The following is a 67,108-nucleotide window of genomic DNA, read 5'->3' as shown; positions in this document are numbered from 1 at the left end:
AAGGAAAAACTCCCTTTTAACAGGAAGAAAGCTCCGGCAGAACCAGGCTCAGGGTGGGGCGGCCATCCACTGTGACCGGTTGGGGTGAGAGAAGGAAGACAGGATAGAAGACATGCTGTGGAAGAGAGACAGATTAATAACAAGTATGATTCAATGCAGAGAGGTCTATTAACACATAGTGAGTGACTGAAAAGGAAAAACACAAAGTCTGATGAGCCTCTATTTCTGCTGCAAGATTCAGATACTAGATAGAATTTGTCATAAACAACATGAAAGCATGGATCCGTCCTTCCTTATACATTTCAAGCTGCTACTGGTCGTTGACGATCACAGCCTACCAAAATTTAATTGCTGACCATGTCCATCTCTTTATGACTGCAATTTTCCCAGCTTAAGATTGCTGCTTCCAGTACGATAACTTGCCATGTCATAAATTAAAATCATCTCAAATTAGTTTCTTGAACATGAAAATGAGTTCAGTGTGCTAAAATGTGGTCTATAGTCTCCAGATATCAATCTAATAGAGCAGGGGTGTCCAGCTCCAGTTCTTGAGAGCTACTGTCCTGCAGCTTTTAGATGCATCCTTGTTCCGACACACCTGAATCAAATGAATGGCTTGTTACCAGGCCTTTGCCAAACCTGATGGCATGCAGAAGAGGTAATCCAAACATATGATTCAGCTGTGTTGGAGTATGGATGCATCTAAAAGCTGCAGGACAGTAGCTGTCGAGGACTGGAGTTGGACACCCCTGCAATAAAGGAACTTTGTGATGTGGTGGAACAGGAGATTTGCATCATGGATGCACTACAGCCAACAAATCTGCAACAACTGTGTGATGCTATCATGTCAATATGGAGCAATATCTCTGAGGAATATAATATGGAAACACGTCCCATTAGTATTGTTGGGAAGAGAGTTCCTTACACCACTGAAGTGCAGAGACAAAAGAATCCATTTACAGCACTTTGTAATATTTCCCGTAAGATAATTATTGCAGTGAATAATGCTGCCAGTTTCTTTAGAATTGCATTTTCACAGGACATTGTGGCAATATATCATTAGGGTAATCAACATCGCCTGAACATATAGTTACATTTGCGTAGTATTTTTCCATTTGGTGGATAAAAGCAATTTTACACAGATTAGATGTCAGATTAAGTGTCATGTTACTTAATAGTCAGGGAAACAGGTAAAATCCAACAAGTAGGTGAGTATTGTAAAATGCAAGTTTGTTCTATCCCAACTCACAGTATTTTGCTACGAAATAAGCCTTAAATCTCTGTTGATGTTCTTACTGTTGTTACTGATGCTGGCTGGTCTTCCTGGTGTTAGTTTCTTCAGCAACATTTTAACCAGGATCTATTTTTTCTGCCATTTCAAGTTGCCATTTCAAGCTCTTCAGTCTCAGATGATGGCTATGGAGCTGCAGTCGGCATCAGTAAGGGTCTTAATTTGGGTCAAGGATCGTCCAAATTAAGGATCGTCGAGGATCGTCCAGTGTCTTGATGGACAGCCAACTGGATCCTCCGACTCAGTGCTGGTGAAATTTTGGGGGTCTTCCACTTGACCTTTTTGTTCCATAATCCTCGGGATCATTAAAGAAATTCCAAATGACTGTCTCAGTGCATCCCACCTCAGCAGTGGTGGTGTGCTGCCAGAGGCCCGGCTTATGCAGTTCAACAACCCGACCAAAAAGGGAAAGTTTTTTTTGCCTTTGCCATCAGAACGTCATGAGAGTGTGACTACCTGACACAAAATGACAATAAACCCACATTTTTACACAGATTTGGCCTTTTAAAGGCATGAACGCTTATACTGTTTCAGTTTAAGCGTTGTTTTCAATAAATTGCATGCTCAAAAAAAAGTTTTGTCTCACTCCCATTTCTTCTTGTTGCATGTTGAAGCTCTACTTGGAACCTTGTTAAGATCCAAGGCGAGGGGGGGTTATATTGACAGGGTCTGATTAGTGTGGGGGGGGGGTCATAACCCCCTAACCCCCTGGAATTACGCCCCTGGACTGTATATTCAGTCCTGTACTACCAACTGAAGAGCCTTCTGCATGTTAAATGTCCACTGTTTCAGCGTATTCCTAAAATTTACCAACACAAAACCACTACATTGTTCTCTTTGTCAACCGAAAAGCACTATGCAGGGTTCTTTGATCTTCTCTTCGTTGTGTTTAAAACAAATGTCAGTAAAACCCTAAATTGTTGTACAATCCAAATAAACAAATTAAACAACACAGTCATCGTGATGTGTTACTACCAGATACCAGATGCTTTTCCTCAGGGTGATGTCCATACTAATCTTCTAATCTCTAAACAGTCTCTCTTATCTTTCATAATAATATGATTTTCTGTAAACTAAAAAGGCTCGTGTCTATGTGACATATTACTAAAAAGCGCCAAAATGGACTAAACAGCTCTCCCATTCAGCAAGCACTTATCTGTGGACTGAGATTTTCATATGACCTGCAGATAACATATGGGTGCACAGCATGGCAATTAGAGATATGTAATACGATTTCGGCTAAACACAGAATAATAGACCGAAGGCCATCTTCAAGTTATCATTGATTCGAAGAGACAAAGGGCTTAAAAGCTGTGTGGAAACAAAGCTCGTGTGTCTTGGTCATGCTCTTAATGTGCAACGGATGCATGATCACACGGAAGTTAGTGAATAGTCTGGTATTCCATAATAACACATGAATCTTATGGAGAATAATGTCGCAATAGTGAATTTCACTTCCCCAGATCATGTTAGTCATAGGGCTGATACAGGCAAACTGTTGGACTATTCTGTTTTGTTTAGAGAGAACTGTTATTGTTATATAAATATGTAATTAGATTGGTGAAGAGTGACCTCAACTTGATCCCTGGCAGGTGGGATCCCTGCAGGCAGAGTAACACAGTTAACATTCATTTGTAGGCAGATTCCCAGCTGCTGTCTTTTCCTCCAAGATGTGTCAGTGTTGCAGTAAATAGGTTGCTTCCTTCTTTCCTCAATCCCCATTTCTTCATTTCTAAAAATATTATTAAAATTCAGATATCTGTTTATGCATGATACATTTCTGTGTCTACTAAAGAGGGTATAGGCTCCACTGTCACAAAAGAACAAAAGGGCTTAGTTCACACATTTGTTGCAAATAATGCATACCCCAATTAGCCGAATTTGGGTTATAATATTTACTTAAGAATAGAATCTGGGCCCTTATGAACAGAGTTTCCATGTTTGAACAAAAGTGTTTTTTTAAGTCTTAAACTCACAGCCCTGCAATGAAAATAGCATTTGATGTAAATGCTCTGTTGCCTCTAAAGTATGGGCTTAATATAAAAGGAGCAGTTAAAAAAAAAAAAAAAAAAAAAGCAAGTGAGGTTTCCTGCTGTATCAGACTGCTTTAACATTAACAGTAGAACAAAAATTAAGAGAGGGAAATACTGCCACAACTTTGTTTGTGAGATTTAAAGTTACAGAGACTTCCCATTATTGTTAGTGGGGGTAAAAGTAATTGCATAACACAGTTGTGTCTTGCTTCCTGAAAAATCTCCAAAACAGACTTTGTTTATAGAGTTGTATTTTAGAAGATGAATTGCACCGCTTCCATTTTCATCCAGAAATAGCTTGTTCCATGCTTTCAATGGTTATCCCAATGACTCTGTAACAATAGTAAAGTGCTGCCAATGAAAACACTGATGTAAGGACTTTTGATGCTCGCCATCTGAAGTAGAGAATGTTGTTGTGGTTTCTTTCCACAGTATATTATGGGATGGTGGAAGGATAAACTTAAAGGAACACTGTGAAGTTTGGCTCTGATGTCTTTAAGATTCTTGAGATTCTAAAACATTTCTCTACCACTGGTTAAAAAAAAACCAAACTAACATAGTGACTAAGCAATGCACGATTCACAGTAGCTGTTGTAAGGTCTATTTTCAAGTATAGTTTTCCAATGATAACAGCATCAGCTCAGCAGTGGCTATTTTTAGCAAATCAAATTCTTTTGATTACGAATTATTATGATGAAGGATCTGGTGATGAATGATGATGAGGTGTAACCGTAATCCTCCCCCTTTGATTACATAAAACTTTTCTTTTTTTTTTAAAGGATAATTACTTTAAGGTGCATTTCACACAGCATGACGTAGTGTGGCCCTCAAGAGGGAAGCAATGCAGTCAAAAACATCCTGTACAAGTGTTGTTACAAGCAATTTTAATAATTATATAAATATGAGGGCAATGCAAATGAATTAATAAAAATAAAAACATCCACTTGTCCAGCTCTCTACAAATACATAAAATTCTATTACATAGAAAGGTGCCATCATATACTATACTCCCAAGTGGGCACACTGGCTGCAACCAGGAAGCCCTGAAGAAGACAGAAGGACCAGGGATTAAAAAAAAAAAGCACTAGAACATAAACAAGACAACAAAGCAAACCACATAATTAAGTACAGAAGAGGTAAAAGACTAGTGGATAATGATCAGTACTTGAATGTAATTAGAAAAATAAAATAAAGCAATAAGAGTCACACATAGTATAAATATAACAAGTATTAAAAAGGAGCTTTGTCTTATATACATGCATATGATATATGCTTATTAAGTTCAGATATTCTAGGCAACACTGATCAGGCAGCTACAGGTTTATGATTCCTGAAAAACTTTTCTCTGCACAAGTAAAATTAAACAATAAATCAGCCAGTCCTTCATTAATGCTAAATTTTGTGGTGCACTTCTGTGGAAACATCCAGCCCCGAGTTATCAGTTAATCAGTAATGGTAACTCATCGAGCCTGGAAGAGACACTTCTGTTTAGCTTTGCTACAACACACCTGCGCCGACTACAGCAAGTGCAAAAGCACTCAGGAAGTGACAAAACCTCAGAATATAGCTTATAAATGGTACATTTACTGCACATATAGACCTTGGAGTGCTGTGGTGAATCAGCCTTCTCTACTGAGCAAGACAGCAGGGGCCTTGTACCTCATGCTAAATCTCCTAAGGACCTAAGAAATCCCATGCTTTTAAATAGCACAACATAAAATAAAGTCTATTAACTTTAACAGCCTTTAAGAAAAAAAACCTGTACAGAAATAAAGTCAATGAATTGTCTCCCCCAGTTTATTAACTGAAGTTTTATAGACTTGCAAACTTAAAGGTCCTTGAGTAACAGGCTACATATCTGTCTGCTGTTGTTAGTTATGTCTCAATGTGTTCAGTGAAGTACATAATGAATGTCTGGACGAGAGGGCGGCGACGCTCACGCTACTCCTCGAAAATACTCAGCTCATTTCCTGTCTCCTTCTGCTGGTCTCAAAAGATTTTTTCCAGGCCGTGAGCTCCATTACTCAGTGTCCCACCCCCATCTCCTCTTCCATAACTCCACACAGATTCTAGACAACAGGGAGCAGCTCCGGGTATGTATCGTTTTCACAGCTGCCTCGTACACTCTGGGCTTTTGCAAGGAGAGTGAGTAAGCGCTTATAAAAAGTGGAAGGAGTGGCCACAGGCCTGTCTGAAACCACTAATGCAACTTTGATGAGCACTAAACCTTGGAACACAAAGCCATTTCTTCAAACATCAAAAATTCAACTAGTGCTGCTCAAATGTTCCTGGCAGATAATATACTGACCACAGAACAATGCTGTTTATACTGCTGGAAATCCACAACTTGTGAAATAGGTTGGTCAGAGATGCCCCCGTTACATTTAATATTTTAATTTAATAAAGGCATTGCAAAATGTTGAAATCAATAAAAAAGACAATCATAAACCAACCATCACAATAATTTTGCAAGACCTTGAGTCAGCAGTAAGTGGGCAGCCACAGTCTGAATGTCTGCCGTCCGAAATTTACTTCTGTTTTCAGCTCATGGTTTGATTGTTTGAAAAATAAAAACCTTTAATAAAGATTTAAACATTTAAAATCCAGGAAATCTACCATTTATGGTAGTTCAAATGTGTTTGCGTCAACTGACTACGGTGAAAGTTTGCATGCCGGGCTGTGTATGTTCATAGTTTACAGAAAAGAGACTGAGAAGTAAACTGTGGTAGAAAATCACTTTATTAGGGAAAAATATTTAATCTTCCGTCGACTTGCAAAGTACGTAATCGTAGTAATAACTCATGATTAAGATTTAATTGACATAAATAATTTGAAAAGGTCAGTCTTTTATCAACAGAGACTCTGAGCAAACAGACTTTTGGAGTTCCCATCTGTGCTATTTTCGACACTAGCTATGATGCTGCCAGACCACCTTAGCCAGTTATTTAGACTTACGTTTGATTTTTGAACAGTTATTTTTAACAGCTTTCTTTGAACAGACCACAGTGCAAATTATGAGAAAAAGCTAGTTTTCTATTCTGACACTCAGGTTTCTGCAGCATACAAACACACTGTCTCATTTTTTTCATGTTTTTCAATTTCCTGTAAAAGAATGTCTGAAGACTAAAATGCAATAACTCAAACATGCTCGTCTTATTTTGATAGTTCAAGCATCAAAACAGACATGCCTATCATCTGTCCTTGTTTTGAAATAAAAACAAACACTGTCACTTTTTAGAATTCTGCTCCCTACAGGCTCTCCACACTTACTTGCTTTGTGGCTCTTGAATGTCACCTGGCGTTCTCCTTTGCACATCTGCAAAAGGACTCTGTCACTTAAACATAAACATGTTTTTTTGGCACGTCGGGCGAAACATGAATCATCATAAGGTGCTCATAACACAGGATATGGGAGTGTTTCTTATTTGCAAACAGTCTGAAAAGACAAGGTCAATATTAGCTTTAGAAAAACCAAATAATGGTGATACTTAAAAAAGAAATCACAACCAGGTATTGCTACTGTGTTTTCTTACCAGTCAAAATGTTCCTCTATTTAAAAAAAAAAAAAAAAAAAGCTTTCAGACAGCCTTTAAAAAAATGCAAAAGCACCTTTTCATGTTTACTTTGTTTGTAAAGAGGTTAGTACTGGAAAGCAAGCCCTGTGATAAAACTAGGAAAGCTACATTGTGAAAGTGTGGAATTATGTTTTGAGAAAAAGGCAGTCTGTTTGTGATTATAATTCCAAAGGACAAGATTCTTCAAGTATCAGAAGACTTTGTGACATGATCCTTCCTTGGCTGCTCCCCAAGCTGCTTCTATTTGAAGGGCGTGACCCTGGCTTCTGCAGGGTTGGGCCTCACAACACAAAGTACACACTGCACTCTGAGGAGAAGCCTGGATCTTGAGAAATGAAGAGGGGGAATCTCACTTTAGGCAACAGGGATGAAAATAAGATATACTTTATATAGCTATACTGTACTTACACAGTTATCTTAATGTATAATTCATCTAAAAAAAAGATTTCAGAATCACAAACAATAACTACAGACTGCACTTTGAGGAGAAGCCTGGATCTTGAGAAATGAAGAGGGGGGGAATCTCACTTTAGACTTTTTTCATGTACAAATGTTTAATTTAGTGTTAAACTTAAGTCTCAGTATATGGGTATAATAACAATAATAATAATAAAATTATAATACTATTCTACTTACCCTCTTTGAAAGTTTAAACATCATTCTTGTGCTTGTTACACTTTGTCATATTTATATTTGAACTGCAGAAAACCAAAGGGAATTTATTGGAAACACTTGCTACTCTGACTCTTTTGTATACAGGATGTAATATGCCTACTTCAAATCTTCATTTTCCTGGATACCAGCGTTTGAAAAAAATCAATAGGGAGCCATCTACTGGGCAAAGTATGTAGTGTTCAGTGCCTTGGCAAAATGAATGAATGAAATCCTAAAACTAAACAAATTTGGTGCACATGCATGAAAATAATTCACATAATCTCGACGTGCTTGTTGTCAGATGTGACATTAACTCTTCCTTGGCCAGTTACAGAAAGAAGAGGTACTTTTTAAAAATATAATTATGTAAAAGAAAAATAAAATTAAAAGAAAATAAAAGTACTGTGTAAGTAAAGGCTGTGAATGAAACATTTTACGCAAAAAAACCACTAGATTTTTTCACACTTAGTGTTAAAGATAAAAGTGGTCACTATGATATCTAAGCTATTTCATAATACTGTATATTAGACAACAATTACAAATAATTAATGATTGCATTACTGAGTATTTATTGCAAATACACGAGCTTTATTTGTAATGGCACTTTTCACTGATTGGAAGTTTACTCTAAGAAAACTTGTCATTAAACCACTGTCACTGAAATGACCTTACAGGTGTCATGAATCATAACAGTGATGACACATGTAGGAATTGCTACACAGAGAAAACAGTGTCCTGGGGTCACTTGTCAGTTTCAGAGTGAGCTTGAGATGACAGATATCAGCATCGATGAATTTCCAAACACATGTCAGAAATTCATCACAACGCAGAGAAATGGACATCCAATGTTAATCCTTTTCCTTCCTTTACTTTGGCCTTTTTTCCTCATCTCAGTCATCTTGTCATTTTCGGTCAGCCTGCCCATCTGTCTCTCTGTGTGTCTCACTCTCCTTTTAATGGATCCTGCATTAGCCCCTGGAGTGGTTTCCACTTTTATTTTGGCCAGCAACCATGTCAGTGAGACTCAACTGTGTCTGCCAATGGATGCATCAGGCGACGGGAGTAAAACATGTCAGTCTCCATGGTGACAGGCCTTATGTTCTGCATGCTGATATCCGCTCACGTTTGGTGTAGTGACAGAGCACAGAAATCTGACACTTACATTAAATCTCAATTAAGTTATATTCTGTATTTTGTTGGTTTTATTGTGTCACTTTGCTTCCAGTTTATCTATTTGCTTTCTGCTTCCACTTGGGCTTGTTTTGTTTACTGTTAGTTTTCAGGATTCATGTCTGTGTCTCTTTCCTTCCATTAATTTAGGCGTATCATAAATCTCACCTGTGTTTGACTGTCTCCACCACCTTGTACCAGTGTCTTGTTTTGCAAGACACACACACACACACACACACACACACACACACACACACACTCTCTCTCTCTCTCTCTCTCTCTCATCAGTTATTTTGTTATATGTATGCCTGTTCAAATGCCTGTTATGACAAATATCTAATGCATTTAGACATGTAGATATGGACAACAGCTGCTGAGGTTCAAACTGAGCATCAGACTGGGGAAGAAAGTTGATCTAAGTAACTATGAATGTGGCGTGGTCTTGATGCCAGACAGACTGGTCTGAGTATTTCAGAAACTGCTGATCTACTGGAATTTTCATGCACAGTCATCTCCGGGGTTTAAAAAGAAAAAGTATCGAGCAAGCGGCAGCTCTCTGGGTGAAAATGGTTTGTTGATGAGGTCAGAGGTCAGAAGGAATGGCCATATTCGTTTGAGCTGAAAGGAAAGCAACAGCTTCTCGAGTAACCACTTCTTGCAACCAAGGTATGCAGAAGAGTATCTCTAAATGCACAACACATCAAATTTTGAAGCAACAGCTGGAGACTACACCAAGGATACAGTTAAACTAAGGATACAGTTTGCACCTCTGACAATAGAAAATTGCGAAAAACATTGCCTGGTCCCATGAGTCTCAGTTTCTGCTACAACATTTAGATGATAGAGTCATAATTTAGCTAGAGCAACACGAACGCATCATCGATCCTGCCTTGTATCAACAGTAAAGGCTGGTAGAGGTGATGTTGTAATGGTGTGGGGGATATTTTCTTGGCAGACTTTGATTCTCTTATCAGCTGAGCAAACCAGACTGACCAGCTTGGAAAGAAAGCTGGACTTTAAGTTTTATGAAGTTTTTCGTGAAACTCAAAGAAAGTTGCTTTCTATTCCAAGCTCCTCGGAGTACCATGACCTGAATGACTGAGAACCTACACAGACATATCTACTTGAGTAATGTTGCTGAGCATGTCCATCTCTTTATGACCCCAGTGCACCCATTTTATGATGGCTGCTTCCAGCACAACGATGATTCGTGTAAAAAATATTTCTTGAACATATCAGATATTTCACTGTACTCAAATGGCGTACACAGTCACAAGATCCCAGTCCAATAGAGGACCTTTGGGAGATGGTGTAATGGGACAACACATTTGCAGCAACTTTGCGATGCTATAATGCCAATATGGACCAACAAAGCAAAAAGGGGATCCAACCTTTCTATAAACATGACTGTGTGTAAAAGATGTGAGTGAATGCAAGTCTCATTGCATATACTATTGTGGTTGACACATGAAGCCTGAATTCATACATTCATACACTAAGGCAGAGGTTCCCAAAGTGTGGGGCCCGCCCCCTAGGGGGGGCGCAGGGCCATTGCAGGGGGGCGCGGTATGAAAAGAAAAAAAAAAAAAGAAAGAGCGCTTGGACACTGTGGACAGGCTTTTGACGGGGCTCCCACACAAACGCAAAGCAGGAGATGAAGCATCGCCAAATATGTTTCCAAACCAACCGAACATTTTTCTTGTAAAAAAGGGGGGCCTGGCAAAAATTTTGGGAACCACTGCACTAAGGGGAACCAGTTTTTTGGTTTCACTGGCATGCATTGGGACTATTTTTATGTACCTTGGACGTTTTACTCACCTAGAATGATTTAAAATGTATTGAAAAGTGAGACAATCAGTTGCAACGTACTAAGGTAATTTTGATACACAGAAAACAGACTTACAAATGTGCTAATCTATAATGTGTAAAAAGCACTTTAAGCTTGCCTTGAAATGCATGCCGATCATCACTTTAAGACATGAAAGGTCAGCTGGTTTTGAAAATGTCAATAAATTCAAAGCGTCTTCAAGTGCACCTGCTAAAACTATCAAAGACTGTGATTATAGTGGCCCTCATGGGGAGGAGAAAAAGAAGACCAAGGATTAGCTCTGCTGTAGAGGATAGTTTCATTAGAGTTATGGATAAGTTCATTAGAGTTCCTGGCCTCAGACATTGGCAATCGATGGTACCTCAGATTAGAGCTCGGAGCATTTAAGTGGCAGACATCTTGAGTTTTTGTGAGACACAAAAGAAAATAGTCTGCATCTGTGTTTCCATTATTTTCCACGGTTGGGAAGGTATAATGAAGTGGGAGCTTTAGCACCTTTCTGCCACACGTAAATGCAAAATATGAACTTGGGACCGGTGTGGTTCAACAATGAACCAAATACATCATGATTTTTCTTCAACCACCACCATGAGGTTAGTACTCAGTTGTACTTTAGGCTACATCCTGTTCTTCTCAGAAACTGATTCTCGTATATATTGTTTCTGCACATTTTTCTTGATGCCCTTTTTTATGATCTTGGACAACAATTGTTAACAATTTAATTTCTCAAGAGCCAGTGACCAAAAACTAGAGGCTTCAGCCATTGCTCAGCTTGTGTGGCTTTAATATAGACACTATGATAGTTCCAGATATGTCTGGTAGGAGATTTACTGTAAGCAAGCAACTTTACTTTATGACACTAGCCAACACACTGTTTCAGTACAGCCTCACTATATTTTCTACCACCAAGAACTGCAAGGGGTATTGTAGGCTGCTTTGCATCACAAGCAGGTGCACCAATTGTCATTGACTGTTTTTTGTCTTGATGTAGCTTTTGATAGCACATGTGACACATGAGGGACTGATGTGACTGATAAACTGAGGGGATCATGTTTTAATAGATAACATCATGTTACATTAAACAAGACGCTGAAAAATATAAACCATAAACTCGTCAGGTCACGGAGCAAATTATCAGCAGTGTCATCTTCCTATTGTCTCCTGTATAATATGAACCACCGGCTGCTGGCGAGTAGAAAGAACACACTTATCCTTCATCTGTTAACAATGTGTGAAGTGTTTCCTGTTCGTTCTACTTTAATTTAAAGTGTGAAAAATCAAATATAACTCAAGAAATATATTTTTTTTTTTAACTATTTAAGTATTAAAAATTTTAAAAAAAGATCACAAGACTATTTGAAAAGATTTTAATTAATTTGCATATGATTTTGAGCAAACAACGCAAGTGTGAAAACGTGACACCCTTAACATTTCACTTAACTAATTTAAGAATGCTTTGATTTCTTAATGACAATTCATTGGGTCATTAAAGTAATTTAAAGAAAGTATAGCAAATACAGACAGACTAAAAAAAAAATCGAATTAAAAATAATCAAATTGCTAGTAAAAAAAAAAACCCTCCTGATGTCCGTAAATGCAGTGGAATAAAAGGTTCTTAAAGTTGTAAAGCAATATGTCAGGTAAAGTACTTCATGTTTGTACTTGAACTTGAGTAAATGTGTTGATCTACTTTCCAACAGTTCCAGCAAACACATGGAGCAACACAACGAGAACACAGAGTGCGGTGGGTCAGGTTTTCACCACTGCAACACACTGTCACACATCGGGGGCAGTAGTGGTTGGTGATGAACTGTCTGGGGAGGTGAAGGTAACAAAGCCTGGTTGTGTCCCTCTAACTGTGTCGCTGATCCATTTCTGGTACTGGGACACACGAGTGAACACTGAAGGAAATGCATCACACGCACTGACACTCAGAACTCCACTCTGGAGCCAGACTGATCCACTTTTGGTCATGAGTGGTGCTCCATAAGTAAACTGTGGAAAGACATTGATGAAAGTTATTAGGACAGACTCTTAGAGGTTGACCATCAATAACATCCACCAACTAAACAATGATTTATGTTGGGTAACGCTTGCTCGTCACAGTACCACACACAGTCAGTTAATATCACTTTGTCCAGTTAGGAAACATGAACCACTGTGTTGTAAAGGCTCACCTTTCAGCACATTCACTTCACCAGATGCACCTTGTTTCTTTTCCTCACCTTTGATTGGGGGTGGTGCTTGGCCTTAATTGCACTCACCTGTCACTCGTTATATAAGGACTGCACTCACTTACCTCTCACTCTTTCTTCACTCCCACATGGGGCGGCAGCTGAGGTGAGTTTCTCTTTGAGTCTCCTGAGTTCATGTATTATTTTGAGTTACTTAAATCATACTTTATTTCCTTTCAGAGATAGCAGTCCATGTGTGTCTTTTAGTGATGGGTAGATGAGACCTCGTGAAGCGTTTCAGCACATTCCCCAAACTGTATCGATACTGTGTCGACATAGTGTTGCTGTTTTGCTCCATACTGACACCTGCTGGACCTTAAATATCATTGCAGGCCACTGACTTGAGACTCACAACAGGCACTGATTCAATGACCTAGTCATACTTGTACACTGTAAGGTATTGTACTTTCCATGGAATCATTTTATCTTTTATATTGCAGATATTGTAGACATCTTTAAAATATATTGTGAATGACATTAAGTGAAAATTAAAATGAAAGTACTGTGAATGTAATATTACCCATTTGGCTCAGAGTTTATTATAAATTTCTATTCAGAAAAAAGTTTATCCAATATTTTTGCATTCAGTCTATTGCGTTTTTTTACACCATTTCCACAGCTTTGGAAAACTCACAGGCACAGATGAAGGTGGGGTACACAAAAACTGTAAAGCCAGGTGGAAAAGGTTCTGATAAGATGTCTTCCTTTTCACCCAGTACGTTAAAGGATCCTCTGATTGTGGAATGTTTCTCTCCAACTTTCTCCACAATACTAAGGGGTTGGCAGCCCTTTATAATAAAATTCAGGACTGCCTGGTCCAGAACAGTCTTCCTAGATGCTTGATTTCAAAATTATAAAACACGTATTAATAAAAAAAAATGACGATAAAGCTGTTCAGTGTCTATATAGGCCAACCTGTGTTCATTCTCGGTGTGTCTTATTTTCATGTTTGGCTCTGTAATGCCTAAACACTGAGGAGGTGCTTTTGTTTGTGTAAGAAATGCAGAACAGATGCGACATTTAACCTGCATAAAATGAAATAATTAATTTACTTAATTTACAGTCACATTGCTGTTTTTCTTATTCTGATAGATTACACTGAAACAAACTTTTCCCTTATGTGCAGTTAAAAGATCAAAATGATCCCACACAGCAGAAACATTTCTTTTTCTTTCAGGCTCCATTTTGTTATGGAGAGATGTTTTTTTTGTTTTTGTTTTTTTGTTTGCGAGAGTAATTTTGTGGGGTTTTTTGGTGGCGACTCATTCCCTTGGCAGATGCGGATGCGGTACCTTTTAAACACAGTTTGGCGCGTTGGCAATGATCGATACAGCAGCTGTATCGATCACGTGACTTTTTCTTAAAGCGACACACGCACCGATACAGGCTTCGCTGGGTGAGCTTGATACATGCGTCGGTGAGTCAGTGTTGCAGGACCCATCACTAGTGTCTTTCCTTTCTTTACCTGGAAGATGTGGTAAATGATCTGCTGGTAAATGCAGACAACGATCGTACTTCAGTTTTATTACTGCTGGATCTAAGTGCTGCGTTTGACACTGTGGATCACTGCATTTTTATTGGGTAGGCTTGAACATTTTATTGGAATTGCAGGAAATGTTTTATCGTGGCTGAGATCTTACCTGTCTGGGAGGTCTCAGACGCTTAGTTTTAAAAATGATCTCTCCGAGACCTGTGCAGTGAGGCACGGGGTCCCTCAGGGCTCTGTACTTGGACCATTGCTGTTTTCTATGTACCTGCTGCCTCCTGGTGTTCTTTTACGTTCTTTTAATGTAACCTTTCATTGTTACGCTGATGACCTGCAGCTTTGTTCCTTTAACCATTGGAAATTGTGCTGAAGTCTCTAAACTAGAATCTTGTCTATCTGCAATTAAGGGCTGGTTATTGGATAATTTCTCGCTCCTAAATACTGATAAAACAGAGTTGATGGTCATTGGGCCACACAGATTTCAGCACTTGTCCCAAAATTTCATCTTGAGAATTGATGACAGTGTCATAAATTGCAGGGACAAGGTAAAAAACTTGGGCGTGTGGTTCGACATGGTGCTCTTTCGAGTCTCATGTAAAAGGGATAACAAAGACTGCCTTTTATCATTTGAGGAACATAGCCAGAATCAGACAAGTTTTGTCAAGCGACACTGCAGAGGTTCTTATCCATGCATTTGTGTCTTCACGTATTGATTATTGTAACGCTCTTCTTTCTGGGCTACCAAAAAAGTTTTAGAGGTTTACAGATGGTGCAAAATGCAGCTGCTTGCATTTTAACAAGGACTGGGAAATTTAAGCACATTACCCCTGTACTGAACTCTCTGCATTGGCTACCTTGTCAGGTTCGAGCAGATTTTAAGGTCCTGCTGCTCACCTACAAGGCTTTAAACGGATTGGCACCTACATACCTCTCCGACCTTTTACATCTTTATGTTCCATCCCGTACACTCTGATCTCAGGACTCTGGCCTTCTAAAGGTTCCTAGAGCCAGAAAAGACAATTGGAGAGCGTGCTTTTTCTTTTCATGCCCCGTTTCTGTGGAACAACCTCCCTCAAGATATTCGGCAGGCATGCTCTGTGGAGGTTTTTAAAACTAAGCTGAAGACACATTTGTTCACCCTCTTACATGTCTTAATTCTATTGCTTTTAGTTCTTCAATTTTTACTGTTTTTAACTTGTATTGTGTCTTTTACCTGTATTGCTATGTATCGCTTTTATTTTACTTATCTTAGTTTTAAATAGTTGTACAGCACTTTGTTTGAAAGCGCTTTATAAATAAAGTTATTATATTATTATTCAATAAAACGACAACCTGTAAATTGACTGCTTATTCTCATTCTAATCGGATGAGCCCATGATGACTACTTACCTTCCTCCAAAACACACTGAATCCATTTCAGCTGCTTTGGAGCCCAGAGGGAATGTTTTCACACAGGCCTTCTCTCTCTCCTTATCCGTCCTGACTGGTTTTCATCTAGTTTAACTTTTTGTTAACATCCTTGTCACGGCTGGCTACATGAGACGTAACCTGCTTTCTAAGTTAAACCAACTCCTCCAGGATGACACATCTGTCACAAGGTTTGCTGTGTCTCCGGCACAGTCCAGAGTTGTTGGAGATAACATGAAATGAGCAGTTACACAAGAAGAGCTGCACAGGGCTGTATTCTGTTCTCTAACAAACCACTGAGGCCTCCACAGAGCAGGTGTAGGTGACTAATTTACACACAAGTGAACTCTATTATCTAATTAGGTGACTTCTGAAAGCAATTGACTGCACTTCATTTTATTTAGAGGTATCAGAATAAAAGGGTCCTGAATACAAAGGCATGTCACACTTTTCAGATTTCCATTTGTTTAATATTATGAAAACCCTGTATCATTTTCATACCACCTCACAATTATGTGCTACTTTGTGTTGGTCTATGACAGAAAATCTAAATAAAAAAAAAAAAACAAACAAAAAAAAAACATTTAAGTTTGTGGTTTTTAAGGTTTCAAAATGCGTAAAAGTTCAAGGGGTACTAATACTTTATAAAACCACTGTTGATCCCAAACCAGATGTGGAGGTCATTTCTGAGACTCGTAGAACTTAATTTTTCATTTAGCCTATTGTGTGCTGGGTTATTTCTTCAGACCTCTGTTTGAATTATGATTATGTCCTTAATTTTTTCTGTAAGGCTAAAACTCAGTATTTTCTTTAGATTTTAGATTTCTTTAGAATCTTTTGATTTCTTTAAACTCATATTGTGCAAAAGTCATTCTAGTAACAATGATCAATTAACCATCTGCATTTTCCTCCTAAGCTCGCAGCGCTGGAGCAACACATCCAACATGAGTAAATTAAAGTTCATTCCCGTGATTTGCATCGCCCCTCTAAGCAGAAAGTGATCTTCCTCTTTCAGGTTTGGCAGTAAGTTATGTTCTGTTTGAGTAACCAGAAAAACTGGTGAAACTCGCCTCAAAGCTCTGCTATTCCAACCTTACAGATGTTCACTCATAACAACCTCTAGACACAGTCTCTCATCTGCAGAGTGGTCTTTACAAAAGTGTTAACTGTGGACTCAGCAATCGCTTAAAACTCATTTGTTTAGAAATCAGCAGGGTCATGCTTTAAACTGACTGAGCAGAGTATTTCCCAAAGCCACTGAACTGCAGTAACCATCGACTAAGGGCTTTCAAGTTTTTTGCTAGCAAGTTATGAATTAGTGAAACATGTCACGTTTAACTGCATAGTTCAACTGAATTCCACAATGACCTTTTCAGGTAGGTATCGGTTTACCACAGCTTCAGCCGCTTTTATGTCATTGTTTAATGTGGAACACCATGTTTCTCATAGGGCCATTTATACAAAAGTAATTCAGCCCAGTATAATGAGCCTTTACATAAAAAAACAAAAACAAGTTCTGTCATCTATCAGCAGCCCGGTGCAATCATGGCTCTTACCTCTTTCATTCTCAGCCTTCACTGCTCTTTGTTCTCTGTCAGTCATCATGGGCCCTGAGCCTTAACCCAAGCTCTGCTTCTCTCCTGGCCTCTGCCATCTCTCAGGCCTTTCACTGTCTTTTCACCAATAAATCATGTTTATTCTGTCTAATGATCTGTCCTTATTGAAATACAGTCTATGCATACTTTTACACATAAAGCCTGCTTTAGCTGCGCCCTTATTAACACAAGAGGTTGTCACAACAGACAGCTCCACATATTTTTTAATAAAAAATAAAGGTGGTTGTCACCAAGCATGAATCCTTGTCTCCAGCACAGATCATGTTCTCTGTGATCTTGGGATAGCTCCCTTGAAAGATGCCTTTGCACTCATTGTTTCCCACGATTGGTACTTTGGCCTCCTGCAGGGTTTTGGTGAATGTACCATCACCTAATTGGAGAGAATTTAAATATTAGGCCCCAGAAACACCAACACAATGCTGTAACCGAAAATAAATGTTTTACAACTTACTATTATAACCCAAACCAATGACCCAGCTGCTGGTCTCATTGTTGTAAGTGCTGTTTTCTGAGGCTAAGCAGGTCGGCTGAATGTGGTCTGTGAAATTCACAGGAGCCGACAGCTTCAGAAGACAAATGTCGTTCTTGAGAGTTGCAAAGTCGAATTCAGGATGGCAGATAATCTTCTCCAGAGTCCGATTCACTTCATTTGGGTTTGAACCTGACAGGCTGTAGCCTCCCAGATAGACTGTTGGATCCCACCGTGTCAATGTGTCACTTCACACACACATGGACACAAAACGTTATTTTTAAATGGCACCTTTTCTCTCTATCACAGGACAATGCAATGTCATGAGTTTCCTTTTTCTTTTTACTTTTATGTCTTCAATTTCTTTGAGTTTTTTCATCAACAAAAATGTAAACTTGCAGCATTGACTCACAGTGGAATGAAAGATGCAGCTGTCAGCACCCACTGCTCGTTGATTAAGGACGCACCAAATTGAAATCCAACTATAACTACAGCAGCATATGAGGGCCAGCTTCCTGATGCTGCATCATGACCTTCTGTGATGCTGCTGCTGTTCACAGCCCTGCTGCTACATGCTGGCAAAATAAAAGAGCACAGTTAAACACATTAAAACCACTCAGATGACAGATAACACTGATTAGTGCAACGCTCTGCTGGGAGATGTGATGCACAGATAGTTCCTCCTCTATGTCAGGATACTGGAAGATTTTACAGCACAAAATAAATTCAGAGTTTAAAGAAAAACCAAAAGTCAGCACGCTCTGTCACTGCAACAAATGTGGATATTACTGTGTATATGTTCTCATTACTGTACAGCTGACAGAAGGACAGAAAGGTTCAAACCAAGCTTAAAACTTGTAAAAGAACTTGTACAAATGTCTGTTTTCTCATTTTCAGGTGATCATTCAGACCAGCATGGTAAGCATCCAGAAATAAAACTTTTTAAGAAGCTTGAAAAAAGGTGAATGTTTCACCTCCTCTCATCTGAGAGAGGTGAAATGTCTTTAACAAACTTAAAGCTCCTTAGACTACCATGACCTGGATGACTAAGAAACTACACAGAGTTAAACCGGTTGAGTGCAAATATATGTAAGATGAAGAAATGATCACATTCTAAAAGCAAGATTTTATTGCTGACTGTTGTTGAAACATTTAAATATTAACCTGTTTGTTCATCTTTATGTCACAGTCAACATTTGTACCTCTAATTAATCTCGTACTTCTTCCAACCCTGATAAAATCTCAGTAATAAAAAAATATCTAAAGAAGAAAAAACCTTTTTCTCACCTTTGCATAAGAAAATGATCACCACAATGAAACAGCGCACAAACTGTTGGAGAGTCATCGTAAACTGCACCTGTTTTGTGACGTCTTAGCCCTTAAGCACCAACAGTGACACAGGTGTCACCGCCCCTTTAACATTGAGGACAGTTTCTGTTAATGTTTCAAAATTGATTCTCCCATAGTTTTTATGACGGTAAAAAATGGGTCTGGGCTCTTAAGGGTTTTAAACTCTAAATATTTAAACATTATGTTCAGCTGCCCACATTTCTATAAATAATCAGGGCTGATTTTTTCCAGTCAGACTTGTTGGTCTTTGAATAGGTTTAATTACAGTCTGTTAAGCAGTTGTGGAATTTGGTTTAACGTACTGGAAAAATAAAACGCACAATTTGTTACCGCCACTGACGAGGTTGTCTTTGGCAACATTTACTTTTATGTGTCACATTCTGTATGTTCACTTTAGAAGAAACAAAACTTTTACTGCTACAAAATATTATTCTCTTAAATTAAGGCTGCTTAGATTTTTGATTTAAATTATTAAATAAATCTGTTTCATTAATAATTATTTTATTTATACACAATGCAGTTGTGCTCATACACATGATAATGGTTTTCTAGAAGTCTCTGGATCAGAGAGTCTGAACAAGATATCCTGAACCAGACCTTAGAATCAGTAGAAGAACAATGAATAATAAAATTCGGTAATCAAGGCTACATAGGGCATGTTTTGTGTCCACGTCTCTCTGAATCCAGGAAAAGGAGCAGATAGGAGGTCAAGGAAGTGAGCGGATGTGAATGGGGAGAGGATTCATAAGACAGCAGGACTACCACGTCCATGTTGGGAGAAGATAATCTTTGTTATTGTCTCAGGATATAAAGCTGTACTGCCTGTGTCAGGGTTATCCTTTCTGTGAGGCAGACTATTGTATCACGCAAAGGTCCAGCACTATATGTAATTTCAACTACCAAAGCAAATTAAATCATTTTAAACAACAGATGTTTCTCCTGAAATTCCTTCTGAAAATTTTGAAAACGACGTGTCCCATCAAACTTCAATTAGTGAAAAAATCCAAACTAAATTTCCTCCGAATGGTTTGTCGATAACCTCACTCTCAATAACGCTCTCAGAAATGGAGTTTGCACAGCAAGGTAAATACCTAGAAAAGAAACCTGCAGAAAACCTAAACAGTGGTAAGAGAAGCAGCCTGAGTGAAACTACTGACTGAGTAACATAATCTATTGAAGGATGATGAGGGCAGTGCTGAGAAAGGCTGTAGTTCTCATGGAGCTTCATTTTTATGAATACATACAAGTACACTGTTTGTGTATCACTCACATGGGATTTACAAAAAACCAAAAGTTTGACAAAAGTATTGATATTGGTGATGTTTTTCCAATGGGACTGACTCACAGATGTATAAACTTGCAGGTGACAATCTTGCTTTGATATTTTTTGATACCAAACTAATATGGAAGTAAATGAAAGCTACCAACTGATGCACACCGAATACTTCAACCACACCTGTGAAAAAAACTGGAGTGGCTGGTTCTGCAGATAGGCAGAACTAGCCATAGGCATGTTTGCTTGGAACATTCGGAGTTCTTCCTTGCCAACATTTGGCTGTGTAAACAACATGCTGTTCTTGTTAACAACTAGTGGTGTACCCTGCTCACATATCAAAGAGCAGACATTGAACTGTGGTTTCTATGAACACTGAAACTGTGTTCATACAGTAAATGGGCGGGTTCTGATATTACACGTTTCTACTCTCCCAGATTACTCAAAGTGCTTTGTATAACATGCCACACTCACACATTTTCTCTAAACTGGGTGCTTTCTAACTACATTCTTCACATGCAGACTGGAGCAGCCAGGGATCGAACCGCTAACCTTCCAATCAGTAGGTGATCTGCTCTACGGCCTGAGCTACAGCCACTCACTGGCAAGGATATGTAAACCGTCACTAGCTCAAGTGAGCCTGTACACTTGATAAAGTGTACACTCACAAACCTGTCAAACCTGCAATTGAAACATTGGCTACTATAGTGGATTTTCACAGTGCGTTATTGCCGTGTCATCAAACCAGAAGTCGCCATATTGGAGATACTGGAGGTAAACAAAGCACACGCACTTAAATAGATTTCAAATGTCGAACGAAAGGAAATGGTGAATTATTGCCGTGTTTTCGGCTGTACCAATCGGTCAGACCGTGAAAAACATTTGCAGCTTTATAGACTGTCACAAGTTATTACAAATCAGGGAGAACAATGCCGAAAGTTATCAGAGGAAAGGAGTGTGTGGTTGTTGTTGTGGTTAGCGAAACTGAAGCAGGATCTACAAGGCAAAAAACTGGACAACATCCAAATTTGTTTGGCTTATTTCTTATCAGGTAGTGTAATGATAATATAATTCATATCAAGCTTTTGACTTGTATTACAGGTAAAAGGTCTGAACTTTACCAAAATGATGACCCAGATTGGTTGCCATCTGTTGGAATGACAGGTCAGCAAAGAAACACAGACATCACGCTACAAACGTCGTTTGAATAGAACCCAACAGAGACTGAAGGATGAAGCTGCTGCTGCTGCTCCTGCTGCTGGGACTGACGATAACCCTTTGACAAGTGATTACATCAGCAGTAATTTGTGCAATATAGGGACTCAAATTGATATGACTGGTGATTTCATTGAGGCTAAGTGAACTTCAAAGTCTTAGAACTGAAAACATTCATTTGCAAATTCATTTACAAATACATAACCGAAAAATGTGGCTTTTTGGACAACATAGTTCCTGGTGATCTTGTTCCTGCTGATTGTTGCTTTAATATTCAGGCCACTTTAGGTTGTAGAATGGCTCATGTAAAAATTCCAGCCTTCACTAATGGAAGGTCCCAGTTAGCTCCTGTTGACTTGGAAAACAAAAGGAAAATTGCCCACGTCAGGATTCATGTTGAGCGTGTGATTGGTAGCGCGTGCCAGAAATATACTATTTTGGAGGGAATGCTGCCAATTGATTTCTTGATGTGCAAAGATAATGATGGTTATTGTACCACTGATAAGATTGGACTTGTCTGTTGTGCTCTGGTGAACCTTTGCCCATCAATTGTTGATTTTGACTGAAGTACTTTTTTTTTATTCACTGTCAAAAATATCAACCAGTCTGGACTATATTATAGCCTAAAATTATTCATAATTGACTATTAAGTACATACAAACTAAACAAAGACATATACAGTCTTTGTTCAGTCATTGTTATTGTAATGTGGAAGAGAACACACAGCATAACACTTTCATCTGAACAGATTTATTAAAGGAAACCCGCACAGTTATCAGAACACTTAGCTTATAAACTATACAGTACTATAAATTATAGCATATAGTATATACTATAGTACAATTAAATAACTGTAAACACAATTTTGTATGTAATGTCTGTTTTTTATTGCATTACAATATCTCACTAACATTAAAAGTCCCTGAAGTGCATAGCTTTGTTCCTCAGATGACTGTCCATGAGCAGCACATTTCATCTTGCCAACTCTTACTTGAGGTCTCTTTGTTACAGTGAAGTCAATCTTCCGGCATTCCCAGAATTCCACCTTTGACGATGCAGTAGGTAACAGCCAATATGCCGTTTCTTGAGTCACTGTCTTTGAGTCTCTCAACTTCACTGTTTCTTCAATGAGAAACAACAATGCAGCAACATGTGTGCACGTCTCTCCGAGGCCCGCCATGCATGTACAGCGGGCTCCAAGTATCCGGCCAGACTTCTCAGCGATTATCCAGGGATCCAGGGGTGTTGCTCGGATTGATTGAGAATGGAGTATCTGAATATAAGACAAAGCAACAAAATAATACTGTAAGAACAGAATGGTTTCTCACCATTTCACTTAAAAAAATAACAGGTAGTCTTATATATTATTATACACTCATACACTGCATTTTTTGCACTGTTTTTCTTACATATCTATTTCTATTTCTGCATTGCTACTGAATACTTGTACTACTGCAACAATTGAATTTCCCCTCTGGTGATTAATAAAGATTTATCTTATCTGCATCACTTGTTCATAATGTAAGGTCCAGGCCCCCCAGGGGTTTTAAACTCTGATAGTGATAAGTGCTCTGTAGTTTTTAGTGTACAGCGTATATAGAAATGTAGACAGTGCATATCAAATACTAATACATATCAAACTGGAGGTCCTTGAAATGAAAAACTCATGGCTAACATTACACCCATGGTATTCATTCCTTACCAAAAAGTAGATATGCACGTGTGCTTCAAGTATACTAATTTTAAACTAAAAATAAGAGTATACTTCAGTTTGCTCTTAATGTAGTTATTTGAAGATATAATTTGCAAAGTTAATATTACTTATACTTTGCTTTTGCTAAAAAAAATATACTAAAAGTCTAAGTATTCTTAACTCATACTTATATTTCAACTTTTCACTGATATACTTAAGTGGTAGTGTTTTAATAATACCTTTTTACACTCAGTGGACTGTTCTTTACACTGCAGTGACAAGGTTAGAGACTGAGGTTACATTTTACTGGAAATACAATCCATCAATCCATCCATCCATTTTCTTCCGTTTATCCGGGGCCGAGATGCGGGGGCAGCAGCCCAAGCAGAGAAGCCCAGACCGCCCTCTCCCCGGCCACCTCCTCCAGCTTATCCGGGGGAACACCAGGCGTTCTCAGGCCAGCCGAGAGATATAATCTCTCCAGTGTGTCCCGGGCGTCGTCCCGGTGGGACGTGCCCGGAAAACCTCACCCAGGAGGCGCCCAGGGGGCATCCTTGTTAGATGCCCGAACCACCTCAACTGGCTCCTTTCGATGGAAATACTTTGGAGCCAAATAAAATACCTGAATCTATGTTTGTCACATTTTTTACTTAGCATTAAACATGGAGAAGAAGTATAACTAGAAGTTTATTGGTAGTAGTAATAGCAAACCTAAAAAGTTACTTCACAGTGTATTTTTTGTAAAGTAAAATGGGCACTTGAAGTTTACTGGTAGTAAACTAATAGTATACCTAAAAGATGACTTTCAGTACACATTAAAGTGTACTTTCATTAACTAAAAGTAGACTTAAAGTAATCTTTCAGGTACTCTTTTAGTTTACTTGTAATGAACTTTAAGTGTACTTCAAAGTGTGCTTTTATAAACTTAAAGGGGACCAATTTAGTACAAAGAAGTATACTAGTAAACTGCCAGTATATTTCTATCAGTGTACTTGGAGAATAGAAGTATACTTGGGGAAATGTATTTTTCTATAGTTAAGCATACTTAATAAAATATACTTGAAGTATGCTACTTTTTGGTAAGGGATGATATCATACAGTTAAGGTTTGGTTGATTAAAGATGTTATTGCATTACTTACTTTGGCATTCACAACACATCTGTCGCTGATGACTTGATACTGCATCTCCCTCACCCATCCACACACCATCTGGTTATAGGCCTCCAAACTTTTAAAAGATTTAAGGTCCTCCGCTGTGTATGGGCTTGGCGAGAAAACCAGGTAGTTGACGATATCAGGATGTGCAATAGACACAAGACTCTCCGGGTTGTCATTGATCCAAGACGAAGGAGCCAACTCGTATGGATCTGCACCACCAATAAACCTTAACTTTTCCAAATATCGTGGCCTTTCCTGTGGACCAAGTCCTTCCCTGTATGCCTTTGCATCTATAACGCATTTTGAGGAGCTTTTCTGTGGTTTCAGACATTGATCCATTGAAGTGTTTACCTTCGAGTGCCTCCAATATGGCCGCTCATCCAGGTTACTGCCCAGAACATGACGTAGGTGAAAACCCTCTATAGCAGTATAGTATTGCAACATGGCATTTGGGTCTTCTAACTAAAATAGGAAAATAGGAACATAAACAGTGCCATCATTGCCAGACCTGGCCCACATCTGGTTGACATACACTCTGCCATGACACCAGTCAGTCAGAAGTGCCAGCTTGATGCCGGATCCAGGCCAGACCTGTTTTCTATGAGCCTGGGCCACATAAACCAAACCACAATCGAGCTCGGAGCATTTAAGTGGCAGACATCTTGAGTTTTTGTGAGACACAAAAGAAAATAGTCTGCATCTGTGTTTCCATTATTTTCCACGGTTGGGAAGGTATAATGAAGTGGGAGCTTTAACACCTTTCTGCCACACGTAAATGCAAAATATGAACTTGGGACCGGTGTGGTTCAACAATGAACCAAATACATCATGATTTTTCTTCAACCACCACCATGAGGTTAGTACTCAGTTGTACTTTAGGCTACATCCTGTTCTTCTCAGAAACTGATTCTCGTATATATTGTTTCTGCACATTTTTCTTGATGCCCTTTTTTATGATCTTGGACAACAATTGTTAACAATTTAATTTCTCAAGAGCCAGTGACCAAAAACTAGAGGCTTCAGCCATTGCTCAGCTTGTGTGGCTTTAATATAGACACTATGATAGTTCCAGATATGTCTGGTAGGAGGTTTACTGTAAGCAAGCAACTTTACTTTATGACACTAGCCAACACACTGTTTCAGTACAGCCTCACTATATTTTCTACCACCAAGAACTGCAAGGGGTATTGTAGGCTGCTTTGCATCACAAGCAGGTGCACCAATTGTCATTGACTGTTTTTTGTCTTGATGCAGCTTTTGATAGCACATGTGACACATGAGGGACTGATGTGACTGATAAACTGAGGGGATCATGTTTTAATAGATAACATCATGTTACATTAAACAAGACGCTGAAAAATATAAACCATAAACTCGTCAGGTCACGGAGCAAATTATCAGCAGTGTCATCTTCCTATTGTCTCCTGTATAATATGAACCATCGGCTGCTGGCGAGTAGAAAGAACACATTTATCCTTCATCTGTTAACAATGTGTGAAGTGTTTCCTGTTCGTTCTACTTTAATTTAAAGTGTGAAAAATCAAATATAACTCAAGAAATATATATTTTTTTAACTATTTAAGTATTAAAAATTAAAAAAAAGATCACAAGACTATTTGAAAAGATTTTAATTAATTTGCATATGATTTTGAGCAAACAACGCAAGTGTGAAAACGTGACACCCTTAACATTTCACTTAACTAATTTAAGAATGCTTTGATTTCTTAATGACAATTCATTGGGTCATTAAAGTAGTTTAAAGAAAGTATAGCAAATAGAGACAGACTAAAAAAAAATCGAATTAAAAATAATCAAATTGCTAGTAAAAAAAAAACCCTCCTGATGTCCGTAAATACAGTGGAATAAAAGGTTCTTAAAGTTGTAAAGCAATATGTCAGGTAAAGTACTTCATGTTTGTACTTGAACTTGAGTAAATGTGTTGATCTACTTTCCAACAGTTCCAGCAAACACATGGAGCAACACAACGAGAACACAGAGTGCGGTGGGTCAGGTTTTCACCACTGCAACACACTGTCACACATCGGGGGCAGTAGTGGTTGGTGATGAACTGTCTGGGGAGGTGAAGGTAACAAAGCCTGGTTGTGTCCCTCTAACTGTGTCGCTGATCCATTTCTGGTACTGGGACACACGAGTGAACACTGAAGGAAATGCATCACACGCACTGACACTCAGAACTCCACTCTGGAGCCAGACTGATCCACTTTTGGTCATGAGTGGTGCTCCATAAGTAAACTGTGGAAAGACATTGATGAAAGTTATTAGGACAGACTCTTAGAGGTTGACCATCAATAACATCCACCAACTAAACAATGATTTATGTTGGGTAACGCTTGCTCGTCACAGTACCACACACAGTCAGTTAATATCACTTTGTCCAGTTAGGAAACATGAACCACTGTGTTGTAAAGGCTCACCTTTCAGCACATTCACTTCACCAGATGCACCTTGTTTCTTTTCCTCACCTTTGATTGGGGGTGGTGCTTGGCCTTAATTGCACTCACCTGTCACTCGTTATATAAGGACTGCACTCACTTACCCCTCACTCTTTCTTCACTCCCACATGGGGCGGCAGCTGAGGTGAGTTTCTCTTTGAGTCTCCTGAGTTCATGTATTATTTTGAGTTACTTAAATCATACTTTATTTCCTTTCAGAGATGGCAGTCCATGTGTCTTTCCTTTCTTTACCTGGAAGATGTTGTAAATGATCTGCTGGTAAATGCAGACAACGATCGTACTTCAGTTTTATTACTGCTGGATTTAAGTGCTGCGTTTGACACTGTGGATCACTGCATTTTTATTGGGTAGGCTTGAACATTTTATTGGAATTACAGGAAATGTTTTATTGTGGCTGAGATCTTACCTGTCTGGGAGGTCTCAGACTGTTAGTTTTAAAAATGATCTCTCTGAGACCTGTGCAGTGAGGCACGGGGTCCCTCAGGGCTCTGTACTTGGACCATTGCTGTTTTCTATGTACCTGCTGCCTCTTGGTGTTCTTTTACGTTCTTTTAATGTAACCTTTCATTGTTACGCTGATGACCTGCAGCTTTGTTCCTTTAACCATTGGAAATTGTGCTGAAGTCTCTAAACTAGAATCTTGTCTATCTGCAATTAAGGGCTGGTTATCGGATAATTTCTCACTCCTAAATACTGATAAAACAGAGTTGATGGTCATTGGGCCACACAGATTTAGCACTTGTCCCAAAATTTCATCTTGAGAATTGACAGTGTCATAAATTGCAGGGACAAGGTAAAAAAAACTTGGGGGTGTGGTTCGACATGGTGCTCTTTCGAGTATCATTTAAAAGAGATAACAAAGACTGCCTTTTATCATTTGAGGAACATAGCCAGAATCAGACAAGTTTTGTCAAGCGACACTGCAGAGGTTCTTATCCATGCATTTGTCTTCACGTATTGATTATTGTAACGCTCTTCTTTCTGGGCTACCAAAGAGAACTTTTCGAGGTTTCCAGATGGTGCAAAATGCAGCTGCTCGCATTTTAACAAGGACTGGGAAATTTAAGCACATTACCCCTGTACTGAACTCTCTGCATTGGCTACCTTGTCACGTTCGAGCAGACTTTGAGGTCCTGCTGCTCACCTACAAGGCTTTAAACGGATTGGCACCTACATACCTCTCCGACCTTTTACATCTTTATGTTCCATCCCGTACTCTCCGATCTCAGGACTCTGGCCTTCTAAAGGTTCCTAGAGCCAGAAAAGACAATTGGAGAGCGTGCTTTTTCTTTTCGTGCCCCGTTTCTGTGGAACAACCTCCCTCAAGATATTCGGCAGGCATGCTCTGTGGAGGTTTTCAAAACTAAGCTGAAGACACATTTGTTCACCCTCTTACATGTCTTAATTCTATTGCTTTTAGTTTTTCAATTTTTACTGTTTTTAACTTGTATTGTGTCTTTTACCTGTATTGCTATGTATCGCTTTTATTTTACTTATCTTTTTAGTTTTAAATAGTTGTACAGCACTTTGTTTGAAAGCGCTTTATAAATGAAGTTGTTTTTATTATTCAATAAAACGACAACCTGTAAATTGACTGCTTATTCTCATTCTAATCAGATGAGCCCATGATGATGACTACTTAAACCCTGAACCTTCCTTCCTCAAAACACACTGTGAATCCATTTCAGCTGCTTTGGAGCCCAAAGGGAATGTTTTCACACAGGCCTTCTCTCTCTCCTTATCCCTCCTGACTGATTTTCATCTAGTTCAGAGGTTCCCAAAGTGTGGGGCGCGGTATGAAAGGGAAAAAAAAAAAAAGAGCGCTTGGACACTGTGGACAGGTTTTTGACGGGGCTCCCACACAAACGCAAGGCAGGAGATGAAGCATCGCCAAATGTTTCCAAACAAACTTCCTTCCAAGCCAAAGACTAGAAAATATGGTGAAGCATATCTTCCCTTTGGCTTCACCTGCACAAGTGCCAAGGTAGGTCTCCCCTGCAAAATTAGTTTCCCTGCGTCGGGAGCAGCGCTGTGCTCTCCAAATCACGGACAAACGGTATCCAACATTCTTGATTTTTAGTTCAAACACTTCTTGTAATGACTAACTACTCCTGACATCTTGGACATGTTAGCTCTTTATGCAGTAAAGTTACAGTGGGATACAAATAATATCAGGCTGGTCCTGCCGTAATTTGTTCCCCCCGGTTCAAATCACGGACAAACAGTATCCCACAGCTGTTTGTTTAAACCCATTTTGCACAGACATTTTTTTGAAAAATGTATTGATACCAATGTTGAATATTACACGGGAAAAAGAACAACTACACATAAAATAATTACACCGTGACGCCTCTGCCTTTCTAAATGCAGGGACAGTAACTGCGTGTGTATGTAAGCGTGTAAAACCTGAAGATAGTCAGATTAACAGTATTTTGTCTCTATCTGCCATTCTGCAATTCATCTCATGTAAACAATAACGTGGCGCACAGCGTGACGTGAAAAGAGGCACACACCTTTGACGTTGCCTGACGAACTCTGGATTCCTCGTCCACACATAAACGCAAACAAGGAGGTTTTAAATAATCTCCGTTTTCGGTGAATCACAACGCCGTTTATGTGTTGACGAAAAGCCCAAACGCATAAACAGCTGAGTTTTCAAAAATACCCGTGTAGGTGTGGACTTAGCGTAAAAGAGTTAGTAGTATATTTTATTACTACCTGTAATTTATTGCCGTTTACTTGTATTTGCTTAATCATTTACTAAATGTTTGAGGTGTGAAATAAACCACAATGGAGCAAAATATGGGTGTGTGTGTTTGGAGGATGTGTTTGTGGGGGGGCGCGAACATTTTTCTTGTAAAAAAGGGGGGCCTGGCAAAAATAGTTTGGGAACCACTGATCTAGTTTAACTTTTTGTTAACATCCTTGTCACGGCTGGCTACATGAGATGTAACCTGCTTTCTAAGGAAAACCAACTCCTCCAGGATGACACATCCGTCACAAGGTTTGCTGTGTCTCCAGCACGATCCAAAGAGTTGTTGGAGATAACATGAAATGGGCAGTTACACAAGAAGAGCTGCACAGGGCTGTATTCTGTTCTCTAACAAACCACTGAGGCCTCCACAGAGCAGGTGTAGGTGACTAATTTACACACAAGTGAACTCTATTATCTAATTAGGTGACTTCTGAAAGCAATTGACTGCACTTCATTTTATTTAGAGGTATCAGAATAAAAGGGTCCTGAATACAAAGGCATGTCACACTTTTCAGATTTCCATTTGTTTAATATTATGAAAACCCTGTATCATTTTCATACCACCTCACAATTATGTGCTACTTTGTGTTGGTCTATGACAGAAAATCTAAATAAAAAAATTTAAGTTTGTGGTTTTAAGGTTTCAAAATGCGTAAAGGTTCAACTGTTGATCCCAAACCAGATGTGGAGGTCATTTCTGAGACTCGTAGAACTTAATTTTTCATTTAGCCTATTGTGTGCTGGGTTGTTATTTCTTCAGACCTCTGTTTGAATTATGATTATGTCCTTCATTTTTTCTGTAAGGCTAAAACTCAGTATTTTCTTTAGATTTTAGATTTCTTTAGAATCTTAATTTCTTTAAACTCATATTGTGCAAAAGTCATTCTAGTAACAATGATCAATTAACCATCTGCATTTTCCTCCTCCTAAGCTCGCAGCGCTGGAGCAACACATCCAACATGAGTAAATTAAAGTTCATTCTCGTAATTTGCATCACCCCTCTAAGCAGAAGGTGATCTTCCTCTTTCAGGTTTGGCAGTAAGTTATGTTCTGTTTGAGTAACCAGAAAAACTGGTGAAACTCACCTCAAAGCTCTGCTATTCAAACCTTACAGATGTTCACTCATAACGACCTCTAGACACAGTCTCTCATCTACAGAGTGGTCTTCTTTACAAAAGTGTTAACTGTGGACTCAGCAATCGCTTAAAACTCATTTGTTTAGAAATCAGCAGGGTCATGCTTTAAACTGACTGAGCAGAGTATTTCCCAAAGCCACTGAACTGCAGTAACCATCGACTAAGGGCTTTCAAGTTTTTTGCTAGCAAGTTATGAATTAGTGAAACATGTCACATTTAACTGCATAGTTCAACTGAATTCCGCAATGACCTTTTCAGTTAGGTATCGGTTTACCACAGCTTCAGCCGCTTTTATGTCATTGTTTAATGTGGAACACCATGTTTCTCATAGGGCCATTTATACAAAAGTAATTCAGCCCAGTATAATGAGCCTTTACATAAAAAAAACAAAAACAAACAAAAACAAGTTCTGTCATCTCAGTCTATGCATACTTTTACACATAAAGCCTGCTTTAGCTGCTCCCTTATTAACACAAGAGGTTGTCACAACAGACAGCTCCACATATTTTTTAATAAAAAATAAAGGTTGTAGTCACCAAGCATGAATCCTTGTCTCCAGCACAGATCATGTTCTCTGTGATCTTGGGATAGCTCCCTTGAAAGATGCCTTTGCACTCATTGTTTCCCACGATTGGTACTTTGGCCTCCTGCAGGGTTTTGGTGAATGTACCATCACCTAATTGGAGAGAATTTAAATATTAGGCCCCAGAAACACCAACACAATGCTGTAACCGAAAATAAATGTTTTACAACTTACTATTATAACCCAAACCAATGACCCAGCTACTGGTCTCATTGTTGTAAGTGCTGTTTTCTGAGGCTAAGCAGGTCGGCTGAATGTGGTCTGTGAAATTCACAGGAGCCGACAGCTTCAGAAGACAAATGTCGTTCTTGAGAGTTGCAAAGTCGAATTCAGGATGGCAGATAATCTTCTCCAGAGTCCGATTCACTTCATTTGGGTTTGAACCTGACAGGCTGTAGCCTCCCAGATAGACTGTTGGATCCCACCGTGTCAATGTGTCACTTCACACACACATGGACACAAAACGTTATTTTTAAATGGCACCTTTTCTCTCTATCACAGGACAATGCAATGTCATGAGTTTCCTTTTTCTTTTTACTTTTATGTCTTCAATTTCTTTGAGTTTTTTCATCAACAAAAATGTAAACTTGCAGCATTGACTCACAGTGGAATGAAAGATGCAGCTGTCAGCACCCACTGCTCGTTGATTAAGGACGCACCAAATTGAAATCCAACTATAACTACAGCAGCATATGAGGGCCAGCTTCCTGATGCTGCATCATGACCTTCTGTGATGTTGCTGCTGTTCACAGCCCTGCTGCTACATGCTGGCAAAATAAAAGAGCACAGTTAAACACATTAAAACCACTCAGATGACAGATAACACTGATTAGTGCAACACTCTGCTGGGAGATGTGATGCACAGATAGTTCCTCCTCTATGTCAGGATACTGGAAGATTTTACAGCACAAAATAAATTCAGAGTTTAAAGAAAAATCAAAAGTCAGCACGCTCTGTCACTGCAACAAATGTGGATATTACTGTGTATATGTTCTCATTACTGTGCAGCTGACAGAAGGACAGAAAGGTTCAAACCAAGCTTAAAACTTGTAAAAGAACTTGTACAAATGTCTGTTTTCTCATTTTCAGGTGATCATTCAGACCAGCATGGTAAGCATCCAGAAATAAAACTTTTTAAGAAGCTTGAAAAAAGGTGAATGTTTCACCTCCTCTCATCTGAGAGAGGTGAAATGTCTTTAACAAACTTAAAGCTCCTTAGACTACCATGACCTGGATAACTAAGAAACTACACAGAGTTAAACCGGTTGAGTGCAAATATATGTAAGATGAAGAAATGATCACATTCTAAAAGCAAGATTTTATTGCTGACTGTTGTTGAAACATTTAAATATTAACCTGTTTGTTCATCTTTATGTCACAGTCAACATTTGTACCTCTAATTAATCTCGTACTTCTTCCAACCCTGATAAAATCTCAGTAATAAAAAAATATCTAAAGAAGAAAAAACCTTTTTCTCACCTTTGCATAAGAAAATGATCACCACAATGAAACAGCGCACAAACTGTTGGAGAGTCATCGTAAACTGCACCTGTTTTGTGACGTCTTAGCCCTTAAGCACCAACAGTGACACAGGTGTCACCGCCCCTTTAACATTGAGGACAGTTTCTGTTAATGTTTCAAAATTGATTCTCCCATAGTTTTTATGACGGTAAAAAATGGGTCTGGGCTCTTAAGGGTTTTAAACTCTAAATATTTAAACATTATGTTCAGCTGCCCACATTTCTATAAATAATCAGGGCTGATTTTTTCCAGTCAGACTTGTTGGTCTTTGAATAGGTTTAATTACAGTCTGTTAAGCAGTTGTGGAATTTGGTTTAAAGTACTGGAATAATAAAACGCACAAGTTGTTACCGCCACTGACGAGGTTGTCTTTGGCAACATTTACTTTTATGTGTCACATTCTGTATGTTCACTTTAGAAGAAACAAAACTTTTACTGCTACAAAATATTATTCTCTTAAATTAAGGCTGCTTAGATTTTTGAATTAAATTATTAAATAAATCTGTTTCATTAATAATTATTTTATTTATACACAATGCAGTTGTGCTCATACACATGATAATGGTTTTCTAGAAGTCTCTGGATCAGAGAGTCTGAACAAGATATCCTGAACCAGACCTTAGAATCAGTAGAAGAACAATGAATAATAAAATTCGGTAATCAAGGCTACATAGGGCATGTTTTGTGTCCACGTCTCTCTGAATCCAGGAAAAGGAGCAGATAGGAGGTCAAGGAAGTGAGCGGATGTGAATGGGGAGAGGATTCATAAGACAGCAGGACTACCACGTCCATGCTGGGAGAAGATAATCTTTGTTATTGTCTCAGTATATAAAGCTGTACTGCCTGTGTCAGGGTTATCCTTTCTGTGAGGCAGACTATTGTATCACGCAAAGGTCCAGCACTATATGTAATTTCAACTACCAAAGCAAATTAAATCATTTTAAACAACAATAACAAAGCCAAGCAGAATAACATCACATAGCGCCGCTATTATTGACAAGATTTTTACTAATGTCATGGATTTCGTAATTAATAGTGGCCTGCTTGTCTGTGACATAACTGACCACTTACCAGTTTTTACTTTGTGTGACTGTGATTTAAAAAAAATAGATACCAAGATTACGATAGCAAAGCGAACAATAAATGAAGAAGCAATTCATGCCTTCAATTTCGATTTAGCACAACAAGATTGGAGTTCGGTGTATGAAGAGTCAGATGTGGACAAGGCTTATGACAATTTCCTAGATATTTTCACTATGTTGTACAATAAACATTGTCCTGTAAATGAACACAAGATAAAGAAAAAAAAGATAAAAAGTCCTTGGCTCACAAAAGGAATTATCAATGCTTGCAAAAAGAAAAACAATCTGTATAAACAGTTCATCAAAGTAAAAACAAAAGAAGTGGAACAAAGATATAAAGCATATAGAAATAAATTGACTGATATTATAAGAACGAGTAAACAACTTTATTATAGAAGAAGATTATATGAAAATAAAAACAATATAAAAGGAACTTGGGATGTGTTAAATAACTTAATCAAACAAGGATCTTCTGGAACATCATATCCTGAATGTTTCATTGATGCAAATGGTGAAAATCACAACATGAGTAACATTGTTGATGGGTTCAATAAATTATTTATAAATGTTGGCCCTGAACTAGCAGCGGACATCCCGTGTCAAAAAAATGAAAATATCAGTAATATAAAATCAAATCCCTTTTCACTGTTCCTCTCAGCTACAAATGAGCAAGAAGTAATAAATATCACATTAAAATGTAAAAGTAAGTCTTCAATGGATTATCATGACATAAATGTGTCTGTAGTTAAACAGGTTATTCTGAATATTGCTAGTCCCTTAACATATGTCTGTAATTTATCATTTCAGTCCGGTTGTTTTCCAAAAAAAATGAAAATTGCGAAAGTAATACCACTATACAAAAGTAATGACAAACACAGCTTTACCAATTATAGGCCTATTTCTCTACTGCCTCAATTCTCAAAAATTTTAGAAAAACTTTTTAATTCAAGATTAGAAAAATTCCTTGAAAAACATCAAATAATAAATGTTGGTCAGTATGGTTTCAGAACGCCAAGAACCACTTCTATGGCGATAATTGAGGCAGTAGAAGAAATTACTAAAGCACTGGATAAAAATAAATATGCAGTTGGTATTTTTGTTGATCTCAAAAAGGCCTTCGACACAATCAATCACTCAATTTTATTGGATAAATTGGAAAGATATGGTGTTCGAGGGAAAGCTGGTAACTGGTTAAAAAGTTACCTAACGGGTCGGGAACAATATGTTAGCATAGGGCATTACCATTCAGAGAAACTTGGTATTACATGTGGTGTTCCCCAAGGGTCAGTGTTGGGACCAAAACTTTTCAATGTATACATAAATGATATTTTTGATGTTTCTCAAGTACTTAAATTCATACTGTTCGCAGATGACACCAACATATTTTTCAGTAGCGATGATTATACTGATCTTGTAATGACCGTAAACAGGGAGCTAAAATTAATTAAAAAAAATGGATGGATATAAATAAATTATCATTAAATATAAATAAAACTAAAGCAATGTTTTTTGGCAATTTAAAATATAATATAGAATTACCAATTATCATTGAAGGTGTACCAATTGATAATGTGAGTGAAAACAAATTTTTGGGAGTCGTAATTGATAACAAAATTTCATGGAAACCCCACGTCAGACACATAAAAACCAAAATTTCCAGAAGCCTCGCAGTTTTGAACAAAGTGAAACCATACCTTGATAAAGATGCACTTCGTACTCTGTACTGTACCCTGGTTCTTCCATATTTTACATATTGTGTGGAAGTGTGGGGAAACATATAAAAATACAACTAATCCATTAGTCACAGTACAGAAACGAGCACTGCATATTATTCACAAGGCTGGTTATCTAGATCATACTCACAAACTCTTTCTTCAGGCAAAGTTACTTAAATTCCAGGATCTGGTTAATTACAATACATCCATAATTTTATACAAAGCCTTTAATAAACTTCTACCTGCAAATTTACAAACTATATTTGAAATTTGAGAAAGGGTTTATAATGTGAGAGGCTTCGGGGAATTCAAATTACCCAGAACTCGAACAACCCGTCAAGGTTTTTGTGTGTCTGTATGTGGTGTGAAAATCTGGAACAGTCTGAGTTACAACTGAAACAATGCAAAAATATTCATAGATTTAAATTCCTCTACAAACAGTTGGTCTGGTCACAGTATAATCAATGATGGTTTTAGTGTGCTCTGTAATGTCTGTTCTCTTACCATTGCTGGTATGGATTCCAAAAAAAAAAAAAAAAAAAGTGTGTGCGTATGTATGTACATGTATGTACATGTGTGTGTAGATATATATGTATGTATGTATGTATAATGTATGTGTGTTTCTTACTATGTAATTATTATTGCCTGTTACCTAATGCAATTTGTAATTAATATATTCTTTATTCTGTTATGAAGGTTCTATTTGTTGTTTGCGAGCTGCAGTTGAGATGCTTGCATGTGCCCGGGGCTGTTGATGGGTTTGTTTGGTTTGCAACGATGGGCGTAGCTGCGGGAAGCTTATTGTTTTTTTTATTGATGAGTGAGTATAGGGGTGAGATTTAATAAGTTTTTTTTGTCCCACTCCTTTTCAGGTAATTTTTGTTTTTTGTTTTGTGCACTTTATGTTCAATATATGTATTTTGTTGTGCCTGAAATGAACAAATTAAAAAACAAAAAAAACAAAACAGATGTTTCTCCTGAAATTCCTTCTGAAAATTTTGAAAACGACGTGTCCCATCAAACTTCAATTAGTGAAAAAATCCAAACTAAATTTCCTCCGAATGGTTTGTCGATAACCTCACTCTCAATAACGCTCTCAGAAATGGAGTTTGCACAGCAAGGTAAATACCTAGAAAAGAAACCTGCAGAAAACCTAAACAGTGGTAAGAGAAGCAGCCTGAGTGAAACTACTGACTGAGTAACATAATCTATTGAAGGATGATGAGGGCAGTGCTGAGAAAGGCTGTAGTTCTCATGGAGCTTCATTTTTATGAATACATACAAGTACACTGTTTGTGTATCACTCACATGGGATTTACAAAAAACCAAAAGTTTGACAAAAGTATTGATATTGGTGATGTTTTTCCAATGGGACTGACTCACAGATGTATAAACTTGCAGGTGACAATCTTGCTTTGATATTTTTTGATACCAAACTAATATGGAAGTAAATGAAAGCTACCAACTGATGCACACCGAATACTTCAACCACACCTGTGAAAAAATCTGGAGTGGCTGGTTCTGCCTATCTGCAGAACAGCCATAGGCATGTTTGCTTGGAACATTCGGAGTTCTTCCTTGCCAACATTTGGCTGTGGTAAGAACATGCTGTTCTTGTTAACAACTAGTGGTGTACCCTGCTCACATATCAAAGAGCAGACATTGAACTGTGGTTTGTATGAACACTGAAACTGTGTTCATACAGTAAATGGGCGGGTTCTGATATTACACGTTTCTACTCTCCCAGATTACTCAAAGTGCTCTGTATAACATGCCACACTCACACATTTTCTCTAAACTGGGTGCTTTCTAACTACATTCTTTACATGCAGACTGGAGCAGCCAGGGATCGAACCGCTAACCTTCCAATCAGTAGGTGATCTGCTCTACGGCCTGAGCTACAGCCACTCACTGGCAAGGATATTGTCAATGGAAAATTGTACTTAGTAGTCAGTATAAGCTTTTAATGATATAAATTTGCATATGATAGAATACTGTATGTTGACCTTTTGATGACTTAGACTGTTGTCCGCTACAGGACTGTTTTATAAATTCTTTCTCACAGCTGAATAAGCTGTTATTATTTCACTCCTGCCAGGAAGAGGAGAGCTGGACACTCTTATCTGACGCTCCCTAACAAGAAGAGAGGCTGAATCCTTCTGAATCTCACAACACACACGCATACACCTAAACCACTCTTATCTTCACTCCCTACGCACTAACTTTCCTCTGCCTATGAATAGACGTATTCACTGTTGTATTATTTTTGCATATAAATAAAGACAGGTGCAAGAACAGAGCGCTGATCACAGGGCCCCCACTCTGTTGTGAGCGTTCTGTGACCGCCCTTGCAAGTAAAGATCTACAGTGTGTGTCTCTTCACTCTTAGACTCTCAGCTGAAGAAGTGTCATTTAGAATAAATCTCTTGACATTTATTTTGGTCCTTCGAGCCGGATCAGAAATATCAGAACTGTTATCTGTGACTCTGTTCCAAGGATCCAGAACTGATTCCTGACGCCGTGGGAAGCCAGCACCGAAGTCTGTGCACAGCCCTCTTAGACGAGGCCGAAAGCCCTGGGACGTTTAAATTCGGGTCCAGGCCGGTGTTTTTAGTCTGGTCCATGGCGGTGGGATTCAGTCTGACGATCCGAATCACCAGTGAGACGTCTGAGGGTGAGAGAAACACTATTTTGTAAAACGGCCACGAAGGTTTTAAGAAACGCGTAAAATAAAATGATAAAATAGGTTAAGTTCGCCAAAAGGCCAAAAGAACTAAGTTTAGACCAGTTTCAGAGGTAGCCGAAATTATCTCGTGACAAATTATTAAAGAAACGCGTAAAATAGGTTAAGTTCGCCAAAAAGAACTAAGTTTAGACCAGTTTTAGAGGTAGCCGAAATTATCTCGTGACAAATTATTTAAGAAACGCGTAAAATAGGTTAAGTTCGCCAAAAGGCCAAAAAGAACTAAGTTTAGACCAGTTTCAGAGGTAGCTGTTAAATACTTCGTGACAAATTAGCGCGCAAATGTCTATCTGTGTGTATGTGTGTATGTGTCTAGAAGTAAGTTGATTTTACAGCACAATACGCTGCTGAACTACTTCTATTTTATTTGTTTTCTTTGCTTGAGGCTCACGTACTGGTGACAAATGAGAACGGTTGAGTTTTATCTCGTAAAACTGATACCGCTTCATTTTTTAGAAGTGAAGTCGAAGGGCGTATCAGCAACCACTCTGAAGTCAAGCGTGCCAGTGACAGCCCAGCAAAATCTTTGACAATGGGGAATAAACAAGCAAAATTAACACCTGATGAGGAATGTTTAGAAAAACAACAAACCGGAGCAGGAGTAATCCAAAAGAGAGGGAGAGGAATGCATAGGGGAAGAGCAAGAGGTAGAGACAGACCTAGATACACACCAAACAGTAATTATAGCACTACATGCTGGAAGTGTGGAAAAGAGGGACATTTTGCACGTGACTGTAAGAAGCAAAGAAGACAGTGACTCAGAACAGGATAGTAGCTCAGGTGAAGAGAACAGTTCAGATTAGGAAGAACATAATAATCCCTCACCAAGTAAAAATTAGAGATCCAAGTATAAGTTTAAAAAGGGCTGGATACAGACCCAACTGAATACATATAAATGCAAGAGGAATAAAGTTAAATAAAACAACTGTAATGTCTCAAATTGATAAAAGCAAGGATAACAACCTGTAAACTGGTATTAACAATGAAACATAGTTAGGATGAAGACCGTGCCCAGAATGAATAGAATGAAAGAAAATACATAACTCACACAAACACATATTAAATGAAATAGAGAGATGCATAAGGTATATTAAGGTTGTGTCATTGTTCAGCCAAGGAAAATGTGTGAAAAGGAAAATGTCTCCAGCTTGGGAAGGGGTGAGACTGCAGCTCACCCTCAGCCCTTGGTGGACACAAATAAAATATAAATAAAATATTGTAATATACTATTGCTGTTATATAAAAAGATAATAACATTAATAATGAAATAATATTAATATGAAGAGGCACCTCAGTCAGCTATGATGTGAGGTGGATAATTGTTAGAAGTAATCTGCATCAAGCTTAAGGTTTGCTCAAATTCAGTATAATGACATATGAAATGAAGAAAATAAAGAAAATATGTAAACTACTTAAGTGCATAGAGGCACTTGACCTGCTCGAAAACCTGTCATCCTAGATGAGACATTGCTGAAATATAGAGCACACCTATACTAACAACTAAAAACCCTGTATACAACAGCTAAAGCTACACAATTGAGAAGCTGAATTAAATACATGGTCACTGCTAAGCTGATGAGCAGGTTACACATTTTTTAGAGCAGGAGCTGCATAAGAACACATCAGAGGGAGGGAAACAGCTATTAAAGCTCAAACATGAAGCTGTCTGTGGGCTCAGTTTTTTTTTCCCTCACGCTTCTGATTTGTTTTTGGCAGCAGCCTTTTTGCATCCTGACTCGTGTGTAAAGCGTTCAAGCCATCAGTAACTTGTTTTTGTTTTGTTTTGTTTTTTGTTTTGTTGGGTTGAAAAATGAATAAATTTGTGATCATACTTGTGGATCACAGTGACACATAATGATTAGGCATATGATTTACTAATGCAGATGTAATAACTTTATTCTAAAATTCAAGGAGAACAAACAAGAACATCTTCAGTTGTGTCTTGTTGTTGTTCTCTGTGCAGTGTGCTGAGTTTTGTTTTTGTTTCTTTTGTTTTTTGAAATGTTGCTTGAGTGATGAGTACTGTAACTTCTGTTCAGAGCCAGCTGAGAGCTGGGTTGTCTGTTTTGTTTTAGGTGACAAGCCAGAAAAGTTAAAACTTAGTTTCTTGTTTTGAAAAAAAAGGGGGAAAAGGGAGGTTTTGTGTTTCTCAACCAAGAACAACTACAATTTCATTTTCTGTTTTTGAGAAAGGAGAATTTATTATAATAATAATGATAATAATAATAATAATAATAATAATAATAATAAAACAAAGAGTGATGTTTTGCTTAAGTGTTGAAGCAGGCTAATACTGCAACATACCGTCTAATGCATGATCTGCGAGCAATATATGAAATCATCTTATTTATCTTTAAATAAACTCCAATTATGGAGACCTGAAGTCACATGCTTAGGGCACACCCTCAGGTGAAGGCAGAAAGCTACTAAACAAAGAAAAGAAGCCATACAAAATGCGCCACAGCCACAAACTAAGCATTCACATTCTTTCTAACTCTTAGTGAGCCTGAGTTATGACCTTGGCTCCCTGTTTTTCTGCTTCCACCAAAGGTGGGGGTGACGCTCCCGTGGCATGTGCTCTGTTCTCTTTACTATCACAAAGAAAAAAAAAAAAGAGAGAGGCCCCTGCTCTCTGAATACAATATTCTCTTCATAACTCGGCAGTATGAAATGTCATGAAACAGTGTAACTCACTCACAGTAAATCAGCAGTATAGGATAATACAAACCTATCTAATAAATCTAATGATTTTCAAATTCTTTTAACTAAGAAGTGTGGTGCAAACTAAAACTACATACTGATTACACAAGAAGTATGATGTGGCCTACAGCAGTATCATGATTCACTCATTTTGATTATAGGTATAATGTAATATATAACAGCATAATAATCTCACAACTGCTACAAGCACATATGCCTTTCTTAACACACGCGAAAGAAAGGCAACTGTTGAGAAAATGCTCTTTTGGGTGAGACAGTCCCAGAGGCCTTGCATGCAAGCTACTAATACACATACATGCAATGAAGAACAGCTTACACTACAGCACACACTATACATGTGCCTATATCCCTCATTAGTGTTAAAACAGGGAAAACTTAATAGTTTTGTTATCAAATGCTGAAGTTTACCCACTACTAACAAATAAACTCTCTGGGTTGCAGGACAACAACTTCAAAAAGAAAGAGACTGGTATGACCAACCAGTGATGAAACAACAAATTTAGTGGTTAAGAGTCAAATGGTGAGATGTTTTCTGCTGATTGAATCATACAAGTGATTACTGAAGGAAGGAAAATTCCTTTTTTGTGCTTTTAAACGTGATCTTACGAATTTTAATATCTACCTGTGTTGTCCTGTCAACTTGGTGGGTTATGAGTTGATTATATTGTGAGGAAAAACAAAAAAGGGGGAGAGAAGGCTGACACAGGGCCTGGCCCGGTGTTTCTCCCCTCTCTGAATAACACAGCCAAAACAACATCATTTTCCTGTTCGTCTGTTTTTGTTTTGTTTTTGTTTTTTCTCTTTATGTTTAATTACAGGCTGCTTTGCTGGTCCTGAAAGCCGAAGCTGACCTGGACTCCTGCTCTCCCCTCTACCATCTCTGACCCTGACCCTGACCAAATACTGCAGCAGCTGGACCCTAACAACAATCTAAAAATGTCAACAGTGCTACAGGAAAGCGATCTCATGCAGCAGAGACGGAGAGCGTTAAATCCAAGGCCCGTTTCACTACACGGGGGAGATTTCCAGACAGCTTCAGCTGACAGAGCTGTGACGAGACACCCATTAAGCCTGAATGAAAAGTAAGGCCGAGCAAAAGAATGCTGACCTTGATAACTCTGCATTAACACTGTACAGGACAGTGACGGACCAACACGGATGATCGGGCAGCAGAAGAAAGGGCGTGCCAGAGACAGGAGGAGCAACTGAGGTCAAAAGGCACCTCAGAATGGACAAAACACAGAAGAAGATGCAGGTTTCACCTGCGGTGAGCATGGACACTGGAGAAAGGACTGCCCCAATTGGGGCCAAAACCAGGACAGACTGAACTTTGAGCAGCAGCATAAATGGTCGCAACCGGACTGAAAAGGAGGAGGGCAGGACCCCAGGACACACTTCAGGCCGTGGTTTACCCAAAACACCAGAACAGGAAAGTGATAAACACGCCAACATACACAAACATACACATCTACACACACTGACTCAGAATGAAGAGAAACACACACCTGAACAGATGTGCACTTGTTGATTGAGTGAGAAATGACACACACACACATTAGACAATGTACACTCATCAAACATGACTGATGCCCTGAACGCCTTGAGACAGATCCAGCAGGCCCAAAATCAGGATTATGTAAATAATACAAGTGACTGCTAAAAAGACTACTACTACCTTTTCACTGTGCAATACTTTTTGTTAAAAACCAACGGTGCAATAGACTTCAATACTTGAAATACTTGAAATACTTGCAATTCCTTTGTATTCTTATTCTTATTTATTCTATTTATCCCTTTTTGTATTTTTACTTTTATTTTGTGTCTTTGTAACATGTATCCTGCCATGTCTAAAACTCATGATTAACCGTATAATTGTTTCCACTGTTGCTGCATACATAGCCGTGACAAATGATGATGATGATGACCCCGACCTGTTGGAACATGAAGACTTTGTGTGATTAATGATGATGTGACAGAAAATGTACAACAAGATGTTACATACTGATATCTCACTTGAAAGTTATACTGACAACAGGAGGGAATGTCAATGGAAAATTGTACTTAGTAGTCAGTATAAGCTTTTAATGATATAAATTTGCATATGATAGAATACTGTATGTTGACCTTTTGATGACTTAGACTGTTGTCCGCTACAGGACTGTTTTATAAATTCTTTCTCACAGCTGAATAAGCTGTTATTATTTCACTCCTGCCAGGAAGAGGAGAGCTGGACACTCTTATCTGACGCTCCCTAACAAGAAGAGAGGCTGAATCCTTCTGAATCTCACAACACACACGCATACACCTAAACCACTCTTATCTTCACTCCCTACGCACTAACTTTCCTCTGCCTATGAATAGACGTATTCACTGTTGTATTATTTTTGCATATAAATAAAGACAGGTGCAAGAACAGAGCGCTGATCACAGGGCCCCCACTCTGTTGTGAGCGTTCTGTGACCGCCCTTGCAAGTAAAGATCTACAGTGTGTGTCTCTTCACTCTTAGACTCTCAGCTGAAGAAGTGTCATTTAGAATAAATCTCTTGACAGATATGTAAACCGTCACTAGCTCAAGTGAGCCTGTACACTTGATAAAGTGCACACTCACAAACCTGTCAAACCTGCAATTGAAACATTGGCTACTATAGTGGATTTTCACAGTGCGTTATTGCCGTGTCATCAAATCAGAAGTCGCCATATTGGAGATACTGGACGTAAACAAAGCACACGCACTTAAATAGATTTCAAATGTCGAACGAAAGGAAATGGTGAATTATTGCCGTGTTTTCGGCTGTACCAATCGGTCAGACCGTGAAAAACATTTGCAGCTTTATAGACTGTCACAAGTTATTACAAATCAGGGAGAACAATGCCGAAAGTTATCAGAGGAAAGGAGTGTGTGGTTGTTGTTGTGGTTAGCGAAACTGAAGCAGGATCTACAAGGCAAAAAACTGGACAACATCCAAATTTGTTTGGCTTATTTCTTATCAGGTAGTGTAATGATAATATAATTCATATCAAGCTTTTGACTTGTATTACAGGTAAAAGGTCTGAACTTTACCAAAATGATGACCCAGATTGGTTGCCATCTGTTGGAATGACAGGTCAGCAAAGAAACACAGACATCACGCTACAAACGTCGTTTGAATAGAACCCAACAGAGACTGAAGGATGAAGCTGCTGCTGCTGCTCCTGCTGCTGGGACTGATGATAACCCTTTGACAAGTGATTACATCAGCAGTAATTTGTGCAATATAGGGACTCAAATTGATATGACTGGTGATTTCATTGAGGCTAAGTGAACTTCAAAGTCTTAGAACTGAAAACATTCATTTGCAAATTCATTTACAAATACATAACCGAAAAATGTGGCTTTTTGGACAACATAGTTCCTGGTGATCTTGTTCCTGCTGATTGTTGCTTTAATATTCAGGCCACTTTAGGTTGTAGAATGGCTCATGTAAAAATTCCAGCCTTCACTAATGGAAGGTCCCAGTTAGCTCCTGTTGACTTGGAAAACAAAAGGAAAATTGCCCACGTCAGGATTCATGATTGGTAGCGCGTGCCAGAAATATACTATTTTGGAGGGAATGCTGCCAATTGATTTCTTGATGTGCAAAGATAATGATGGTTATTGTACCACTGATAAGATTGGACTTGTCTGTTGTGCTCTGGTGAACCTTTGCCCATCAATTGTTGATTTTGACTGAAGTACTTTTTTTTTATTCACTGTCAAAAATATCAACCAGTCTGGACTATATTATAGCCTAAAATTATTCATAATTGACTATTAAGTACATACAAACTAAACAAAGACATATACAGTCTTTGTTCAGTCATTGTTATTGTAATGTGGAAGAGAACACACAGCATAACACTTTCATCTGAACAGATTTATTAAAGGAAACCCGCACAGTTATCAGAACACTTAGCTTATAAACTATACAGTACTATAAATTATAGCATATAGTATATACTATAGTACAATTAAATAACTGTAAACACAATTTTGTATGTAATGTCTGTTTTTTATTGCATTACAATATCTCACTAACATTAAAAGTCCCTGAAGTGCATAGCTTTGTTCCTCAGATGACTGTCCATGAGCAGCACATTTCATCTTGCCAACTCTTACTTGAGGTCTCTTTGTTACAGTGAAGTCAATCTTCCGGCATTCCCAGAATTCCACCTTTGACGATGCAGTAGGTAACAGCCAATATGCCGTTTCTTGAGTCACTGTCTTTGAGTCTCTCAACTTCACTGTTTCTTCAATGAGAAACAACAATGCAGCAACATGTGTGCACGTCTCTCCGAGGCCCGCCATGCATGTACAGCGGGCTCCAAGTATCCGGCCAGACTTCTCAGCGATTATCCAGGGATCCAGGGGTGTTGCTCGGATTGATTGAGAATGGAGTATCTGAATATAAGACAAAGCAACAAAATAATACTGTAAGAACAGAATGGTTTCTCACCATTTCACTTAAAAAAAATAACAGGTAGTCTTATATATATACTAATTTTAAACTAAAAATAAGAGTATACTTCAGTTTGCTCTTAATGTAGTTATTTGAAGATATAATTTGCAAAGTTAATATTACTTATACTTTGCTTTTGCTAAAAAAAAATATACTAAAAGTCTAAGTATTCTTAACTCATACTTATATTTCAACTTTTCACTGATATACTTAAGTGGTAGTGTTTTAATAATACCTTTTTACACTCAGTGGACTGTTCTTTACACTGCAGTGACAAGGTTAGAGACTGAGGTTACATTTTACTGGAAATACAATCCATCAATCCATCCATCCATTTTCTTCCGTTTATCCGGGGCCGAGATGCGGGGGCAGCAGCCCAAGCAGAGAAGCCCAGACCGCCCTCTCCCCGGCCTCCTCCTCCAGCTTATCCGGGGGAACACCAGGCGTTCTCAGGCCAGCCGAGAGATATAATCTCTCCAGTGTGTCCCGGGCCTCGTCCCGGTGGGACGTGCCCGGAAAACCTCACCCAGGAGGCGCCCAGGGGGCATCCTTGTTAGATGCCCGAACCACCTCAACTGGCTCCTTTCGATGGAAATACTTTGGAGCCAAATAAAATACCTGAATCTATGTTTGTCACATTTTTTACTTAGCATTAAACATGGAGAAGAAGTATAACTAGAAGTTTATTGGTAGTAGTAATAGCAAACCTAAAAAGTTACTTCACAGTGTATTTTTTGTAAAGTAAAATGGGCACTTGAAGTTTACTGGTAGTAAACTAATAGTATACCTAAAAGATGACTTTCAGTACACATTAAAGTGTACTTTCATTAACTAAAAGTAGACTTAAAGTAATCTTTCAGGTACTCTTTTAGTTTACTTGTAATGAACTTTAAGTGTACTTCAAAGTGTGCTTTTATAAACTTAAAGGGGACCAATTTAGTACAAAGAAGTATACTAGTAAACTGCCAGTATATTTCTATCAGTGTACTTGGAGAATAGAAGTATACTTGGGGAAATGTATTTTTCTATAGTTAAGCATACTTAATAAAATATACTTGAAGTATGCTACTTTTTGGTAAGGGATGATATCATACAGTTAAGGTTTGGTTGATTAAAGATGTTATTGCATTACTTACTTTGGCATTCACAACACATCTGTCGCTGATGACTTGATACTGCATCTCCCTCACCCATCCACACACCATCTGGTTATAGGCCTCCAAACTTTTAAAAGATTTAAGGTCCTCCGCTGTGTATGGGCTTGGCGAGAAAACCAGGTAGTTGACGATATCAGGATGTGCAATAGACACAAGACTCTCCGGGTTGTCATTGATCCAAGACGAAGGAGCCAACTCGTATGGATCTGCACCACCAATAAACCTTAACTTTTCCAAATATCGTGGCCTTTCCTGTGGACCAAGTCCTTCCCTGTATGCCTTTGCATCTATAACGCATTTTGAGGAGCTTTTCTGTGGTTTCAGACATTGATCCATTGAAGTGTTTACCTTCGAGTGCCTCCAATATGGCCGCTCATCCAGGTTACTGCCCAGAACATGACGTAGGTGAAAACCCTCTATAGCAGTATAGTATTGCAACATGGCATTTGGGTCTTCTAACTAAAATAGGAAAATAGGAACATAAACAGTGCCATCATTGCCAGACCTGGCCCACATCTGGTTGACATACACTCTGCCATGACACCAGTCAGTCAGAAGTGCCAGCTTGATGCCGGATCCAGGCCAGACCTGTTTTCTATGAGCCTGGGCCACATAAACCAAACCACAATCGAGCTCGGAGCATTTAAGTGGCAGACATCTTGAGTTTTTGTGAGACACAAAAGAAAATAGTCTGCATCTGTGTTTCCATTATTTTCCACGGTTGGGAAGGTATAATGAAGTGGGAGCTTTAACACCTTTCTGCCACACGTAAATGCAAAATATGAACTTGGGACCGGTGTGGTTCAACAATGAACCAAATACATCATGATTTTTCTTCAACCACCACCATGAGGTTAGTACTCAGTTGTACTTTAGGCTACATCCTGTTCTTCTCAGAAACTGATTCTCGTATATATTGTTTCTGCACATTTTTCTTGATGCCCTTTTTTATGATCTTGGACAACAATTGTTAACAATTTAATTTCTCAAGAGCCAGTGACCAAAAACTAGAGGCTTCAGCCATTGCTCAGCTTGTGTGGCTTTAATATAGACACTATGATAGTTCCAGATATGTCTGGTAGGAGGTTTACTGTAAGCAAGCAACTTTACTTTATGACACTAGCCAACACACTGTTTCAGTACAGCCTCACTATATTTTCTACCACCAAGAACTGCAAGGGGTATTGTAGGCTGCTTTGCATCACAAGCAGGTGCACCAATTGTCATTGACTGTTTTTTGTCTTGATGCAGCTTTTGATAGCACATGTGACACATGAGGGACTGATGTGACTGATAAACTGAGGGGATCATGTTTTAATAGATAACATCATGTTACATTAAACAAGACACTGAAAAATACAAACCATAAACTCGTCAGGTCACGGAGCAAATTATCAGCAGTGTCATCTTCCTATTGTCTCCTGTATAATATGAACCATCGGCTGCTGGCGAGTAGAAAGAACACATTTATCCTTCATCTGTTAACAATGTGTGAAGTGTTTCCTGTTCGTTCTACTTTAATTTAAAGTGTGAAAAATCAAATATAACTCAAGAAATATATTTTTTTTTAACTATTTAAGTATTAAAAATTAAAAAAAAGATCACAAGACTATTTGAAAAGATTTTAATTAATTTGCATATGATTTTGAGCAAACAACGCAAGTGTGAAAACGTGACACCCTTAACATTTCACTTAACTAATTTAAGAATGCTTTGATTTCTTAATGACAATTCATTGGGTCATTAAAGTAGTTTAAAGAAAGTATAGCAAATACAGACAGACTAAAAAAAAATCGAATTAAAAATAATCAAATTGCTAGTAAAAAAAAAAACCCTCCTGATGTCCGTAAATACAGTGGAATAAAAGGTTCTTAAAGTTGTAAAGCAATATGTCAGGTAAAGTACTTCATGTTTGTACTTGAACTTGAGTAAATGTGTTGATCTACTTTCCAACAGTTCCAGCAAACACATGGAGCAACACAACGAGAACACAGAGTGCGGTGGGTCAGGTTTTCACCACTGCAACACACTGTCACACATCGGGGGCAGTAGTGATTGGTGATGAACTGTCTGGGGAGGTGAAGGTAACAAAGCCTGGTTGTGTCCCTCTAACTGTGTCGCTGATCCATTTCTGGTACTGGGACACACGAGTGAACACTGAAGGAAATGCATCACACGCACTGACACTCAGAACTCCACTCTGGAGCCAGACTGATCCACTTTTGGTCATGAGTGGTGCTCCATAAGTAAACTGTGGAAAGACATTGATGAAAGTTATTAGGACAGACTCTTAGAGGTTGACCATCAATAACATCCACCAACTAAACAATGATTTATGTTGGGTAACGCTTGCTCGTCACAGTACCACACACAGTCAGTTAATATCACTTTGTCCAGTTAGGAAACATGAACCACTGTGTTGTAAAGGCTCACCTTTCAGCACATTCACTTCACCAGATGCACCTTGTTTCTTTTCCTCACCTTTGATTGGGGGTGGTGCTTGGCCTTAATTGCACTCACCTGTCACTCGTTATATAAGGACTGCACTCACTTACCCCTCACTCTTTCTTCACTGCCACATGGGGCGGCAGCTGAGGTGAGTTTCTCTTTGAGTCTCCTGAGTTCATGTATTATTTTGAGTTACTTAAATCATACTTTATTTCCTTTCAGAGATAGCAGTCCATGTGTCTTTCCTTTCTTTACCTGGAAGATGTTGTAAATGATCTGCTGGTAAATGCAGACAACGATCGTACTTCAGTTTTATTACTGCTGGATCTAAGTGCTGCGTTTGACACTGTGGATCACTGCATTTTTATTGGGTAGGCTTGAACATTTTATTGGAATTACAGGAAATGTTTTATTGTGGCTGAGATCTTACCTGTCTGGGAGGTCTCAGACTCTTAGTTTTAAAAATGATCTCTCCGAGACCTGTGCAGTGAGGCACGGGGTCCCTCAGGGCTCTGTACTTGGACCATTGCTGTTTTCTATGTACCTGCTGCCTCTTGGTGTTCTTTTATGTTCTTTTAATGTAACCTTTCATTGTTACGCTGATGACCTGCAGCTTTATGTTCCTTTAACCATTGGAAATTGTGCTGAAGTCTCTAAACTAGAATCTTGTCTATCTGCAATTAAGGGCTGGTTATCGGATAATTTCTCGCTCCTAAATACTGATAAAACAGAGTTGATGGTCGTTGGGCCACACAGATTTAGCACTTGTCCCAAAATTTCATCTTGAGAATTGACAGTGTCATAAATTGCAGGGACAAGGTAAAAAAACTTGGGCGTGTGGTTCGACATGGTGCTCTTTCGAGTATCATTTAAAAGAGATAACAAAGACTGCCTTTTATCATTTGAGGAACATAGCCAGAATCAGACAAGTTTTGTCAAGCGACACTGCAGAGGTTCTTATCCATGCATTTGTGTCTTCACGTATTGATTATTGTAACGCTCTTCTTTCTGGGCTACCAAAGAGAACTTTTCGAGGTTTCCAGATGGTGCAAAATGCAGCTGCTCGCATTTTAACAAGGACTGGGAAATTTAAGCACATTAGCCCTGTACTGAACTCTCTGCATTGGCTACCTTGTCAGGTTCGAGCAGATTTTAATGTCCTGCTGCTCACCTACAAGGCTTTAAACGGATTGGCACCTACACACCTCTCCGACCTTTTACATCTTTATGTTCCATCCCGTACACTCTGATCTCAGGACTCTGGCCTTCTAAAGGTTCCTAGAGCCAGAAAAAAGACAATTGGAGAGCGTGCTTTTTCTTTTCGTGCCCCGTTTCTGTGGAACAACCTCCCTCAAGATATTCGGCAGGCATGCTCTGTGGAGGTTTTCAAAACTAAGCTGAAGACACATTTGTTCACCCTCTTACATGTCTTAATTCTATTGCTTTTAGTTCTTCAATTTTTACTGTTTTTAACTTGTCTTTTACCTGTATTGCTATGTATCGCTTTTATTTTACTTTTTAGTTTTAAATAGTTGTACAGCACTTTGTTTGAAAGCGCTTTATAAATAAAGTTTTTATTATTCAATAAAACGACAACCTGTAAATTGACTGCTTATTCTCATTCTAATCGGATGAGCCCATGATGATGACTACTTAAACCCTGAACCTTCCTTCCTCAAAACACACTGTGAATCCATTTCAGCTGCTTTGGAGCCCAAAGGGAATGTTTTCACACAGGCCTTCTCGCTCTCCTTATCCCTCCTGACTGATTTTCATCTAGTTCAGAGGTTCCCAAAGTGTGGGGCGTGGTATGAAAGGAGAAAAAAAAAGAGCGCTTGGACACTGTGGACAGGTTTTTGACGGGGCTCCCACACAAACGCAAAGCAGGAGATGAAGCATCGCCAAATATGTTTCCAAACCAACTTCCTTCCAAGCCAAAGACTAGAAAATGGGGTGAAGCATATCTTCCCTTTGGCTTCACCTGCACAAGTGCCAAGGTAGGTCTCCCCTGCAAAATTAGTTTCCCTGCGTCGGGAGGAGCTCTGTGCTCTCCAAATCACGGACAAACAGTATCCAACATTCTTGATTTTTAGTTCACAAACACTACTTGTAATGACTAACTACTCCTGACATTTTGGACATGTTAGCTCTTTATGCAGTAAAGTTACAGTGGGATACAAATAATATCAGGCTGATCCTGCCGTAATTTGTTCCCCCGGTTCAAATCGGGGACAAACTGTATCCCACAGCTGTTTGTTTAAACCCATTTTGCACAGACATTTTTTGAAAAATGTATTGACAGCAATGTTGAATATTACACAGGAAAAAAAACAACTACACGTAAAATAATTACACCGTGACGCCTCTGCCTTTCTAAATGCAGGAACAGTAACTGCGTGTGTATGTAAGCGTGTAAAACCTGAAGATAGTCAGATTAACAGTATTTTGTCTCCATCTGCCATTCTGCAATTCATCTCATGTAAACAATAACGTGGCGTACAGCATGACGTGAAAAGAGGCACATACCTTTGACGTTGCATGACGAACTCTGTATTCCTCGTCCACACATAAACCCAAACACGGAGGTTTTAAATAATCTCCGTTTTCGGTGAATCGCAACGCCGTTTGTGTTGACGAAAAGCCCAAACGCATAAACAGCTGAGTTTTCAAAAATACCCGTGTAGGTGTGGACTTAGCGTAAAAGAGTTAGTATATTTTATTACTACCTGTAATTTATTGCGGTTTACTTGTATTTACTTAATCATTTACTAAATGTTTGAGGTGTGAAATAAACCACAATGGAGCAAAATATGGGTGTGTGTGTTTGGAGGATGCGTTTGTGGGGGGGCGCGAACATTTTTCTTGTAAAAAAGGGGGCCTGGCAAAAATAGTTTGGGAACCACTGATCTAGTTTAACTTTTTGTTAACATCCTTGTCACGGCTGGCTACATGAGACGTAACCTGCTTTCTAAGGAAAACCAACTCCTCCAGGATGACACATCTGTCACAAGGTTTGCTGTGTCTCCGGCACAGTCCAAAGAGTTGTTGGAGATAACATGAAATGAGCAGTTACACAAGAGGAGCTGCACAGGGCTGTATTCTGTTCTCTAACAAACCACTGAGGCCTCCACAGAGCAGGTGTAGGTGACTAATTTACACACAAGTGAACTCTATTATCTAATTAGGTGACTTCTGAAAGCAACTGACTGCACTTCATTTTATTTAGAGGTATCAGAATAAAAGGGTCCTGAATACAAAGGCATGTCACACTTTTCAGATTTCCATTTGTTTAATATTATGAAAACCCTGTATCATTTTCATACCACCTCACAATTATGTGCTACTTTGTGTTGGTCTATGACAGAAAATCTAAATAAAAAAATTTAAGTTTGTGGTTTTAAGGTTTCAAAATGCGTAAAGGTTCAACTGTTGATCCCAAACCAGATGTGGAGGTCATTTCTGAGACTCGTAGAACTTAATTTTTCATTTAGCCTATTGTGTGCTGGGTTGTTATTTCTTCAGACCTCTGTTTGAATTATGATTATGTCCTTCATTTTTTCTGTAAGGCTAAAACTCAGTATTTTCTTTAGATTTTAGATTTCTTTAGAATCTTTTGATTTCTTTAAACTCATATTGTGCAAAAGTCATTCTAGTAACAATGATCAATTAACCATCTGCATTTTCCTCCTAAGCTCACAGCGCTGGAGCAACACATCCAACATGAGTAAATTAAAGTTCATTCTCGTGATGTGCATCACCCCTCTAAGCAGAAGGTGATCTTCCTCTTTCAGGTTTGGCAGTAAGTTATGTTCTGTTTGAGTAACCAGAAAAACTGGTGAAACTCGCCTCAAAACTCTGCTATTCAAACCTTACAGATGTTCACTCATAACGACCTCTAGACACAGTCTCTCATCTGCAGAGTGGTCTTCTTTACAAAAGTGTTAACTGTGGACTCAGCAATCGCTTAAAACTCATTTGTTTAGAAATCAGCAGGGTCATGCTTTAAACTGACTGAGCAGAGTATTTCCCAAAGCCACTGAACTGCAGTAACCATCGACTAAGGGCTTTCAAGTTTTTTGCTAGCAAGTTATGAATTAGTGAAACATGTCACGTTTAACTGCATAGTTCAACTGAATTCCACAATGACCTTTTCAGGTAGGTATCGGTTTACCACAGCTTCAGCCGCTTTTATGTCATTGTTTAATGTGGAACACCATGTTTCTCATAGGGCCATTTATACAAAAGTAATTCAGCCCAGTATAATGAGCCTTTACATAAAAAAAACAAAAACAAAAACAAGTTCTGTCATCTATCAGCAGCCCGGTGCAATCATGGCTCTTACCTCTTTCATTCTCAGCCTTCACTGCTCTTTGTTCTCTGTCAGTCATCATGGGCCCTGAGCCTTAACCCAAGCTCTGCTTCTCTCCTGGCCTCTGCCATCTCTCAGCCCTTTCACTGTCTTTTCACCAGTAAATCATGTTTATTCTGTCTAATGATCTGTCCTTATTGAAATACAGTCTATGCATACTTTTACACATAAAGCCTGCTTTAGCTGTGCCCTTATTAACGCAAGAGGTTGTCACAACAGACAGCTCCACATATTTTTTAATAAAAAATAAAGGTTGTAGTCACCAAGCATGAATCCTTGTCTCCAGCACAGATCATGTTCTCTGTGATCTTGGGATAGCTCCCTTGAAAGATGCCTTTGCACTCATTGTTTCCCACGATTGGTACTTTGGCCTCCTGCAGGGTTTTGGTGAATGTACCATCACCTAATTGGAGAGAATTTAAATATTAGGCCCCAGAAACACCAACACAATGCTGTAACCGAAAATAAATGTTTTACAACTTACTATTATAACCCAAACCAATGACCCAGCTGCTGCTCTCATTGTTGTAAGTGCTGTTTTCTGAGGCTAAGCAGGTCGGCTGAATGTGGTCTGTGAAATTCACAGGAGCCGACAGCTTCAGAAGACAAATGTCGTTCTTGAGAGTTGCAAAGTCGAATTCAGGATGGCAGATAATCTTCTCCAGAGTCCGATTCACTTCATTTGGGTTTGAACCTGACAGGCTGTAGCCTCCCAGATAGACTGTTGGATCCCACCGTGTCAATGTGTCACTTCACACACACATGGACACAAAACGTTATTTTTAAATGGCACCTTTTCTCTCTATCACAGGACAATGCAATGTCATGAGTTTCCTTTTTCTTTTTACTTTTATGTCTTCAATTTCTTTGAGTTTTTTCATCAACAAAAATGTAAACTTGCAGCATTGACTCACAGTGGAATGAAAGATGCAGCTGTCAGCACCCACTGCTCGTTGATTAAGGACGCACCAAATTGAAATCCAACTATAACTACAGCAGCATATGAGGGCCAGCTTCCTGATGCTGCATCATGACCTTCTGTGATGCTGCTGCTGTTCACAGCCCTGCTGCTACATGCTGGCAAAATAAAAGAGCACAGTTAAACACATTAAAACCACTCAGATGACAGATAACACTGATTAGTGCAACGCTCTGCTGGGAGATGTGATGCACAGATAGTTCCTCCTCTATGTCAGGATACTGGAAGATTTTACAGCACAAAATAAATTCAGAGTTTAAAGAAAAACCAAAAGTCAGCACGCTCTGTCACTGCAACAAATGTGGATATTACTGTGTATATGTTCTCATTACTGTACAGCTGACAGAAGGACAGAAAGGTTCAAACCAAGCTTAAAACTTGTAAAAGAACTTGTACAAATGTCTGTTTTCTCATTTTCAGGTGATCATTCAGACCAGCATGGTAAGCATCCAGAAATAAAACTTTTTAAGAAGCTTGAAAAAAGGTGAATGTTTCACCTCCTCTCATCTGAGAGAGGTGAAATGTCTTTAACAAACTTAAAGCTCCTTAGAATACCATGACCTGGATAACTAAGAAACTACACAGAGTTAAACCGGTTGAGTGCAAATATATGTAAGATGAAGAAATGATCACATTCTAAAAGCAAGATTTTATTGCTGACTGTTGTTGAAACATTTAAATATTAACCTGTTTGTTCATCTTTATGTCACAGTCAACATTTGTACCTCTAATTAATCTCGTACTTCTTCCAACCCTGATAAAATCTCAGTAATAAAAAAATATCTAAAGAAGAAAAAACCTTTTTCTCACCTTTGCATAAGAAAATGATCACCACAATGAAACAGCGCACAAACTGTTGGAGAGTCATCGTAAACTGCACCTGTTTTGTGACGTCTTAGCCCTTAAGCACCAACAGTGACACAGGTGTCACCGCCCCTTTAACATTGAGGACAGTTTCTGTTAATGTTTCAAAATTGATTCTCCCATAGTTTTTATGACGGTAAAAAATGGGTCTGGGCTCTTAAGGGTTTTAAACTCTAAATATTTAAACATTATGTTCAGCTGCCCACATTTCTATAAATAATCAGGGCTGATTATTTCCAGTCAGACTTGTTGGTCTTTGAATAGGTTTAATTACAGTCTGTTAAGCAGTTGTGGAATTTGGTTTAAAGTACTGGAATAATAAAACGCACAATTTGTTACCGCCACTAACGAGGTTGTCTTTGGCAACATTTACTTTTATGTGTCACATTCTGTATGTTCACTTTAGAAGAAACAAAACTTTTACTGCTACAAAATATTATTCTCTTAAATTAAGGCTGCTTAGATTTTTGAATTAAATTATTAAATAAATCTGTTTCATTAATAATTATTTTATTTATACACAATGCAGTTGTGCTCATACACATGATAATGGTTTTCTAGAAGTCTCTGGATCAGAGAGTCTGAACAAGATATCCTGAACCAGACCTTAGAATCAGTAGAAGAACAATGAATAATAAAATTCGGTAATCAAGGCTACATAGGGCATGTTTTGTGTCCACGTCTCTCTGAATCCAGGAAAAGGAGCAGATAGGAGGTCAAGGAAGTGAGCGGATGTGAATGGGGAGAGGATTCATAAGACAGCAGGACTACCACGTCCATGCTGGGAGAAGATAATCTTTGTTATTGTCTCAGTATATAAAGCTGTACTGCCTGTGTCAGGGTTATCCTTTCTGTGAGGCAGACTATTGTATCACGCAAAGGTCCAGCACTATATGTAATTTCAACTACCAAAGCAAATTAAATCATTTTAAACAACAATAACAAAGCCAAGCAGAATAACATCACATAGCGCCGCTATTATTGACAAGATTTTTACTAATGTCATGGATTTCGTAATTAATAGTGGCCTGCTTGTCTGTGACATAACTGACCACTTACCAGTTTTTACTTTGTGTGACTGTGATTTAAAAAAAATAGATACCAAGATTACGATAGCAAAGCGAACAATAAATGAAGAAGCAATTCATGCCTTCAATTTCGATTTAGCACAACAAGATTGGAGTTCGGTGTATGAAGAGTCAGATGTGGACAAGGCTTATGACAATTTCCTAGATATTTTCACTATGTTGTACAATAAACATTGTCCTGTAAATGAACACAAGATAAAGAAAAAAAAGATAAAAAGTCCTTGGCTCACAAAAGGAATTATCAATGCTTGCAAAAAGAAAAACAATCTGTATAAACAGTTCATCAAAGTAAAAACAAAAGAAGTGGAACAAAGATATAAAGCATATAGAAATAAATTGACTGATATTATAAGAACGAGTAAACAACTTTATTATAGAAGAAGATTATATGAAAATAAAAACAATATAAAAGGAACTTGGGATGTGTTAAATAACTTAATCAAACAAGGATCTTCTGGAACATCATATCCTGAATATTTCATTGATGCAAATGGTGTAAATTACAACATGAGTAACATTGTTGATGGGTTCAATAAATTTTTTATAAATGTTGGCCCTGAACTAGCAGCGGACATCCCGTGTCAAAAAAATGAAAATATCAGTAATATAAAATCAAATCCCTTTTCACTGTTCCTCTCAGCTACAAATGAGCAAGAAGTAATAAATATCACATTAAAATGTAAAAGTAAGTCTTCAATGGATTATCATGACATAAATGTGTCTGTAGTTAAACAGGTTATTCTGAATATTGCTAGTCCCTTAACATATGTCTGTAATTTATCATTTCAGTCCGGTTGTTTTCCAAAAAAAATGAAAATTGCGAAAGTAATACCACTATACAAAAGTAATGACAAACACAGCTTTACCAATTATAGGCCTATTTCTCTACTGCCTCAATTCTCAAAAATTTTAGAAAAACTTTTTAATTCAAGATTAGAAAAATTCCTTGAAAAACATCAAATAATAAATGTTGGTCAGTATGGTTTCAGAACGCAAAGAACCACTTCAATGGCGATAATTGAGGCAGTAGAAGAAATTACTAAAGCACTGGATAAAAATAAATATGCAGTTGGTATTTTTGTTGATCTCAAAAAGGCCTTCGACACAATCAATCACTCAATTTTATTGGATAAATTGGAAAGATATGGTGTTCGAGGGAAAGCTGGTAACTGGTTAAAAAGTTACCTAACGGGTCGGGAACAATATGTTAGCATAGGGCATTACCATTCAGAGAAACTTGGTATTACATGTGGTGTTCCCCAAGGGTCAGTGTTGGGACCAAAACTTTTCAATGTATACATAAATGATATTTTTGATGTTTCTCAAGTACTTAAATTCATACTGTTCGCAGATGACACCAACATATTTTTCAGTAGCGATGATTATACTGATCTTGTAATGACCGTAAACAGGGAGCTAAAATTAATTAAAAAAAATTGATGGATATAAATAAATTATCATTAAATATAAATAAAACTAAAGCAATGTTTTTTGGCAATTTAAAATATAATATAGAATTACCAATTATCATTGAAGGTGTACCAATTGATAATGTGAGTGAAAACAAATTTTTGGGAGTCGTAATTGATAACAAAATTTCATGGAAACCCCACGTCAGACACATAAAAACCAAAATTTCCAGAAGCCTCGCAGTTTTGAACAAAGTGAAACCATACCTTGATAAAGATGCACTTCGTACTCTGTACTGTACCCTGGTTCTTCCATATTTTACATATTGTGTGGAAGTGTGGGGAAACATATAAAAATACAACTAATCCATTAGTCACAGTACAGAAACGAGCACTGCATATTATTCACAAGGCTGGTTATCTAGATCATACTCACAAACTCTTTCTTCAGGCAAAGTTACTTAAATTCCAGGATCTGGTTAATTACAATACATCCATAATTTTATACAAAGCCTTTAATAAACTTCTACCTGCAAATTTACAAACTATATTTGAAATTTGAGAAAGGGTTTATAATGTGAGAGGCTTCGGGGAATTCAAATTACCCAGAACTCGAACAACCCGTCAAGGTTTTTGTGTGTCTGTATGTGGTGTGAAAATCTGGAACAGTCTGAGTTACAACTGAAACAATGCAAAAATATTCATAGATTTAAATTCCTCTACAAACAGTTGGTCTGGTCACAGTATAATCAATGATGGTTTTAGTGTGCTCTGTAATGTCTGTTCTCTTACCATTGCTGGTATGGATTCAAAAAAAAAAAAAAAAAAAAGTGTGTGCGTATGTATGTACATGTATGTACATGTGTGTGTAGATATATATGTATGTATGTATGTATAATGTATGTGTGTTTCTTACTATGTAATTATTATTGCCTGTTACCTAATGCAATTTGTAATTAATATATTCTTTATTCTGTTATGAAGGTTCTATTTGTTGTTTGCGAGCTGCAGTTGAGATGCTTGCATGTGCCCGGGGCTGTTGATGGGTTTGTTTGGTTTGCAACGATGGGCGTAGCTGCGGGAAGCTTATTGTTTTTTTTATTGATGAGTGAGTATAGGGGTGAGATTTAATAAGTTTTTTTTGTCCCACTCCTTTTCAGGTAATTTTTGTTTTTTGTTTTGTGCACTTTATGTTCAATATATGTATTTTGTTGTGCCTGAAATGAACAAATTAAAAAACAAAAAAAACAAAACAGATGTTTCTCCTGAAATTCCTTCTGAAAATTTTGAAAACGACGTGTCCCATCAAACTTCAATTAGTGAAAAAATCCAAACTAAATTTCCTCCGAATGGTTTGTCGATAACCTCACTCTCAATAACGCTCTCAGAAATGGAGTTTGCACAGCAAGGTAAATACCTAGAAAAGAAACCTGCAGAAAACCTAAACAGTGGTAAGAGAAGCAGCCTGAGTGAAACTACTGACTGAGTAACATAATCTATTGAAGGATGATGAGGGCAGTGCTGAGAAAGGCTGTAGTTCTCATGGAGCTTCATTTTATGAATACATACAAGTACACTGTTTGTGTATCACTCACATGGGATTTACAAAAAACCAAAAGTTTGACAAAAGTATTGATATTGGTGATGTTTTTCCAATGGGACTGACTCACAGATGTATAAACTTGCAGGTGACAATCTTGCTTTGATATTTTTTGATACCAAACTAATATGGAAGTAAATGAAAGCTACCAACTGATGCACACCGAATACTTCAACCACACCTGTGAAAAAATCTGGAGTGGCTGGTTCTGCCTATCTGCAGAACAGCCATAGGCATGTTTGCTTGGAACATTCGGAGTTCTTCCTTGCCAACATTTGGCTGTGGTAAGAACATGCTGTTCTTGTTAACAACTAGTGGTGTACCCTGCTCACATATCAAAGAGCAGACATTGAACTGTGGTTTGTATGAACACTGAAACTGTGTTCATACAGTAAATGGGCGGGTTCTGATATTACACGTTTCTACTCTCCCAGATTACTCAAAGTGCTCTGTATAACATGCCACACTCACACATTTTCTCTAAACTGGGTGCTTTCTAACTACATTCTTTACATGCAGACTGGAGCAGCCAGGGATCGAACCGCTAACCTTCCAATCAGTAGGTGATCTGCTCTACGGCCTGAGCTACAGCCACTCACTGGCAAGGATATGTAAACCGTCACTAGCTCAAGTGAGCCTGTACACTTGATAAAGTGCACACTCACAAACCTGTCAAACCTGCAATTGAAACATTGGCTACTATAGTGGATTTTCACAGTGCGTTATTGCCGTGTCATCAAATCAGAAGTCGCCATATTGGAGATACTGGACGTAAACAAAGCACACGCACTTAAATAGATTTCAAATGTCGAACGAAAGGAAATGGTGAATTATTGCCGTGTTTTCGGCTGTACCAATCGGTCAGACCGTGAAAAACATTTGCAGCTTTATAGACTGTCACAAGTTATTACAAATCAGGGAGAACAATGCCGAAAGTTATCAGAGGAAAGGAGTGTGTGGTTGTTGTTGTGGTTAGCGAAACTGAAGCAGGATCTACAAGGCAAAAAACTGGACAACATCCAAATTTGTTTGGCTTATTTCTTATCAGGTAGTGTAATGATAATATAATTCATATCAAGCTTTTGACTTGTATTACAGGTAAAAGGTCTGAACTTTACCAAAATGATGACCCAGATTGGTTGCCATCTGTTGGAATGACAGGTCAGCAAAGAAACACAGACATCACGCTACAAACGTCGTTTGAATAGAACCCAACAGAGACTGAAGGATGAAGCTGCTGCTGCTGCTCCTGCTGCTGGGACTGACGATAACCCTTTGACAAGTGATTACATCAGCAGTAATTTGTGCAATATAGGGACTCAAATTGATATGACTGGTGATTTCATTGAGGCTAAGTGAACTTCAAAGTCTTAGAACTGAAAACATTCATTTGCAAATTCATTTACAAATACATAACCGAAAAATGTGGCTTTTTGGACAACATAGTTCCTGGTGATCTTGTTCCTGCTGATTGTTGCTTTAATATTCAGGCCACTTTAGGTTGTAGAATGGCTCATGTAAAAATTCCAGCCTTCACTAATGGAAGGTCCCAGTTAGCTCCTGTTGACTTGGAAAACAAAAGGAAAATTGCCCACGTCAGGATTCATGTTGAGCGTGTGATTGGTAGCGCGTGCCAGAAATATACTATTTTGGAGGGAATGCTGCCAATTGATTTCTTGATGTGCAAAGATAATGATGGTTATTGTACCACTGATAAGATTGGACTTGTCTGTTGTGCTCTGGTGAACCTTTGCCCATCAATTGTTGATTTTGACTGAAGTACTTTTTTTTTATTCACTGTCAAAAATATCAACCAGTCTGGACTATATTATAGCCTAAAATTATTCATAATTGACTATTAAGTACATACAAACTAAACAAAGACATATACAGTCTTTGTTCAGTCATTGTTATTGTAATGTGGAAGAGAACACACAGCATAACACTTTCATCTGAACAGATTTATTAAAGGAAACCCGCACAGTTATCAGAACACTTAGCTTATAAACTATACAGTACTATAAATTATAGCATATAGTATATACTATAGTACAATTAAATAACTGTAAACACAATTTTGTATGTAATGTCTGTTTTTTATTGCATTACAATATCTCACTAACATTAAAAGTCCCCGAAGTGCATAGCTTTGTTCCTCAGATGACTGTCCATGAGCAGCACATTTCATCTTGCCAACTCTTACTTGAGGTCTCTTTGTTACAGTGAAGTCAATCTTCCGGCATTCCCAGAATTCCACCTTTGACGATGCAGTAGGTAACAGCCAATATGCCGTTTCTTGAGTCACTGTCTTTGAGTCTCTCAACTTCATTGTTTCTTCAATGAGAAACAACAATGCAGCAACATGTGTGCACGTCTCTCCGAGGCCCGCCATGCATGTACAGCGGGCTCCAAGTATCCGGCCAGACTTCTCAGCGGTTATCCAGGGATCCAGGGGTGTTGCTCGGATTGATTGAGAATGGAGTATCTGAATATAAGACAAAGCAAAAAAATAATACTGTAAGAACAGAATGGTTTCTCACCATTTCACTTAAAAAAAATAACAGGTAGTCTTATATATTATTATACACTCATACACTGCATTTTTTGCACTGTTTTTCTTACATATCTATTTCTATTTCTGCATTACTACTGAATACTTGTACTACTGCAACAATTGAATTTCCCCTCTGGTGATTAATAAAGATTTATCTTATCTGCATCACTTGTTCATAATGTAAGGTCCAGGCCCCCCAGGGGTTTTAAACTCTGATAGTGATAAGTGCTCTGTAGTTTTTAGTGTACAGTGTATATAGAAATGTAGACAGTGCATATCAAATACTAATGCATATCAAACTGGAGGTCCTTGAAATGAAAAACTCATGGCTAACATTACACCCATGGTATTCATTCCTTACCAAAAAGTAGATATGCACGTGTGCTTCAAGTATACTAATTTTAAACTAAAAATAAGAGTATACTTCAGTTTGCTCTTAATGTAGTTATTTGAAGATATAATTTGCAAAGTTAATATTACTTATACTTTGCTTTTGCTAAAAAAAAATATACTAAAAGTCTAAGTATTCTTAACTCATACTTATATTTCAACTTTTCACTGATATACTTAAGTGGTAGTGTTTTAATAATACCTTTTTACACTCAGTGGACTGTTCTTTACACTGCAGTGACAAGGTTAGAGACTGAGGTTACATTTTACTGGAAATACAATCCATCAATCCATCCATCCATTTTCTTCCGTTTATCCGGGGCCGAGACGCGGGGGCAGCAGCCCAAGCAGAGAAGCCCAGACCTCCCTCTCCCCGGCCACCTCCTCCAGCTTATCCGGGGGAACACCAGGCGTTCTCAGGCCAGCCGAGAGATATAATCTCTCCAGTGTGTCCTGGGTCTGTCCCGGGCCTCGTCCCGGTGGGACGTGCCCGGAAAACCTCACCCAGGAGGCGCCCAGGGGGCATCCTTGTTAGATGCCCGAACCACCTCAACTGGCTCCTTTCGATGGAAATACTTTGGAGCCAAATAAAATACCTGAATCTATGTTTGTCACATTTTTTACTTAGCATTAAACATGGAGAAGAAGTATAACTAGAAGTTTATTGGTAGTAGTAATAGCAAACCTAAAAAGTTACTTCACAGTGTATTTTTTGTAAAGTAAAATGGGCACTTGAAGTTTACTGGTAGTAAACTAATAGTATACCTAAAAGATGACTTTCAGTACACATTAAAGTGTACTTTCATTAACTAAAAGTAGACTTAAAGTAATCTTTCAGGTACTCTTTAGTTTACTTGTAATGAACTTTAAGTGTACTTCAAAGTGTGCTTTTATAAACTTAAAGGGGACCAATTTAGTACAAAGTAGTATACTAGTAAACTGCCAGTATATTTCTATCAGTGTACTTGGAGAATAGAAGTATACTTGGGGAAATGTATTTTTCTATAGTTAAGCATACTTAATAAAATATACTTGAAGTATGCTACTTTTTGGTAAGGGATGATATCATACAGTTAAGGTTTGGTTGATTAAAGATGTTATTGCATTACTTACTTTGGCATTCACAACACATCTGTCGCTGATGACTTGATACTGCATCTCCCTCACCCATCCACACACCATCTGGTTATAGGCCTCCAAACTTTTAAAAGATTTAAGGTCCTCCGCTGTGTATGGGCTTGGCGAGAAAACCAGGTAGTTGACGATATCAGGATGTGCAATAGACACAAGACTCTCCGGGTTGTCATTGATCCAAGACGAAGGAGCCAACTCGTATGGATCTGCACCACCAATAAACCTTAACTTTTCCAAATATCGTGGCCTTTCCTGTGGACCAAGTCCTTCCCTGTATGCCTTTGCATCTATAACGCATTTTGAGGAGCTTTTCTGTGGTTTCAGACATTGATCCATTGCAGTGTTTACCTTCGAGTGCCTCCAATATGGCCGCTCATCCAGGTTACTGCCCAGAACATGACGTAGGTGAAAACCCTCTATAGCAGTATAGTATTACAACATGGCATTTGGGTCTTCTAACTAAAATAGGAAAATAGGAACATAAACAGTGCCATCATTGCCAGACCTGGCCCACATCTGGTTGACATACACTCTGTCATGACACCAGTCAGTCAGAAGTGCCAGCTTGATGCCGGATCCAGGCCAGACCTGTTTTCTATGAGCCTGGGCCACATAAACCAAACCACAATCGAGCTCGGAGCATTTAAGTGGCAGACATCTTGAGTTTTTGTGAGACACAAAAGAAAATAGTCTGCATCTGTGTTTCCATTATTTTCCACGGTTGGGAAGGTATAATGAAGTGGGAGCTTTAACACCTTTCTGCCACACGTAAATGCAAAATATGAACTTGGGACCGGTGTGGTTCAACAATGAACCAAATACATCATGATTTTTCTTCAACCACCACCATGAGGTTAGTACTCAGTTGTACTTTAGGCTACATCCTGTTCTTCTCAGAAACTGATTCTCGTATATATTGTTTCTGCACATTTTTCTTGATGCCCTTTTTTATGATCTTGGACAACAATTGTTAACAATTTAATTTCTCAAGAGCCAGTGACCAAAAACTAGAGGCTTCAGCCATTGCTCAGCTTGTGTGGCTTTAATATAGACACTATGATAGTTCCAGATATGTCTGGTAGGAGGTTTACTGTAAGCAAGCAACTTTACTTTATGACACTAGCCAACACACTGTTTCAGTACAGCCTCACTATATTTTCTACCACCAAGAACTGCAAGGGGTATTGTAGGCTGCTTTGCATCACAAGCAGGTGCACCAATTGTCATTGACTGTTTTTTGTCTTGATGCAGCTTTTGATAGCACATGTGACACATGAGGGACTGATGTGACTGATAAACTGAGGGGATCATGTTTTAATAGATAACATCATGTTACATTAAACAAGACGCTGAAAAATATAAACCATAAACTCGTCAGGTCACGGAGCAAATTATCAGCAGTGTCATCTTCCTATTGTCTCCTGTATAATATGAACCACCGGCTGCTGGCGAGTAGAAAGAACACATTTATCCTTCATCTGTTAACAATGTGTGAAGTGTTTCCTGTTCGTTCTACTTTAATTTAAAGTGTGAAAAATCAAATATAACTCAAGAAATATATATTTTTTTAACTATTTAAGTATTAAAAATTTAAAAAAAAGATCACAAGACTATTTGAAAAGATTTTAATTAATTTGCATATGATTTTGAGCAAACAACGCAAGTGTGAAAACGTGACACCCTTAACATTTCACTTAACTAATTTAAGAATGCTTTGATTTCTTAATGACAATTCATTGGGTCATTAAAGTAATTTAAAGAAAGTATAGCAAATACAGACAGACTAAAAAAAAATCGAATTAAAAATAATCAAATTGCTAGTAAAAAAAAAACCCTCCTGATGTCCGTAAATACAGTGGAATAAAAGGTTCTTAAAGTTGTAAAGCAATATGTCAGGTAAAGTACTTCATGTTTGTACTTGAACTTGAGTAAATGTGTTGATCTACTTTCCAACAGTTCCAGCAAACACATGGAGCAACACAACGAGAACACAGAGTGCGGTGGGTCAGGTTTTCACCACTGCAACACACTGTCACACATCGGGGGCAGTAGTGGTTGGTGATGAACTGTCTGGGGAGGTGAAGGTAACAAAGCCTGGTTGTGTCCCTCTAACTGTGTCGCTGATCCATTTCTGGTACTGGGACACACGAGTGAACACTGAAGGAAATGCATCACACGCACTGACACTCAGAACTCCACTCTGGAGCCAGACTGATCCACTTTTGGTCATGAGTGGTGCTCCATAAGTAAACTGTGGAAAGACATTGATGAAAGTTATTAGGACAGACTCTTAGAGGTTGACCATCAATAACATCCACCAACTAAACAATGATTTATGTTGGGTAACGCTTGCTCGTCACAGTACCACACACAGTCAGTTAATATCACTTTGTCCAGTTAGGAAACATGAACCACTGTGTTGTAAAGGCTCACCTTTCAGCACATTCACTTCACCAGATGCACCTTGTTTCTTTTCCTCACCTTTGATTGGGGTGGTGCTTGGCCTTAATTGCACTCACCTGTCACTCGTTATATAAGGACTGCACTCACTTACCCCTCACTCTTTCTTCACTCCCACATGGGGCGGCAGCTGAGGTGAGTTTCTCTTTGAGTCTCCTGAGTTCATGTATTATTTTGAGTTACTTAAATCATACTTTATTTCCTTTCAGAGATGGCAGTCCATGTGTCTTTCCTTTCTTTACCTGGAAGATGTTGTAAATGATCTGCTGGTAAATGCAGACAACGATCGTACTTCAGTTTTATTACTGCTGGATTTAAGTGCTGCGTTTGACACTGTGGATCACTGCATTTTTTTTGGGTAGGCTTGAACATTTTATTGGAATTACAGGAAATGTTTTATTGTGGCTGAGATCTTACCTGTCTGGGAGGTCTCAGACTGTTAGTTTTAAAAATGATCTCTCCGAGACCTGTGCAGTGAGGCACGGGGTCCCTCAGGGCTCTGTACTTGGACCATTGCTGTTTTCTATGTATCTGCTGCCTCTTGGTGTTCTTTTACGTTCTTTTAATGTAACCTTTCATTGTTACGCTGATGACCTGCAGCTTTATGTTCCTTTAACCATTGGAAATTGTGCTGAAGTCTCTAAACTAGAATCTTGTCTATCTGCAATTAAGGGCTGGTTATCGGATAATTTCTCGCTCCTAAATACTGATAAAACAGAGTTGATGGTCATTAGGCCACACAGATTTAGCACTTGTCCCAAAATTTCATCTTGAGAATTGATGACAGTGTCATAAATTGCAGGGACAAAGTAAAAAAACTTGGGCGTGTGGTTCGACATGGTGCTCTTTCGAGTATCATTTAAAAGAGATAACAAAGACTGCCTTTTATCATTTGAGGAACATAGCCAGAATCAGACAAGTTTTGTCAAGCGACACTGCAGAGGTTCTTATCCATGCATTTGTGTCTTCACGTATTGATTATTGTAACGCTCTTCTTT

The 67,108-nt window shown here is 38.4% G+C and overlaps 4 protein-coding genes across 5 annotated transcripts; all 4 read right to left on the bottom strand.

Annotated features, from left to right (window-relative positions):
- Positions 1-11,939: 11,939 nt before the first annotated feature.
- LOC102082366 (serine protease 48-like) lies at positions 11,940-19,170 on the bottom strand. The gene is made up of 5 exons (XM_019348476.2): positions 19,051-19,170; positions 18,176-18,338; positions 17,746-18,011; positions 17,525-17,664; positions 11,940-12,546 (listed from the first exon to the last, which is right to left on the bottom strand). The coding sequence occupies exons 1-5, from the start codon at positions 19,106-19,108 to the stop codon at positions 12,328-12,330; spliced, it is 846 nt and encodes a 281-aa protein (XP_019204021.1). The 5' UTR covers positions 19,109-19,170; the 3' UTR covers positions 11,940-12,327.
- Positions 19,171-22,418: 3,248 nt separating this feature from the next.
- Positions 22,419-33,015, bottom strand: LOC109195771 (serine protease 48-like). 2 transcript variants are annotated; one of them, XM_025901197.1, is made up of 5 exons: positions 32,880-33,015; positions 32,005-32,167; positions 31,575-31,840; positions 31,354-31,493; positions 22,419-22,874 (listed from the first exon to the last, which is right to left on the bottom strand). In XM_025901197.1, the coding sequence occupies exons 1-5, from the start codon at positions 32,935-32,937 to the stop codon at positions 22,434-22,436; spliced, it is 1,068 nt and encodes a 355-aa protein (XP_025756982.1). In that variant the 5' UTR covers positions 32,938-33,015; the 3' UTR covers positions 22,419-22,433. The 2 variants fall into 2 exon arrangements, with proteins under 2 accessions (XP_025756982.1, XP_019204013.1); XM_019348468.2 differs by lacking the exon at positions 22,419-22,874 and adding an exon at positions 26,104-26,705.
- Positions 33,016-44,775: 11,760 nt separating this feature from the next.
- On the bottom strand, positions 44,776-47,273 carry LOC112843172 (uncharacterized). Its single transcript, XM_025901198.1, has 2 exons — positions 46,795-47,273; positions 44,776-45,600 (listed from the first exon to the last, which is right to left on the bottom strand). The coding sequence occupies exons 1-2, from the start codon at positions 47,254-47,256 to the stop codon at positions 45,160-45,162; spliced, it is 903 nt and encodes a 300-aa protein (XP_025756983.1). The 5' UTR covers positions 47,257-47,273; the 3' UTR covers positions 44,776-45,159.
- A 1,190-nt stretch (positions 47,274-48,463) lies between these two features.
- LOC109196038 (serine protease 48-like) lies at positions 48,464-55,545 on the bottom strand. The gene is made up of 5 exons (XM_019349212.2): positions 55,422-55,545; positions 54,547-54,709; positions 54,117-54,382; positions 53,896-54,035; positions 48,464-49,066 (listed from the first exon to the last, which is right to left on the bottom strand). Exons 1-5 carry the CDS (start codon positions 55,477-55,479, stop codon positions 48,848-48,850), a joined length of 846 nt encoding a protein of 281 aa, XP_019204757.1. The 5' UTR covers positions 55,480-55,545; the 3' UTR covers positions 48,464-48,847.
- Between the last annotated feature and the right edge of the window lie 11,563 nt (positions 55,546-67,108).

The sequence above is a fragment of the Oreochromis niloticus genome, linkage group LG19 (genome assembly GCF_001858045.2).
Source record: "Oreochromis niloticus isolate F11D_XX linkage group LG19, O_niloticus_UMD_NMBU, whole genome shotgun sequence".
NCBI classification, from domain to species: Eukaryota; Metazoa; Chordata; class Actinopteri; order Cichliformes; family Cichlidae; genus Oreochromis; species Oreochromis niloticus.
The sequence above is the reverse complement of the archived record's forward strand: the minus strand, read 5'-3'. Positions and strand labels throughout refer to the sequence as shown.

Coding starts and splice junctions, on each gene's coding strand:
- LOC102082366 (XM_019348476.2), bottom strand. CDS start 19,108: ATGACTCTCCAACAGTTTGTGCGCTGTTTCATTGTGGTGATCATTTTC. Junction 18,012..18,175: donor GCTGCATCTTTCATTCCACT/GTGAGTCAATGC, acceptor GTGTGTGTGAAG/TGACACATTGACACGGTGGG. Junction 12,547..17,524: donor GAGACAAGGATTCATGCTTG/GTGACAACCACC, acceptor GTCTTTCCACAG/TTTACTTATGGAGCACCACT.
- LOC109195771 (XM_025901197.1), bottom strand. CDS start 32,937: ATGACTCTCCAACAGTTTGTGCGCTGTTTCATTGTGGTGATCATTTTC. Junction 32,168..32,879: donor GATCATTTTCTTATGCAAAG/GTGAGAAAAAGG, acceptor TTATTTTGCCAG/CATGTAGCAGCAGGGCTGTG. Junction 31,841..32,004: donor GCTGCATCTTTCATTCCACT/GTGAGTCAATGC, acceptor GTGTGTGTGAAG/TGACACATTGACACGGTGGG.
- LOC112843172 (XM_025901198.1), bottom strand. CDS start 47,256: ATGTTGCAATACTATACTGCTATAGAGGGTTTTCACCTACGTCATGTT. Junction 45,601..46,794: donor GATGTGTTGTGAATGCCAAA/GTAAGTAATGCA, acceptor TCTTATATTCAG/ATACTCCATTCTCAATCAAT.
- LOC109196038 (XM_019349212.2), bottom strand. CDS start 55,479: ATGACTCTCCAACAGTTTGTGCGCTGTTTCATTGTGGTGATCATTTTC. Junction 54,710..55,421: donor GATCATTTTCTTATGCAAAG/GTGAGAAAAAGG, acceptor TTATTTTGCCAG/CATGTAGCAGCAGGGCTGTG. Junction 54,383..54,546: donor GCTGCATCTTTCATTCCACT/GTGAGTCAATGC, acceptor GTGTGTGTGAAG/TGACACATTGACACGGTGGG.